This window comes from Lottia gigantea (assembly GCF_000327385.1).
Source record: "Lottia gigantea unplaced genomic scaffold LOTGIsca_37, whole genome shotgun sequence".
In the NCBI taxonomy this organism is placed as follows: Eukaryota; Metazoa; Mollusca; class Gastropoda; family Lottiidae; genus Lottia; species Lottia gigantea.
The window spans coordinates 2,206,507-2,278,595 of NW_008709259.1; the positions used below are offsets into that span (position 1 = coordinate 2,206,507).

Here is a 72,089-nt window from a genome sequence, read left to right on the forward strand (position 1 = left end):
GTTTATAATTAAATCCATTTGGTGTAAAAAAAAATGTCTAAGGCTGTAAAAGAATCAGTGAAGTGAATAAAACTTGATATAAAGAAACAAAACCTGGAGTGAATTCAATTATTGACCAGTTTCTTCTCTTTGTTTCCATCTTTCTTGTATTTTGAACCAAATTTATGTCGGTATCAATGAATTTAAGAAAACGCCTATACCTTATGCACGCAGCGAAGAAAATACACTTTCAATTAATCTATAGTACTCAATTGATGTGAAAGAAGTATATTCTCTTCTTGTGACTTTGGCCAGTGCTTCTATAAGAGCGTATCTTCTATAACACCCAACACCAAAACTATATCTTCAAAAATTTTAAGATTTGGTATTAAATGCGCTGTATATGCCTTTATGCATATTCACCTTTGGTTATAAACAGAGGCCATATTTGAAGATTTTTGTGAATTGAAAATTTGAAAATATAGTCCAATTCAAGAGGCTTATATTTATGATCTAATTTTGTATGACATGCTTATTACGTCATTTAATTCTGCAAGCCTAAATTGGTGACGTAATATATGCGATTTATTGTATAACTCTATGACGCAACCTTACGTCACATTATTCCAAATGTTAAGATTCCATTAAGACACTACGACCGAACTCTGTAAGAGTTTCTCTTAACGTCCAAAGTATCGAAAGATTTTTGAAGAAATCCAATATTTGCTAGTAAGAGTGTTTGTTTATATTTTTTGTTTGTTTATGAATTTAGTTAGATTATTTAGTGCTAGATTTCTTATTCTATTTCCGTATATATCTGGTTACCATGGATACTATTTTCAATAATGCAACGTACGAACGGACCGAATTTTTCGAAACGTGCATTGTCGAAAATGTCAGGACTTTATTCAGAAATTAGTATCCAACGTACCAAATAGTCCGAATCACTGACCCATTAATATATTATGTTGCACGGTTGTATGTGAATGTTATTATTATTATGGTGAGAAAGAGTCGAACGGGTCAGTGATTCGGATTATATAGAATCCTATATTCATATTATCTCTATTTTCTGTCTTTTATAACTGTATATAGAATATTGTGATTACTTGAAAACGGGTTCAATTTTCATTGCGCATGTCTTTTATATCTACTTCCTTCCTGTATGTTATCTTTTATTATATACTATTTGATTGGTTTATACGTGCTTGGTAGTATGACGTCATCTTATCATTTACGTCATATTTCTTTAATCTTTAAGTATGTCAGAATATGGTTTGATTGGATAAATGTTATGAAAGGAATTCCTTCAGCGGATGGATCGGTGAGCGGGTACGAATTTTTCATATTATGACGTCATGCAACATTGACTAAGATCATGACGTTATATTAAAAGTGTGACGATCTACGTTATAACCACATCGAGTCTTATGACGTCATAGTTAGAGAAATACTACGTCATATTTTCGTTGTGGCGCAAACCGATCATTCCGTTGAATGGGATTTGAAATTGCACACGGCACTACCTCATACATTGTACGCCTTCATTCTTTCTTTAAATTATTGTTTTATTTTTCATTCAATCATCAATATAATAATGACAATAAAAACGTTGAAAACACATTTGTATTTAATTGTATTGTGTATGGTTATCCATTGATGCAGTTTGCACAGAAAAAATGGTGGATGGTATATGGTCACAAATTTTGGAGTTTACTGCGTTTACCCCTATTGCATCGAAACCCGCACATTTTTTGGCACTTGTCCAATCAGCTCAATCAGGTGCAGAAAAGCAAAACGTAAATCGTGATTTCATTTTCCAATTGTGCACGAATGTTAATCCACGTTCGAGAAAGTGTGAACGTGTCTCTTCGGTAATGCTCTCAGGGTAAGCAACAGTATTTAGATGCAATTTTCGCCATGTTATTTACTTAGTCGCATAAAATCCTTGAATGGACATCGATTCAGCAAACCATGTCTTAGAGCTGCTTGTTCTCGACTAGCGAATATGCTCGAGTAGGCCTATAAGTACAGGTCCACCGCTTATTTTATTTTGCCATTTTTTAAACAAATTTATACACTTGATATCCGACTCATCACAGGAAACCGTACTGAAAATATGGGTTGAAATGACCACAGACTTCGTAATGTTTGTTTATTTTTATGAAACTGGGTCAGTTGTTATTGTTTATCTTGACCTATTTTAAATAAACAATATGTTGATTTTGGTCAAGGAAATATTTTGGCGTCAGTTGAGGATAATCCGTTGCTATAGTAACTGGATTAGATACAACACTTGAATCTGGACAGTCACGTGGGTCATCCAAACATCGGTTTCTTCTGGAATCTCAAGGTTGGCTGTACTTTGTACTCGACGAGTAAATATCAAGTTTACGAGGCTGTCTGTACTGTGATCATCTAGAAAAATCTAGAGCAATCCCATATAGCACAGCTCATCCAGGTCTGACTCAAGATATTAATACGAGCAGTCCATATTTTTTGTTAACAGTAAGCCACATTATTTACAGTCTTTCTGTCCAAGACTCTGATTGGCTGTATTCTCTAGCATACAATCAAATTACAACGCTGCATTCAGTGATACAAGAAAGGTGGCTATTGCAGTCATATGAAATTCGTAAAAGCTTGACATTGTGAAGATGCTACAACTACTTGCCAGTGAATAATTCTCCTCGTTGTCAGGAACAATCCAAAGGTTAGCTGTAAACGAGTTTTGACTGTCCCAATTGCCAAAAGTTCCAATTTGCACAACTCCCAGATGTAACAGCTGAAAAAACAATCTAAACGCTTATCAATCTGAACGAGTCATATGGCCCCATTTCTAAGGTTGAACCCACGTCAACGAGTAACAGCCCAGTTGCCAAAAACAATCTGACAAGTAAAACCAAGTCGTTGTTCTTTTTTGCGACTACAGCCCCACGAGTAATAATCCGGATATCTTACTTGACAAGATCTTCAATGATTTACTGCTCTTTGGTCAACGAATAAAAACCTAAAGGCTATTGGTTAGATTTAAATTTCTGAAAGGGCTGAATGTAACTTGCCTGAAAACTCGCAATTATCATTGCGTTCATAGCAACATTCCTAATCGGAAACTTTTACATGTCTCATGCAGTTGTTTTGCTAATCATGGATGCCATAGTATAATAGGTTTTCATGTATATATCACAAGCCCATAACAAAGAAACCCTCTATGCGTTAATGCACACCTGGGCTATCTATCGAGCATTTCAAGGCAGTTGGAAGCAGCTGGACGTATATAGGCAAATAGTCAAATATGTCCCAAAATCGATTAAAATGGACTACTTCTTGATAGAATTCAAGACACAAGATTCTGGATTCTGAGAATAACAGATCAATAATGGTCATCCTATAAGGTGATTATAAATGATATTTCTCTGGATAATTTTCACGACGTTTAAATAGGCAGATCGATTTTTTGAGAAAACTAAAATATGTGATCATCCATACATAATACATGTTCTGGCTGTGATCTAAACTCAGGACTCTGTGTGGTATTGGTTAAGTTGCTTTTACAACAGAAGAAATGGATGCTAGAAATTGTGACCCGAATCTCCCCAAAAAGGCTATTTAAGCCTAAATGTTTGATTTATTTGTTGGTTAATGCTTAAAAGATCCAAATTATGCGCTCTCTAACGTTGGTTAATTACTTGAATTTCATTAGGCTCATTCGTATTTTAAATAATTTTTCTATCAAACTGAAATTATCGTTAATGCAAAGAATAAAGAGAAATGAAATGAAATGAATGGAGTTTTACGTCCTACAAAGAAAAAAGAGGAAAGGTGGGCAACATGACTCACAAGATAGAGTGATATTATATAGATCCTATATTATTGACTGCTTTTCAGGAAAATGCATTATTCAAAAGAATAATATCTATCACCCTTTGTTGTCCGGTTTAATACAACCAGTAATCAAGCAAGCAAGATAGTTAATGCCCACTATAAGAGCCTTCAAGAGAAATTCCCCCATGTCTATAAGCAGAAAATGATAGTTGCATATTCAAAAAATAAGAATTTAAATGATAATATTGTTCATAGTAAAATCAGTATATAACAGGTACTATGTTCTCGCCCATTCGACAATTTTGTTTTTTATAATTTCAGATCAGAACAGAAAAAAACTCAGATTCCAAACGCTTTATCCCAATTTCTCAATAACGTATTTGTTCCACACTAGGACTGTACATTTGGGAGAATCAAGCCCTGCCTTCCCCGAAATCTAAAACTCTCACTCTTAGCAATGCTAACAAATTTCCCGTTAAAGAATTCTTGACGACCCAAATTGTCAATGACGTTACATTAGCTGTACTTGTTACCGTATATTTCCCTCTTCCATATTGCCCCACCCCATCATGTGTTTTACAACCGTTTAACCTACACCGACTTGAAGGATTATTCCAGCAGAAAGGCCACGAAGAGGTGACCACGATCGATAATTTAACAGGAATCAGCTTACACAAGACCTTGAGAAAATATTCTAAACGTAATGGTCATCTAACAACCAATCGATAAAAACTCCGCTCTGGGGGTTGAAAACATGTAAACATTACATATAATTCATCACAGGGACCTGAATCAAATGACCGCTGGCGATCTATGTATAGCAGTACGGTAATTGAACAGTTTTTCATTATTTCTAATATATATAAGATATATGTAGCTTTCAATTTCCGATATTACGCGATGCCTCATATTCAAAAATGATTGAACGGACGACGTTTAAAATTTTTTCAACATCAATTGAATTGAACAGAGCATTTGATTGGTTGAATATTAATTAAAACAGATCATGAGATACATCAGATCATGAGAGTGGAGCATATTAATTAGATTTGAAATCTTGTTCACTATCGGGTCATTGGTTATAGATTAGCTGTATTTTTGGGGAAAGATGGTTACAGAATTACAGAAAAACTCAAATCTCAATGATCTTTCGTCCAGTTTGTTCGCATGACTCTTGCTAGACGGTCATAATAAACCACCAGAACCAAGAAGAGACATACAATTCTGTACTATATTTTTGAAGGGTGATAATCCACAATAAGGCAAAATCACCCATGTAGCTGTATGAACGGTAAGATATCAAACCAAACAGCAAAAGTAAAATCCAATCAAATTATCACAGTAACTGTATGAACAGAAAAATAACAAACCAAACAACAAAAGTAACATCATCACAGTAACTGTATGAACAGAAAGATATCAAACCAAAGAGCAAAAGCAAAATAACCACATATTATTATCAAACCAAACAGCAAAAGAAAAATCACTCCAGTAGCTGTATGATCAGTAAGATATCAAACAAAAAGAAAAAGAAAAATCACCCCAATTACGTAATGATCAGTACGACATCAAACAAACATCGAGTCTGTGTACTCTTGCTTCAGGCCCCTGTGTCAGCTCTAGTTGATTATAATTGCAAGTATGAAAAAGATTGATAGAAGCAGGACACCACTGGACAACACTTGAACGATCAATAGAATGGTAACAATCTACATTACAATCTAAACCTTATGAGATTTTCTATCACAATGCAATTGACTCGTAATGTCCGGCTGTTTAAAAATTGCTGATTCAAACCTAGTTTTTGAGCCTTGAAGAAGCTTTTTTCAACTCTCACACATGTTTTTCAGAGACTTGATCATTTCTTCAATAGTTTGAAGGGTTCTCCCACATTAAAAATATCATAGATTCTGTTCACATTTCTGTTGGTTGGTGATAACAATGTCACTTTTAAAGGCTGCAGTCATATAACAATTTCAAAGTTTTTGTTCACGCTTTCTGTTGGTTGGTGATAACAACGTCAGACTTCAGTCATAACAATATCATAGTTTCTGTGTATGATTTTTGTTGATGATAACAATGTCTTAGTTTGAAGGAATCTGTCACAATAACAAACTATTATTTTCTGTATATGATTTTTGTTGACAATAACAACAGGATTCTGTCACTCAGCCCCATAGTTTCTGTTCATGATTCCAACTGGCTGGCGATAACAATGTCATGTCTAAAGCTTCAGCCATGCATAAATCATATCTTAGTTTCTATTTACAGTTTCTATTGGTGATAACAATGTCATAGTTTGGAGATTTTTAATATACTTACGGTGTCTTAGCCAAAATCGCAGGTTAAAAGAATATGTGCTATCGATAACGGTATTATACTATTTCATAACAATGTCCTTTTTAAGAGTTAACGATGTTCTATCTGAATGACAAAATCAAAGCTTGAAAGACTTGGCTATATTGTGGCATCGTTGACCATAACAATGTCACAGTTCAGGAGGAGTTTGTTACTAATAACAAATAACATTAAGACTACTCATAAAAATATCAGTGAGGTAATTAGTAACAATAACAAACAATTATTTTTCCTTTATTGTATAAATCCTTAAGATGTTGAAAGAAAATGAAATGTTTTAACCGGACAGGTAGGCCATTTTTTTTTACCATTCGTACTTGAGTCTCAGAAACTGCAATTTTTTTGTGAAGCCAATCAGTAATAGTGTTTACAGCTCACCGTCGAAATTTTAGCCTACAAATCCATGTGTGTCCATAGTTATCTGGTTTGACTGTTCAAATGACGACTCGTCAATTAAAGATACTCTGTGATATATAGAAAAGACATATATAGAAATAGTGAGTAAAATTTCAATACTAAAATCAACCTCCAAAAATGGCACACATATCCCTTTAAGTCTTGAAGTAGATTATAAAAATTTGACAAATATTTTGATGATTTAAATAATGAAATAGTTTTTGATATAAATTGTAACTGACAGTTTCGACTGATACTGTTTGTGATAGAATCATTAAAACTTCACCCAACGTTTTCGTCATGTTACATGTGAAACATGTAAACACATTTATATCCTTTTATACAGCTCACATGTCATAGCGACAATACCAACTCATTTCAACTTGTTCAAGGACACTCTTGAATCAAAATATCGATCTGGATTGTTTACTGTTTAACAATATCACAATTTTATAAGCTTATCCCATTGTAATTCTGAGACGTATTTTCCAAAGTATTTCCTTTTTCAAAAACATTCTGAAACTTATTTTGAACTAAGTCGACTACGAGAAGGTTATCTTAAGAACCAAAATATCAATAACGATCTTTCGATTGTTTACTGTTTCAAAATGTCCCAAATTAATAATAATTCCCGTGATTCTGAATCGATCATCATAAAAAGATAGTTATTCACGATTTGAAATCACAATTTTATAAGCTAATCCCATTGTAATTCTTGGACGTATTTTCCAAAGAATTTCCTTTTTCAAAAACATTCTGAAACTTATTTTGAACGACCCGAAGGTTATCTTTGCAACCAAAATATCAATAACATCTTTCGATTTTTTACTGTTTTACGATATCCCAAATTTATGTGATTAGGAAACGTGATATTAATTTATTTGGGGAAAATATCACAATTTTGTAATCTGGAAGGTATTTTCTGCTTGATTAATTACTTGAAAAGCAACTTTTGTGTGCAATTATTTACGCTGAGCCTGTGATCTTAAACTTAGCTTTTTAAACCTTTTGATACGAACTACTTCTACTTCTGACAATTCTCTCAAAGATTTCCCGGATACCCCTTGTTGGTCTTCACTAGTACCTCACGCACCACAAGGAATAATTTAAATCGCGAATGTTCCATGACTGCATGGCTTTTATACATTTAAAGCGTAATAACCTACTTTTACGTTTGAGGCAAACAAACAGAAGAGATAGTTAAGATAAGACGAGTAAAGGAAACGAAGACTGGACTGGTCAATATTTAAGATGACCACCGTCAAAATACAACATCTCGTAACAAGGGTCAAGGTCATTTGTTTAGTTTATGTTCCGTACCTCTGTAATTTTTCACCTCAACCTCCAAATTTCTAACCTATTCACTGATATTCCAAGCTAAAAAGAATGTACATTCTTCCTTGGATGAGTAATATTACATTTCCACGATGCTTCCAAAGTTATAACGTGACGGGACCTTTGTATATGCTATATAGCAGGTCATTTCAAAGAATGGCTGAAAGGCAGTCTAAACTTTCACAGTTCGTTTTATTGAATTGCAGAAGAGTCGATTACTGGATTTTAATTCTCAGCAGTGATACAAAGAGCTAAAATCAAACGTGAGCTCCTGTTATAGTAAACATATAAAGGCGATCATACATACAATCCCGGTTAAGAAGCACCGGTCTATAAGAGTACATACTGGTCCAATCTAGTTTAAGATCAATATTGAAATCCAGTGACAAAACAGACTTAAAATACACAAAAGATAAAAATGAAAGTAGGATAAAGAAAGAGAAAATTAAACCTTGGGCTATGGCCGATTAAAAATTAAAAATAGATTTAATGCAATGTTTTCTGGTATTGCTTCAATTGGACTGAATATTGTTCTTTCCGAACGACTAGACACTTTTTCCATGTCAGCCCATCTTACCTGCATCACTGACAGGGGGAAATCGGGTTGAAAAATCCGAAGGTATTATCTCGACCTATGCCCCGGGATTGAACTCTGGACCCTCAGGCCACCGCGGCTCTTACTATTCCACTGAAGGCACTGGTACAGGGTTAAAGCTTTGATCACGACTACTGTTGTGATGCTAAGTAATTTTGAAACGTTTTTTAACATTAATAAAAGATTTAAGAGATAATAAAATAAAGTGCATCTACCATACTTCAAAGTTATTTTGCTAAAATATCTTAAACTGCAAAACATTTCTAACATCTTGGAAACTTCAAGGTCTTCTATTTTCAATTTATGAGCCTAATTGTTTTTATTAAAAATGCTTTTTTCATGATCTTTAAAATTACAATGTTTTATAATGTTTCAAAATTACGGTGGGTTGTTTAGGACATTGTTTAAAACAATTTATATATGATTTAATTCTACTAATTTTTCATTTTTGTTTGCTGAATCATCATTTTTGTTTACTATTTTTCATTTTTGTTTACTGAATCATCATTTTTGTATACAATTTTTTATTTTTGTTTGCTGAATTATCATTTTTGTTTACTATTTTTTATTTTTGTTTACTGAATTATCATTTTTGTTTACAATTTTTTATTTTTGTTTACTGAATCATCATTTTTGTTTACAATTTTTTATTTTTGTTTGCTGAATTATCATTTTTGTTTACTATTTTTCATTTTTGTTTACTGAATTATCATTTTTGTTTACTATTTTTCATTTTTGTTTGCTGGATTATGATTTAATTCTACTGAATATAAAAAGAGGCAAACAGAAATAAAAAAAATTGTACACAAAAATTATAATTCAGCAAACAAAAATAAAAAATAGTAAACAAAAATGATAATTCAGTAAACAAAAATGATAATTCAGCACACAAAAATGTAAAAAAGTAGAATTAAATCAGTCCTAAACAAACCACCGTACAAAATAGATGCTTTATTATCTATAAGAATAAATCTATTTAAGAAGCAAAACTCATTAAAATGATAGAAACATCTTTTGATGAAAAATGTTAACAAATGAAGCTGTGGTTTTTAAACAGGTTTACATTTCTTCCCACGTCTCCTCGGTGTAATTACCGCTAGCAGGTTTGACCTTATTCAAGGTCAAGGGAAACTGAGTGGTCAAGCGGTCAGATTTTAACACCTCAAATGTTAAACAGGTGCATACTGACCATAATATATTCTCATTTAATTGACCCCTAGCTAAGGTCATCATCTGAAATCTGGACAATTTTTAACAGCAGGCTTCCACCAATGACCTCTAAATCTTAAGGTCAGATTCCCTCACTGTAATGGCGTATATATTTAAATATTAATGTATCTTAAACAATGAATTTTGATGGGAAAATGTCTCTGAACACGGCATTTAAATTCTATTTGCTGTTAATTTATGGTTTATTATTACAAGTGGTACAATCACAACGTAAATTCACACTTTTAACTCATTCTTAGTTTTGACAAATCATAACAAATTTCCAAAATTTTAAAGGAGCACCTTCATTATCAGTTCGACCAATCATACCTTAGTTTCAGAAACAGGAATTTTTTAGCTTACATAATCGGTAATAGTGTTCACAGCTCATCGTCGAAATTTGAGCCTTGAAATCCATGTGTATCCATAATTATTCACGTTTGAAAGTTAAAAATTCGATTCGAATTTTAGTGAAACTATGCCATATATATAGAAAACACATACATAGAAATAGTAAAATTTCTAGTTTGAGGTATATTTGAAGGGATTATGCGATTTTCGTGCGTTTTAGTACTTCTTAAGACTATTAAAGCAAAATCAAACCCCGAAATTGCCGACTGTTCCCCTTTAAAATATGTAAAGTACAGAATAAAAGAATGAAAAATGAAAACACTTTGACCATTGTCAGAATTTTTATTTAAAATTTTGATATTAGGCCTAATGTTTGGATTTAGATGCAGTTAAACCGCACATCATGTCGCCGATTAATATATTTAAAGATGGGTTCCCTTATTTTCATTTATGAAAATGAAAAAGCTAATTCTTAAAGAAAGTAGAGGTGTTCTTATGACTAATTGTTTCATAATTAGCTAAATTAGAAGAGAAATTATACCAGCAGAATTCCAATGAGTGACCGATCAAGGAAGGTCAAAAAGTCTTTTTTGTTAATCCAGACTGTACATACATAGACATTTATGATTGGTTAAAACTTTTAATTATATGCAATAAGATATGATTAAGAAAATACATGAAAATTCATTAGCAACACCAATAAATCAAATAGTTTGCTTAATCTAACACTAAAAAAATTAGGACATCCATCTTTAAGGATGTCCAAATATACAAAAATAGTTTTAAAAAATGCAACTTCATGATTTGTATAAAGGATTAAGAATTTGCGTACTTGTCACGATGAAATGAATTATAACATAGTCAAAGTTGCAAATAGGACCTATGAATGAAAAAGCGGAACTTCTTGACTTGTAAGTGTCTGCCTATAGCAAAATCTATACGTATGAAACGTATAAGTTTTGAGTACGGAGTTTTCCCCAATTCGGATGTCTTCAAGATAACCACAATTGAGTATAGATACATGATCTAACGTTTGACTCATAGACTATTTTGACTCTTTTCTTTCGTTTCGTTTCTTCCGCAACGACAGAAGAAAATAGGAAATGAAATATATCATCTGTATTTTAATTAGTAGATTGTATAGCAGGTGAAGATGGTATGATATAGATAGAGTAGTAGTTCTGATATTAAAACAGATGGACTAATCTATATTATTAAGGATGGTCCGGGTACTATTAGCCTGTTATTAGTCATTTATTAGCTAGTATATAGAACGCAGGAGATGATATCATGGCTTTAGGAAATGTTCCTTATTCAGAATGACTTCGTCACTTAAACTAATACTGGTGAATCATTTTCATTAAACAAAATTAGTCAAAACGAGCGGCAAACATCATCTTCACCATGTCAAGCTATCTTGCGAACTTTGTATAATTATTATTATCTTATAATCATAATAGCTTGACATAGTGAAGATAAACCAACCTAAGACGATCGTAGAATATTTTGCCTACAATATGCTACACAGTGAAAATAGAATTACCCTCGTCATTGATAGATATTATCCAATCAAAATTGGTCCTGGAAATTTTCTAGGAAATCTCAGCCAATCAAATCAAATCACTCGTTATAGACGCTTTGTTTGCGAACGAAAAGAAAAGAAAAGAAGCGTGTCATTAAATGTTTTGATTAATATGGACGATACAGAATTGACTTAGGTTTTCGGTAAAGAATTGGAAGCTGACAGAAAATCAAAATCTCACTGCGTTTTGTTTACATGACCTTCATTTTCGTTGTACCTCGATCTGATTGGTCAGATTCAAATAGCACCAATCACATTTCCAAGCTCACAGAAGGAAGTGTATTGGGCTTAGTTTAATATGGGTTAATAAGACCATGTCAAAACCCGTATTCGGGATACGATGTTCCAATAGATACTACGAATTTGATCCACGTAGCAGAACAAATTTTTTCCAAAAATTCACAAACTGTGTGTTTTTCTTAGAAAAACTTCGCTTTTATCGACTCTTGTAAATTTATTACCAGATATAAACACAAAAATGCAAATCACCAAAAGAAAAACAATGTTTGTTATTGTTTTCCCATGATAATGAATTAAAACACTCCTACACGATTTAGTATTTTTATCTTGAAAAAACTGGACAGTTGTCAGAATTTTATCTCGAAGATTTTCATAATTACTGAGATAATATTTTCATCAAAACAATTTGATACATTCTGAACATATGTGAATTTGATTGCGAAAGTTGTCTCGTATCAACTCGAGTAGACTCTGGTTATTTTATGACGGATGTACATAAGCAAGGGGCAGAAAAATCGTTTTTCAAGTATGACTGGGTGTGGGGAACGGTCTGATTTCGTTTAAACATATTTAATGATTTTCCAAGAGATGTTGTCATATCAATATATTCTCGAGATGTTATTCGTACTGGTGATATCAATATATTCTTGAGATGTTATTCGTACTGGTGATATCAATATATTCTTGAGATGTTATTCGTACTGGTGATATCAATATATTCTCGAGATGTTATTCGTACTGGTGATATACTGGTGGTATCAAAGTATTTTCGAGATGTTATTCGTACTAGTGATATCCTGGTGATATCAATATATTTTCGAGATGTTATTTGTACTGGTGATCTACCGGTGATATCAATATTTTCACGAGATGTTATTCGTACTGGTGATATACTGGTGATATCAAAGTATTCTCGAGATTTTATTCGTACTGGTGATATCAATATATTCTTTAGATGTTATTTGTACTGGTGATATCAATATATTCTTGAAATGTCATTTGTACTGATGATATCAATATATTCTCGAGATGTTATTCGTACTGGTGATATACTGGTGATATCAAAGTATTCTCGAGATGTTATTCGTACTAGTGGTATACTGGTGATATCAAAGTATTCTCGAGATGTTATTTGTACCGGTGATATCAAAGTATTTCGAGATGTTATTCTTACTGGTGATATCAACAAATTCTCGAGATGTAATTTGTACTAGAGATATACTGGTGATATCAATATTTTTTCGAGATGTTATTCGTATTTTTTGAAGATCCTCTAGAAATGTTATTCGTACCAAAAATAATATATACTTGCGAATGTTTTGTTATAATGTGCAGGCGTTACAAGTTTATTTATTCTGTAAGGGTCATCTAGTGGTCAATTAAAAAAGCGAGATAAAAAACTAATATGATACATGTTCATTGAAGAATACAAGGTTTCTATTATGAAATATGAATTCCATAGCAGGTCTGTATAGACCCTTCCTTCTAGATATAAACCGGTCATTATGAGTAATATGGCCATAACGATATACTCCGTTTAATATCAACAATAACTGGCCAGAGTTGGTCAATTTTCAATTAATACATGACTCAATGACATTTTATATCTATTATGTCCACTCGATCAATTCTCAAGGTCTAAGGATAGGTTTTTTTTTATTATAGGCAATGAAATAAAGATTAATTCGCTTATGATATTATGGTTTATTCCCTACATATATATTATTAATACAAGTTATTTGAAATTCAGAGGGGACACGGTGCACATAGACGAAAAGTTCGATTGACTTGGAAAATATAAGCTTATAGGATACGTGAAAAAAAAATTTATTTTGAATATAGCTCACAGACTGCTCCTCAATGAATTTCAGTAAAATACCCTTCAGATTGTGTGATAACTCTTCCCCCTTCTTCTCTAGCTGGATGACATCAGGGAATTTACCTTGAAATATCAATCATTATGTAGTAGGTTTTCCCCCTGACATAATATCTCAAAAACTATAACCATCAGGGATTTACCGTGAAATACCAGTCAATGTATAGTTAGTATTCCCTTTAAAGAGGGGTTTCCTCATTTTCATTTATGAAAATCTAAATGCTAATACCTATATGAATAGATAGTAGAGGTGTTCTAATGACTTGGGAAAATACCAGTTTGTCTCACAAGTCCATAACTAATTCATGATTAGCTCAATTAGAAGAGAATTACCAACAGAATTCCAATGAGTGACCGATCAAAAAACGTCAAAAAGTCTTTTTTTTTGTTTATCCAGACTTTACATACATGGACATTTATGATTGGTTAAAACTTAAATTTTATGCAATATAAGAAAATAATGATTTGATTAAGAATACATGCCAATTCATCAAAAACACCAATTAATCAAATAGTTTGCTTAATTTGACACTAATACAATAAGGAAATCCATCTTTAAGTCTATAGCTGATGGTGTAACTATCAGGGAATTTACATTGAAATACCATACACATCAATGTGTAATAATTGATAAGTCTTTCCCCTGATTTTGTAGCTGGATGACATCTATCAAATAGGTCAACTATGGAATAATTCACTGCATGTATCCACCGCGTTAATCTCTCAAGGGAGTATAAGAAACGACTCTTTGTAAAAGCTATGTAATTAAACAGGTGTATTGATGCAGGTAGATCATCATTTCCGGATCACCTGACACCATTCTTCAAGTGCAATGTAAGACAAGTACATGTCGCTTGCTAGACAAACGACCTTCGACATGGGTAATTTGACCCCAGGACTGAGGGTCAAGTGACATGACAACTGGCCAAAAAAAAGAATCAATGCACGTGAATGGCGCCATGTCATGTCAATCACGTGATTAATTCTACCTGGATGATTCTATTTATAACTGTCACGTGAGATTATTCCAAACTTCATGCTTTACTGCTCCATGCGCTTCCATTAACGTAATTATTAATCCATTCAGAGTTCTATATCCCACAAGGCTTCTATGAGGTCTGTATTGGATTTATTCAGAGCTGCCTTTGGAGTAGAGGTGGTTATTTTGCTTAATCTTCCCCATGTTCCTTTAGCAACGGTACGATGATAATGATCTAGCTGTGAATAATCATCGTACCGTTGCAAAAGGAACATTGTTATCCCAAATGGATACAAATGACATCGATTAAGGGCGGAATAAAGCTATTTTCTTCAGGTTTTTGAGATTTAGAATTTGTCATTTCCTGTTTGGCATGCAAAAGTTGGCATATTAACAGACGCGCAAAAATATCTCGATCTCTGATGCGCAGTGATGTCCGGGCTATGGTTTAACATTTAACCACACCAGCGTCTTAGTCCGGTAAGATATATTGTGAAATAACCACCACATTCCCACTGTAATTCTTTTGCGCTGTTTGACCAAAGCGATCACCTCTATTTAATTGAAAAATAGGTAATACCTCGCATTATATAAAGCAATAACTTTTATAAATAAATGGGGACGAAGTGGTTTTCAAGGCGTGGTATAGGCCTAAGCTCCATGTTCGGCCATACCCATGTCCATTTTGGAATGAAATAACACAAAGGTTGACTGATCTGATTGTTAAGAAATTTTCAAAATCTAACAGACAAATTTATATGAAATCAAAGTTCAAAGCCGTAAGATCAAAGTTTATTAAAAATTAGATAGCATCACCATTTAAACAAAATGTAATAAACGGGTTTAAAACGACTACATTAAAGAGATGCATAAGTAATAAAAAATAGGGTCCCACGACCTGCCCTGACCCCACAAATATTAATATCATTTGACCCCTAGGGATGAAGGGTCGGGTCATATTAACTGTAAATAAAACAGGATATTATATGTGCGTCTATTGACAGTCAGACACAGGCTCGGACACCGACAGGCAGCTGTCTTCATTAATCTCTTTATAAAACATGCATCAATTATATCCGCTAACAAAACTGATATGTGATCGTAAATGTTTGAAATGTTAAGCCTGTCATAGTATGAGGCCTGACCTCTATTTCATAATGATATTATTGCTTAGAATTCTCTATGATCTTATAACGTTTGAAAGAAGCCCGGGATCAACTATGACAGCTGTAAATCTTAGGAAAAATTAAAAAAGATTTAAAATTAAAAATTTTGCACATTATTATTTTTGTTTAAATCTTCCCAGTGTTAAAGCAATAAATCTACAATACTCGCTCATAAATGCGAAAGATAATTTTAAAGTATTTTAACATAGGAAATATCTATAACAAAATGTTAAATCCCAAGAGCGTTGAATGGTTCGTTCGGAAGTTTGATGCCGCAGGTTTGATAGATTTCCTAATCCAAGGAATGCACCATCGAGAATTCTCTTCTTCATCCAATAAAGTGAAGGACCGCTTCTGTGGTATCATCTAACTGCTGACTTCGTCCGAGTTGTAAGTTTTACCGAACATAGAATCAAATAATTATATCAAATTTCGAGTAGAACCAATGGCACAATAGCTGTACTTTCTTATGAATTCTAGACAGTACACTCCTTATAACAATGAAATGCATTTCTAAAACACAAACCCAATCGTGGAAGTGATCAATTAACATTTTTGGTTGTGGGCAAATTTAACAAATTTTTTATATTTACCAAGCACGTAGGTTAATAACTGGCTATACCTCTAACACCAAAAAAGACGTATTGAAGGCTTATGATATTTTTTTCTATTTAACTAAGTTTTCACGGAAATATTACTGTATATTGAGCTATTCATTTTCCCAAACGTAAGTAAGGGGATGTAACTACAGTTTATTTGTCCACATACTTATGCTACAGACTACAAAAAATTAACTTGTCAACAAACCTATTAAAACTCGTTTGTTATCACATAGAGAACAACTGGCGTCGATTTTTTACCGACTGAGGGTTCTATTTACTATTTCTATCTTTCAAGACACCTGATTCAATTCTGCAGTAGGTTTTGTCCATTCATGATCTCTTTTGGGGAGTCCACATTGAGTCAATAATATTTTTGTCATACATTTTAAGAAAGGACAATTTTCCATATCATTTAAGACTTTGTGACCTCCGTCATTTATAACATAGATAGGATAGGAGGCATCCTAATGAAGCAAAGTCATTTATTATGTAAGCCGCCTCTCTACTAGAATTTCTGAAGCAGCTTAACAACTTTACAGATATATTGAAAAATATGTACTATGTAATATGTAAAATATAAAATGTAATACGTAATATGTACTACTTAATATGTACTATGTAAAATGTAATATATATTATGTACTATGTATTATGTACCGTGTATTATGTACTATGTAATATGTATTATATATTATGTAAATTGTAATATGTACTACTTAATATGTGTTCTATGTACTATGTAATATGTAAAATGCATTATGTAAAATGTATTATGTACTATGTATAATGTACTGTGTATTATGTACTATGTATTATATACTATGTTCTGTGTATTATGTAAAATGTATTATGTATTATGTAAAATGTATTATGTACTGTGTTCTGTGTACTATGTATTGTGTAATATGTACTATGTAATATGTATTATGTAAAATGTATTATGTACTTTGTTCTGTGTACTATGTTCTGTGTATTATGTACTATGTACTATGTGGTTTTTAATTATCACTAAAAGAAATATGATATAACAATTGTTTTATAGAAACAAAATAGAAGGTGGAAATATGAGGAATAAAACACACAATATACAAGTACATCAATAATAAAATAACAGAAATGGGAAATGTTGAGCATATATATAACTAGATGAAGTATGCATATCATACTCTTGTGCAGGAATTACAAAGATGAATGTCAATGCCTTTAAAAATAACACGAAAACTGTGCCCATCAATTACCCACTCTAAATTCATATTCTACTGTTGAGGCATCTCTTAGTCTAGGTTTACACCTTCAAGGTGTCATTTTTACCCATATTTCCGTCAACTGCCCTACATATTGTCCAAGATATTACTTAGCACTATTTTACAATTGCAAAAATGCAAAGAAATATCAAACAAAATTAGGCAATTTGATATTTTGTACCATATGAAGCAGAAAATGTGAAATTTTGACTTGCTCTCCTTGGTTCCTTTAACTTCCTAATAAATGCTTTATATCCCAGAAAATGAGTCAATATTTCATGAGGATTGTGCTTGTTGACAGCTTTTTATAGCCTCAGCAGATGATTTGATCAATTGGCATAACTGTATACTATATTCTACTGAAACTGTCTTTTTTAACTCTTCACTAGCCCACTTTAATTTATCTTGTAAAATAGACACAGAGTCGTTCAGTATTCCTATATCTATATTGGAATTTTGTCTAAGGACTGTTAGTTGATTCTGTGGTTTAGGTAAGCTAGCTTGATAAGCTGGTTGAGTTATTTGTGGTGGATTACAAGCTACAGGTCTCTCTCTATTAGCTGTTATTTGGCTGGTGACTGGATCTAGATCACCATCATCTGGATGTGATGTCACAAGTTGCTGTTCACGAATCTGAGATAATGCTGCTGTCTCATTTATTACTAAAATTTTAAACAAAAATTCAAAAATTTAAATTAAAAATTCAAAATCTATAAAAACACCCACATGCCAAAATGGTCATTGGAAATTACAATGACCATATTAACCATGACATGACCATATTAACCATGACATGACCATATTTACCATGGAATGGCCATATTACCATGATATGACCATATTACCATGATATGATCATATCTACCATGACATGACCATATTACCATGACATGACCATATTTACCATGACATGACCATAATACCACGATATGTCCATATTACCATGACATGACTATATTACCATGACATAACCATATTTACCATAACATAATCATATTTACCATGACATAACCATATTTACCATGGTATGACAATATTTACCATGACATGACCATATTACCATGATATGACCACATTACCATGATATGACCATATTACCATGATATGACCATATTACCATGATATGACCACATTACCATGATATGACTATATAACTGTTACTACATGACCATATTTACCATGACATGACCATATTTACCATGACATGACCATATTACCATGATATGACTATATTACTGTAACATGACTATATTACTGTAACATGACCATATTATGACATGATCAGTAGACATAACTATTAAATTACCATGACATGACCATATCACCATAACATGACCATATCACCATGACATGACCATATTACCATGACATGACTATATTTACCATGACATGACTATATTCACCATGACATGACCATATTGTATTATATATAACTCCAAAAACAATTCATTAATTACTTACAAGGATTATCTTTATCTGTATCAGAATCTAAATCTTGACAAGCAACACAATAATTCTTTCCATGTCTATCTTGTAGTAATATTGTCTACAAGAGAATTTTAATATCAACAAGCTTGACAAATATCACTACTGAACTCTTTCATAAATAATCAAATCAAGTACTTTATGCAGCAAAATGTAATGCCATAAGCTTAATCAAATTTTTTCTTTAGAAATTTGGCATTTTGTCATTATTTATTCAGAAATATGTCATAATTTATATACAAATTTTGCTACAAAAGAGCGAATACATTTGACACAAAAGATACGTCTTCACAGGCAATGATATGAGTGAGCAATGACGGAAATTTAGTCTGTCAAGGCATATTTTCATTGATTTCAAATAGTCTACATGGCAGATTATAAACCATGCCAGCATCATTGTTCCAAATAAATCGCTGCTCTTCCTTTAGCTACTAAAATGGTAAGATAATATGGTATTAGATTTTAAAACCAATCTAAGCTAACCTCACACTCTCTACAAGTGATTCCCAACATTTTATATCCTTTTAATAGATAATCTCCCATTAATTTACTAATCTTATCTGATCTTTCTCTTCTAGCTTCAATAATCTTTAATTCAGCTTCAGTTGGTGGAGTCCAGTGAATGTCATCAAATCCACCCAGTCTTGAAGCTGAAAAGAATGAAGTTTTATGCCCTACCGGTACTTTTCTTGGCAAAAGGAAACCGAAGTTGTCATGTGATGAGGATATATTTTTGTCAGGATATATTTTCAATTTTCATTTGTACAACTCTCCTACATTTACAGTTTACATGGCCTGTAAACACAGAAGCTGTTCTTTGTTGATTGCCTAATCTGTTGAATGCTAACATCATCGTCGAAACGAGCCATGAGCCAAGAGATGAACATGCAAGGTGAGTCAGAAACGGACGGACAGTGTAAGAAAGGGACAAACCAATTACCCATATCTAATTCTTTTGTGAAATACTGATAAATATCTAAATTCAAATATCAAACTTTAAAATGAAGTTGTGAATGTTGTTCTTAAAATTCTACCGGAAGTTCAACTTTTGCTTTAGCATAATGATGGATTTTTTTTTGTATCCTGGAACGAAAAGATACACTATAACAAATTTGATATTTATCCATTAAAATCACAATTAAATATCAATTTGGTGTCATGCGTCAGTTACGGGTCAATTTTATCAAAGTTGATATCTTAATGTACATTATATATGCGTTTCAAAATTTCTCATTAATTGCGTCCCTAAATTTTAAGAAACCGAGAATATGCCGGGAAAGAAAACGTGAATAAAGAAAACACAAAAAGTAAACTAATAATGTTCACCCCTCAGCAACCCAGTGGAAGATCAAGGGCTTCCCCTTTTACCCCAAATCCCCGAGGTGGTCCTCGTTCATCACAGAATAAAAGAACATCTGGACTTTTCACTCCAAATCGAAGAGCCAGTGCCAATGTTTCAAGGTAGGATTAAATGAAAACAAATCGAAAGTAGAGAAAAAAATGCCTCTGATCCTACCATCCTTTTGTGTTTTGTGTTTAATATGATATCAGGTAGCAATAAAATAAAATATTTTCATTGGTTTATCATTTTGACTCATATCTTATCTGGAAGTGAGACATTCCACTAAAACTAAGTGTTTATGAGGTCACTTCCGCAAAATTTGCTTGTATCACATAAGACCTTTGCGTGAGTGACGTTATAAAACACTTAGTTTTAGTGGGATTGCTGGAACCACAGACGTCTGATTGAAAATTGGCATGGTGCAAATTGATGCCATCATCGTCCCCCAAATACATGCACAGAACAGAAAATGTCTTAACAATTCCTTTAACTAAATTATTAACTTTTATCTTCTTTTGTAGAAGTCATATAGGATCCCGATCATTGACTACATCACAGATAGTTGATGAAACAGCACAACATAGAGTAGAGAATTATGGTGTTCCATTACCTGTCTTGATAACAGAGGCTCTAACTCTAGCTGACAGTAGGTTTTTATTTTCACCTCTGTAGCTTCTAGTTATGGTTAAGTTTTATTATATAGACACAAAGCTTTACTAAGTGTGACTTATCTTTTTTGACACCCCTTTAATTGTTAGTTCACTCTTCCACATATGCATACTTCAATTAATATAATACTGAACATGTATGATCAGAAGATCTCATTCAAGATTTAGGGTTTATATGTTGATGTTGCCTGTCAAATGATCCAATTACTAGTAAAGCTTATGAAATAAATATTCAAAAGTTGTTGTGGAAATTTTGTCACATAATGTAAGCTTATGTATAAAGGAATTTATTTATATAAAATTGTCGAAATTCAGATCTTAAACTCAATTCCTTGTTGCAGGAAATACAGAGATAACAGTAAAGATAGATCCTTCAGGATGGGCTTGGCTTGTGGCTGGAAGAAAATTATTTATTTGGAAATATAAAGCCAGTGGATCAGGGAGGGTATGGAAATATTTTATATTTTGGTTGTCTTTATCTTCAAATACAGTCATGTGTGTCCAAAATTATCTGCGTTTGAAAGTTAATAAGACAATTCATCTTTTCTTGAGACACTGCCATATATAGAAAAGACATATATAGAAATAGAAAGATAAATTCCTAGTTTGAGATATTTTTAAAGGAATTTTGCGATTTTTGTACCTTTCTGGTACTTTTGAAGGCCATTTACATAATTTTATTCGAGACACAAATCAACCCCCGAGAATGACAAACAGGCCCTTGATTTACGGGGTTTTGATCTAAATTTTTAAATGACTTGAATTCATTTTTTTATTTTCTAGGGTATACAATGTAAAGAATTAAGTCTACCACCAAGTGATTTAGCTCACAATGCAGCAAGAGTTTGTGTTCTACCACATCATAGTGAGAATCAACCCCCAGCCTGTATAGCTGTCACTCCAGAAGGTGTAGTCAGATATTGGTCTAATATAGCCTATGAAAGTTCTACAGCTGAAATTAGTGCTGAGTTGAAAGGAGAAGAAACAGATTGTGTTGTCAACTGTCAGGTAAATCACATCATCTTGTTGTAGCTGTAGGACAACATAATAGGGCGGGAGCCGCTGTGGCTCAGTGAGTTAGATGCTTGCTCGCTAACCTGAGGGTCCTGCCATAGGTCGAGATAAAGTCTTGTCAAAAGTTTCACCGACTGGCATGGGCACACGAAGAGACAGAAATCTCCAGTAGGCCGTTTCCACCATGTCGATAATCCCGTGTGGATCATGCAATTAAATGGAAAATGAATCTGATTGGATGATGACCAGACAATAAAAATATTGGAAACAATTATCAAACTGGTTTGATAATATAAATCTTGTCACAGGCACAATAGCCTTGTTGTGGAAGCAGGGGCACACACAAGATTTTAAGACACTAGTCAGCGACAAAAATCTCCAACCAAGACTGCTCTGCTCGTAGACTATATTTTTCAAGTTATTACTTTTTCTTGAGTTTACCTTGGGGTTAACACAAACATAAGTTGTAGACTTGATGTAAACTTCAAAGTCATGGTATTAATTCCACATTTTCTTTTTCTTTCAGCCATATGGATGTTTGTTAGCAACAACTACCAGCTCTTTAGTTTTACTTCTGCCTTCTCAAGGACAGGTAACTCTCGAATTTGTTTTGAATATCATGAATTGTGAATTTTGCCTTCTTTTTGAGCATGCTAAAGTTGGCATTCAATTTAGAAGCAATTTTTGTACCAGTATGTAGGTATTATACATCAAATTGCTTTGGGCGTTTGGTTTGAGTTTGAGGCTTGCTCCATCCCCGCAAAGTTTGAAAAAGTATTGTCAAATTTTTAAACACATATTCCTCCTGGAAATAGTGTTTAATTATTCTGATGGGACATGAAAATAGTGTTTAATTATTCTGATGGGACATGGAAATAGTGTTTAATTATTCTAATGGGACATGGAAATAGTGTTTAATTATTCTAATGGGACATGGAAATAGTGTTTAATAATTCTAATGGGACATGGAAATAGTGTTTAATTATTCTGATAGGACATGGAAATAGTGTTTAATTATTCTGATGGGACATGAAAATAGTGTTTAATTATTCTGATGGGACATGGAAATAGTGTTTAATTATTCTGATGGGAAATGGAAATAGTGTTAAATTATTCTAATGGGACATGGAAATAGTGTTTAATTATTCTAATGGGACATGGAAATAGTGTTTAATTATTCTAATGGGACATGGAAATAGTGTTTAATTATTCTGATAGGACATGGAAATAGTGTTTAATTATTCGGATGGGACATGGAAATAGTGTTTAATTATTCTAATGGGACATGGAAATAGTGTTTAATTATTCTAATGGGACATGGAAATAGTGTTTAATTATTCTGATAGGACATGGAAATAGTGTTTAATTATTCTGATGGGACATGGAAATAGTGTTTAATTATTCTAATGGGACATGGAAATAGTGTTTAATTATTCTGATGGGACATGGAAATAGTGTTTAATTATTCTAATGGGACATGGAAATAGTGTTTAATTATTATGATGGGACAGTGTTCTGCATCAGATGTGTGTTTTAAAGATTTTTAAAGACAGTTTTTTTGATGAATTTAGGGATTCTGATGAATTTTCATGTTTTTGTCTTCTAGAATGTAATTGTTTGTCAACCTATAAAATCATCACAAGGAATGTTTGCTGGGTTTGGAAGAAGAATGTCATCATTTATATTTGGCGCCACCCCTTCCCAGACATCAGGAATGGTACGTTGACTTAACAATCAGTGAATAATGAATATATCAGTATCAGTATCTATGATAATATTTAGTGGTCATTATGAATTTAGTGGTCATTATAGTATTGAGATCTGATATTGATGGAAAGCCATATGAATAATGTGAACTTGATAATTTTGAGACTGAAATAAGATTATCATAAAGAAAAATGCAATTTTGAGAAAGATTTTGATTTTGGGTGTTCAGAGAATTAATGGCATTGTAAAACAGGTCAATTTGACTCATAAATTTACCACTTAGATTGAACACTTCTAAGGCAATTATATGACCATGATATATTATTTTCAGCCATTACAAGCAGTGGTATCAGGTCCAGAAGAAGAAGATTCCAGACCATTCTATGTTCTATCAGGAACTTTGTTACAGAAATGGAACTTATCAGACTCTCATACTGAAAAGGTTGGTGTTTCTTTTCAGTGCTATCAAGGGTTTCAGTGCTACCACAGCTAGTTAATTATTCTACTGATTTGTAGAAACCAGACTAGTCACAAGTGCACATAAACTGATGTGGCTTGACAATCCCATATCAAGGCAATATGTAGACAGTACTTGTAAATCAGCTTATTTCACTTTAAGCCATGAACCTTCTGTTCTAAACTATCCCTTTATTTCGATATTTAATACTTACACCCAAAAGGCTCAACTATTTATAACCGTTTTCTGTAGTTTTAAAGGGATTGTAAAGAGGTTTTCTAAACTTTTTATGTGTATCGGGGATACTGATAGCATCAATTTGCACCATTCAAATTTTCATTCCGACGTCTGTCATTCTTGTGATACCACTGAAACTAACGCGTTTTATGACGTCACTAGAGGGGAAGTGCATAGATATCAATAGTAGCTCCAATCTAGTGACATCATCATAAAATGCGTTAGTTTTAGTGGAATTGCAAGAACCACAGACGTCAGAATGAAAATTGCCAGATTTAGACATCATTCTGATTTCATACAACATATCTTGCCCTCCAGAAATATTAACAATGGTTTTTATAAGCCCACGTGAAATGTGGGGCGTATATTGCCGTCACCCGTGTCCGTTGGTCCGTCCGTCCACAATTGCTTGTTAACACTCTACACGTCACAATTCTTTAAGGATTTTGACGAAACTTGCTTAAATTGTTTATTATCACCCAAGGATGAACCCTATTGAAAATCAATAAAATCCAAAAATATTTAATATGAGTTATTGCCCTTGTTCTTTAAAACGCGTTCGATTTTTAGCTCGTTAACACTCGTTAAGTCACAATTCTTTACTGATTTTGACGAAACTTGCTGAAATTGTTTATTATAACCCAAGGATGAACTCTATAGAAAATCAATAAAATCCAAAAATATTTAATATGAATTATTGCCCTTGTTATTGAAAATGCGTTCAATTTGTGGCACGTAAACACTCTAGAAGGGACAATTATTGATGGATTTTGACGAAACTTAGTGTGAGTGTATGTATTCACCCAAGGATGAACCCTATCGAAAATCAGAAAAATCAAAAAATATTTAGTATGAGTTATTGCCCTTGTTCTTAAAAATGTGTTCAAGGTTTAGCCTGTAAACACTCTAGAAGTCCCAATTCTTGACAGATTTTGATGAAACTTGATAATATTATTCGGTATCGCCTCAAAAAGTTCAAAAGAAGTGTATGTCTGAAGGTTGAATATATCATACTGGTAATTGTTACTGTACTGCCAAATATTTTTATTTAAAATCAAAGCTGCCAGGGGGCGTATATTACCTTGCCTGGCAAGCTATCTTTGTTATTGTGACCATCAATTATAATTGTAAAATTGTGCCATCTTTATCAGTCCAATAAAGCTCCTATTTTATTTGTATATTTCAGATATCATTTCAAGTAGATGTAGATAGACTATATAAAGAAGCTTTAGCTAAACAACTATGGGTAAGTTGACATATTAAAAATCTTCACCTTCGATATCGGCCCCTTAAACCACTACTGAACTCTGGGTTGGAAAACTGTCTTTTTGTGGCAGTGGAATAGTTCAGTTGGTAGTGAGTTGATTAGGTGCCATGGGTTTCGAATCCTCCTAAAGGTTAGAAAAATTCTAATGCATGTGCCAGTGCTTTCGAGAGTCGGCCCTAATACCCAAGCTCATCATGGCCTAAAATGACAAACAAAATTTGTGTCTAAATTTGTAGCTGTCTATCTTACCTTTCTTACAAGTCAATTTTATTTTGTTTAATTTCATGGAATTCTTCAACTAACACAAAATCAGTTTCATTTAATAAATTCAAATTTGATCTATTCAGGGTCAAGAATCAGTACAACTTCCTCAGTTAAAAACATGGTTACTGGATATTCAAACCACCAGGTAATAACAGTCTGTTGCTATTATATAATCAAATATATTCACTGTTAAAATAGTGTTCAATACATGAATTCTAGAGCGATATAGAAATATTAAAACAGAACCTAAAAAAAACCTGTTGTTGAGTTTCATGCTATGTGATCTTCAGACAACTGACCTATATATATATAATTCAGCCTGCATCCCTACTGAAGTTGGACAAGCTGTTATATAAGTATTTTGTCCCATGAAGATTTTTCAATCCCCTTGTTAGTCAGTGAAGTTGAAGTAGACTTTTGTCTAGTCATATGCAAGTGAGGAATATCCAGGGCCCATGCACTAAGAAAATGAGAAGATGACTTGATAGCTAGTATATATAAAGAGGTTTGAAACAATAACTGGTTTAAGGAACTAGCTGTGGAAGAGCTGAGCTAATACAAAGTTATAGCACACTTAAGCTCCACCCATCAAAATATCAATAAAAAGTATACAAAAAAAGAAAAGAAAGAAACCACTAAATTTTACAAAGATAACAACTTAGGTTCACAGTTATGTCCAAACCTTTTGGCATTGGCTCTATCCTGGATTATCTGTACCCATTTACAACTGGATCGACTGGAATTATGAGTGAAGATGACTTATTCAAGGTCATTGAACTATCAAACGCCAATTAAGATAGGGACCCACAGCTGCCATTTGCTCGACGTTACCAAGCAAATGACGTCATGTCCACAAAAGCATCAATGAAAATTTTGCCGGCAATATTATCAGGACAAATAGTTAACAACGCACAACTGAAAATCATCAAATATAGGCATTCCAGTGGTCTGATACAATGATTTCTAAGAACTGTTATATAATATAAACATGTTTTTATGTGTATTATAGTTATGGTGTTATGATATTAGGAGCTGGTGTGAATATAGAATCTACTGATACACTGCATTATTCTATAAGTAAGTACTACTTTTAGCATAGTTTTCATAAATTTACGCAATGAACTCGAAGGGTAAATTGGTTAATAAATGAAAAAAAGTACCCCTTTCTATAACCATTTATTGTAGAGTAAAATGAACAAAAACTTCAAATTAAACTAGTTATAGCACAGCTAAGCCACTCTCATGGATTGATACAACAAAAAAGTCTGGGGGAATTGTCCAGCAGTCAAACAGAAGATTCGTGCATGGTTTCAATGTAATGTTTTTATTTTTCCAGTGTCTCTATCTACTAGCCATGATATACCACCAACTAGTCTAGATAGTTTTATAAACATAGATCATGTTGATAAGTATTCAGTAAGTATTTCTAGAGTCTCTATTAATTAGTCATGATATACCACCAACTAGTCTAGATAGTTTTCCAGTCTCTTAATTATTTGCATAGTTAACATTAAATGTTAATACCATACGCTTGAAATATTACATTTTCAAAAAAAATTTGAAGATACGATTAGTTTGTAGATAATCCTGGAGTTAGCAGAGAGCACTTAATGCTTCTTTGCAACTGGAAGTGTTAACTCTACATCTTTCAGAGAGTCCACATAGTTTGGTATTTTGTTATATTTATTTGCAGGAAAGAAATGAAGAGAAGGTACTAGGTTATCAGTTATTAGTACCTGGTAGTGGTAATAATTCAGCCTATGTTTATAACAGAAATACTATTTTTATAGTCAACCAAGAGGGTAGGTACATCTCCATCTCGACCAATCTTAGTACTAACCCTTTCAAAATACTAACCCCTTTCAAAATACCAATTCCTTTCAAAATACTAACCCCTCTCAAAATACTAATCCCTCTCAGAGTACTAATCCCTTTCAAGATACTAACCCCTTCAAAATATTAATCCCTTTCAAAATACTAATCCTTTGAAAATACTAACCTTTTCTAAATACTCATCCCTTTCAAAATACTAACCCCTTTCAAAATACTAATCCCTTTCAAAATTCTAACCCCTTTCAAAATACTAATCCCTTTCAAAATACCAACCCTTTCAAAATACTAACCCTTTCAAAATACTAACCCCTTTCAAAATACTAACCCCTTTCAAAAAAAGTGGCAGCTTAACTGGCCTCAAAAGTTACAGCCAGCCACTGAAACATAACCATGTGATGTCAGATACAGTGCTGGCTATATCATGTGGCATGTATCTTATTGTGTGGTCATTTATCAATATTTTTACAAAATTAAAAGTATATCAGGTTAATACAAATGAAAGTTGTTGTCAGATATTTTGTTAAGGGTATTAGATTCAAACATGTCTATTATAGGAGAGAATTCAGCCACAGATAAAATGGAACTTCAGGGTGTACATGATATGTATCTTGGAGCAGGTAAGTAAGCTCCCCTCTTTCTTAAAATTGAATCACCTGAAGTTGATCCAAGGCCTAACATTGGTCACAATGCTGTTTATATGATGTTTATGGGTGTTCATTTGTTTTGATATCATAGAAAAATATGGGTTATGAGCAGGCCCACAGCAAGCCCAAGGTCGAGGGGGAGGGGGCAAATTTTTAGGCGGGCTCAACTATAGCAACTCAACAAGTCATGTAAGACAACTAAATTTTTCAGCAAGGCCAAATTTTTTTTAAGGGACCGGGCCACCCTCTAGCTACCGGTCTGGTTATGAGTTCATTAATGGCCGTAGCAAATTGAAATTTGATCAAATATAATTGTGCACGTTTTGGAACAATTCAAAATATAATCTGTCCACTTTATTTTGGGATAGTTTAAGTAGTAACGAATACAACACAAGAAAGACCTGATTTATTATTTGTAATTGTAGGAAGTACCGATGGTAAAGCTCTGTTCTTCTCCAACTCTCATGGTTTATTTTCACTGTCACCTCAAAATCACATTGATACCAGGTAGGTTTGATAAAAAGATTAATTTACCTTAATATATCCCTTTTCAGAATGAATCTGTGAAACTAGTTTGCCTACAATATGATAGAAACTCATTATTGAAAGTGACTGTAGTTATATATTGTTTTATTTCCCTTTCAGTATACTAGAAGAATCAGGTCATGATCCATTTACACAAAATGATGGGGTAAGACGATTGCTTTTTTTTGTCAATATGTCAAGATGGTGCTGTTGATTGCTTACACGCTTTAAGAACACAAGATATATGGATATACTACTTCTAGGTTTATTACATACTACGTTACGAAACAATATAGGTAACGTTATCAACTAAAATGACTAACAACCAAACAACACAAGATATATAGGTAAATCAATAGAAGCCATAAAGGGATATAACAATAACAATCATGATTAAAGATGTACCTATAATAACAACAGAGGATAGAGGATGCTTACAAGCTTACAATTTCTCTCCTTGCCAATTTTGATTAGGGCAAAACTGTAACAGAAAAATAATACATAAATAAGACATTTCATATATGTAAAAAACGAGTCAGAGTTATTGGGCGAGACAAGAGGCATTTCATTTTTTACATGAAAACTCCAAATAGATTTCTTTGTATCTTTCAGTCCATGATGGGAAATAATTTACCACAGGTAACTGAATTAAGTCAAAGTGACAGTAAATCAGCCAGATTAAAAGCTGCTTTCCTTTCTTCAATATCAGGCAATATAGTAAGTATTCTTTTGTGTGTTTATTCCATAATATTGTCTTGTATTATTAAATAATTGTGTTTATTCCATGATATTGTCTTGTATTATTAAATAATTGTGCTTATTCCATAATATTGTCTTGTATTATTAAATAATTGTGCTTATTCCATAATATTGTCTTGTGTTATTAAATAATTGTGCTTATTCCATAATATTGTCTTGTATTATTAAATAATTGTGCTTATTCCATGATATTGTCTTGTGTTATTAAATAATTGTGCTTATTCCATGATATTGTCTTGTATTATTAAATAATTGTGCTTATTCCATAATATTGTCTTGTATTATTAAAGAATTGTGTTTATTCCATAATATTGTCTTGTATTATTTAAGAATTGTGTTTATTCCATAATATTGTCTTGTGTTATTAAAGAATTGTGTTTATTCCATAATATTGTCTTGTGTTATTAAAGAATTGTGTTTATTCCATAATATTGTCTTGTGTTTGGGATAGCTTCTTGTATTTATTGTCTTTTTTTTCTCTTTTTCCTTAGCAACAAGCGCAGTCTATCCTATCAGAGTTATTTCCCCCTGAGTTAAGTAGTGAAGATGGTACAGGAAGTGAGGTAGATGAGTTAGTGGTAGGATTGAGTTGCGATGTTATTGATGATTATCCTGCCTCAGATCCACGCTGGGCTCAAAACATTAAACAGGGTAAGTATAAGATAAATTAACAGTTAAAACAGATGTAAAGAGATATAAGAGAGCTACCATTTTATGGCCCCATAATTTTCCGAATAAAGCAAGAAATCATTATCAATATGTAGTCGCATAAAAAAAAGTAATATCGTGGGTTACTACTTAAAACATCGTATAACGATATATTGCGCGAAATTACCTTTTCGAGAAAAACGCAAAAAAACTATTTGTACGTATATTTTCCTTGAGATATTTTTATTATTTTTTTTACCGCTATACATGGTTTTCATTCTTTGAAAATTTAAACCTTGTATAACAATTTGAGTACTTCAACCTATTCAACCAATAACTCGTATAATAATACAGTATACGAGGTTTTTCATTTTCATCCGCAGAAACCTCGTATAATATAATATATTTTACAAGGTTTTAAATCTGACTGTTTATATACGTGTTATTTAATTGGTGGTTTTGAGTTATTTACAATCAAGCTAAGAATACGAGCTTTTGAACAGTACCAAAAAGTCAAAATGACCAAATATGGCATAAACGAGGTTTCTAGTGGTCACCCATGATATATGAATTTGTTTATCAATATTTGATATATTTTGGTATTATTACAGGTGACGTTACTAACAGTTCCAGTTCCTTGTTAATTTTACAACAGTTAAAAGATAAAGAGAAAGCTCATAGTTATCTTATAGCTTTCCTTAAAAAACTTCATCTGTGGGATAGGGTAGGTGTGATTAGAATTTCTTTTCATTATCTCTAACTTAGATGTTACAGTGATACAGGCTTAAGTTCTGTATGGACATTAGGGCTGCAACGATTCACCGATGAATCTATGAGCCATGATTCTTTCCTTCTTATCTATGCATTGCGTTGGATAAAAAATAATCATGATGTATCAGCACGATTAATTCTTAGCCCCTTTTAATAACAAATGACACAGAATCCTTGTGTGTATAAGAAATTGTGTCATGTTTTCCTTTTCTTAGTATGATTTGCCATTCAAAATTTGCAAAAATTCATTTCTGACTTTGAAATTATAGATTTTTGTCACAATTCCTTACTTCTAAATGTTCTGAAGTGCTTAATAGTGACAAAATTGTTAGTACTTTTACAAATTTCTACTATTTTTTCTCTTTCCTTCTCTAATAAATGAATGGTGATAATTATTGCAATAAATCGTATCGTTGGATGTGTATTGTATAGTGTATCGAATCGATGCAGCCCTAGTGGACATACATACTGACAACCTTACTAATCCATGTTCTAAACTAACAATATTTCATGCTTTTGAGTAATTTCCCTTGAATGAGTAAAAAAGTGTCAAAATTAGCCATTAGGCATAATAGGTACTAAGTGTTCTCAAGTAGTTGACATTTCCCTCAGTGTACACTGCATGGTGTGACCCGTTAAAGGGATTGTAACAAGGTTTTCTATATTTTGTATGTGTATTGGGGACAATGATACCATCAATTTTCACTATTCCAATTTTCAATCAGACGTCTATGGTTCTAGTAATTCTACTAAAACTAAGGTGTTTTACATCACCCCAGCGAAAGTCTTATGTGATAAGGCAAATTTTGCAGGGTGATGTCATAAAACACTTAGTTTTAATGGAATTGCAGGAATAACCAACTTCTGATTGAAAATTGGAATTGTGTAAATTGATGCTATCAGTGTCCCGAATAAGCATTACAAAATTAGAAAACCTCTTTACAATCACTTTAAGCTAAATAGAAGATAAAAATAGCATGTAAGATATAAAAAGAATCTCTTATGTAAGCATATATTATCTTGTCTTGTAAGTTATGTTTACTTATTTTAGCTAAGTATAATCAATGTAAACAGTACCTATATGTCAACAACATCTGTTTTATGTGAACATGCTGAAAAACTGACAGCTGCCATCACTCTCAGACAATTACAAACAGAGTAAGTATTTCCACCATTATATATTCCCACATCTTCACCAAGTCTGCACTCTTCCCTGTCTGTTGGTTCACATTTTTACACGAAGTGGTCATGAAGATCAAGCTTGAATTTGAGCCCTTTGCACGAATTAAAATCAGAGTACATGCCCTTGTCCTCAATAATAAAACGCCTACAGCCACTGAAATCTTCCTGAAACTCGGAAAGAATGCATATAACACAAATAAATTTTGTTTGCTCAAATTTGTGAAAACTATACGCGAAAATCAAGAGAAATGTGCTCTTTTAACGTATAAGAAAGTTTTAACAAAAAAATCCAGACGTTAATTTTTAAATGTCAAAAATATTAAAAAACATTATGTAAGGTTTTTAAGTTCGTTATGCTTTTTGGAAGCTGTTAGAAAACTACTGTACGGATTTGAGTAAAATAAACGATTTTTGATTATGAAAACATTTTCCAAAAAAGCAGAATGTCCCTTTAAAGATTCAGTAGCTAGTTGGCACTTTGTAACGATTCGGAAATTCATAATAGATGATATTGGTTTCAAGTTATCACTGAGCAAAACCTAAGAGCACAGGCTATAGAAACCAAGGCACCTAGCTAAGAACAATCCAGGGAGGTATTGGTGTTTACATAGTTCAATATAAAGTTATTTATATTTCAGACATCATACAGATATTATAGATGAGTGTATTAAACATGTATTTAAAATGAGAGGAGAGAATTTACGAAGGTTACCATCTGGTTTAACTCCACAAGATATCTTCTATAGAGAGGTACAATCTTCATTTATTTTTAAACTAGGTTTGACTTCAGGCTTTCTTAAGCATTCATCAAACGCGCAGTCTTGGTTGAAGATTTTTGGCGCTGATTAGAGTCTTGTGTGTGCCCATGCTTCCATCAAACTGGTCTCATAATTGTCTCCGATATTTTTGTTGTCTACAAGACAGTCAGATTTATTTTCCTTTCACATGATAATCGACAATGTGGAAAACGACCGACTAGAGATTTTTTTCTCCTCATGTACCCATGTCAGTCAGTGAAACTTTTGACAAGACACTAGTCTACAAAAATCCTTAACCAAGAATGTTCGTGTGCCTGCAACTTTAGTCTCAGAAACAGGAATTTTTTAGTTAAGCTAATCAGTAATAATGTTCACAGCTTACCTCCGAAATTTGAGCCTTCAGATCAATGTGTGTCCAGAATTATTCCTGTTCGAAAGTTAAAATGACAACTCATCTTTTCTTGAGACTTGATATTTAGAAAAGACAGGTATTATGTGATATCTGGGCAGTTCTGGTACTTCTTAAGACAATTTACATATATTCAAGACCCAAATCAACGCAAAAAATGGCACACCCTGGCCTGTATTCTTTGTAGGTATCTAGGATAGAAGAAGTTATAGAAGCACTGGTAGAGTTAGAAACTGATACACTAGAGAAAGAACCCTCCCCACAGAGACGTGTAACACTTATAACAGCTGTTAATTCTATAATTGAGGTAAGTCCACCTTTATACTTAAAGGGATAAATGCCCCAATCATAATAAATCGTAAGTCAATTTTTGCTGATTTTAATTGTTGATTTTTGCTGATTTTAATGGTCGATTTTTACAGATTCTATTAATGATTTCTGCTGATTTTGATGATTGATTTTTACAGGTTCAATTGATGATTTCTGCTGACTTTGATGATTGATTTTTACAGGTTCTATTGATGATTTCTGCTGACTTTGATGGTTAATTTTTGCTGATTTTAATGGTAGACTTCTACAGATTCTATTAATGATTTCTGCTGATTTTGATGATTGATTTTTACAGGTTCTATTGATGATTTCTGCTGACTTTGATGGTTAATTTTTGCTGATTTTAATGGTCGACTTCTACAGATTCTATTAATGATTTCTGCTGATTTTGATGATTGATTTTTACAGGTTCAATTGATGATTTCTACTGATTTTGATGGTTGATTTATACAGGTTCTATTGATGATTTCTGCTGATTTTGATGGTTGATTTTTACAGGTTCAATTGACGATTTCTACTGATCTTGATGGTTGATTTTTATAGATCCTATTGATGATTTCTGCTGACTTTGATGGTTGATTTTTACAGGTTCTATTGATGATTTTTGCTGATTTTGATAATTTATTTTTACAGGTTCTATTGATGATTTTTGCTGATTTTGATGGTTGTTTTGTACAAATACAATTAATGATTTCTTGTGATTTGATGGTTGATTGTTATAGATTCTATTGATGATTTCTGCTGATTTTGATGGTTGATTTTTACAGATTCTATTGATGACTTTTGCTGATTTTGATGGTGGATTTTTACACATTCGATTGATGATTTCTACTGATTTTAATGGTTGATTTTTATAGATTTTATAATGAATTTTGCTGTTATAATGTTGGTATTTTCGTTTCATTGATGTTGTTTTTGCTTGGAAATTTCAGGCTGCAATATTATGTTTCAGGGTATGTTAACTACAGCATTACAGTATCGTCAATCGAAAGCTGAAGCCTATATTTCACCTACTATACTAGGTTTACAACAAGAATATAAACCTTGGACATCTACTGGTGGACCTAGAGGTCTTCGTACACTACTCTTTAAACAGGTAAGATTAGATTTAAAAAATCTTTAATTTCTACTGGAGAAATCTTATTGTTTCAGGGACATCTTGGCCTCTATTTACATTTTCTGTCCAACATCTGTTAATCTAGCTTATGATGTCACTAGTACAGATACCATTAAGCTTTGTGATTCCAGCATTGTAACTATTTTATTAGAAGTTTTTTGGACGGGAACCACAAATGTCAAACAAGAATTTTGAATTTTAACTGGTGACTGTATTTTAAGTCCCTTCGGAGTTGATTATCTAACTATTAAACATATTATTAAATAATTAAATGTTATTCATCAAATCAATAGAAAATGATTAGTAATTCCTGTGAAATATTTTCTTTTTAGGTCAATTTGACTGTAGAGGGCGCTGTGACAGAAATTAAAGATGATGATACTAAAAATGTGGTATTTCAACAATTGTTGGTGATATCTGATATATTATTGGATGGTTACAGTAACCAATTAGAATCCCTACGTAGATCAGACGGCAATGAGGAGGCATATATTACTCTAGAACAAAAATATCAACAGGAACGACAGAATCTTATAACTCCATTAGGTATGGCTATAGAGACTGTTTAATAATCTGAATTATTGGGCTGTGAAATTTTATGATGTTATCAGTAAAGTTCAATTCTAAATTTTTTTTTTAGAATTTTGTCTCATATTAGTCTTAGTCTTTTGATCCAAAAGAATGTTAACTTATGGTTACTTGATTAAAAACTTGTCTCACGTACAATCCAATCTCCTAATGATATTTTTTGTTCATAGGTTGGAATTTCTAACTTATCAAAAAGGCCATCAATAATTCTCAATGATATTTGAAGATGAAATTTCAATTCCTATAAAACTGATTAACAAAATGTAATTATTACAAACTATTGGCAAAATTAAAATTTTTTTTTTATGAAAATGCTCTTTACCTACAATATATGACTTTATATTATTTTCAGTTGAAAATGAGGAATATGAAAGAGCCCTCTCACTAGCTGAAAAATATTCTGATTTTCAAACATTAATAATGGTTTGCGAAAAAACTAATAATAATGAAAGATTACAGAGATATGTAGAACAATATAATGAACAGGTTAGTAATAGTTATAGTTAATTATAGTTTGTTATAATAATGAGAGATTACAGAGATATGTAGAACAATATAATGAACAGGTTAGTAATAGTTATAGTTAATTATAGTTTGTTATAATAATGAGAGATTACAGAGATATGTAGAACAATATAATGAACAGGTTAGTAATAGTTATAGTTAATTATAGTTTGTTATAATAATGAGAGATTACAGAGATATGTAGAACAATATAATGAACAGGTTAGTAATAGTTATAGTTAATTATAGTTTGTTATAATAATGAGAGATTACAGAGATATGTAGAACAATATAATGAACAGGTTAGTAATAGTTATAGTTAATTATAGTTTGTTATAATAATGAGAGATTACAGAGATATGTAGAACAATATAATGAACAGGTTAGTAATAGTTATAGTTAATTATAGTTTGTTATAATAATGAGAGATTACAGAGATATGTAGAACAATATAATGAACAGGTTAGTAATAGTTATAGTTAATTATAGTTTGTTATAATAATGAGAGATTACAGAGATATGTAGAACAATATAATGAACAGGTTAGTAATAGTTATAGTTAATTATAGTTTGTTATAATAATGAGAGATTACATAGATATGTAGAACAATATTATGAACAGTTTAGTAATAGTTATAGTTAATTATAGTTTGTTATAATAATGAGAGATTACAGAGATATGTAGAACAATATAATGAACAGTTTAGTAACAGATCATAGAAATCCTTACTGAAATAGTTGCCTATAGATAAAAGATAATGAAAAAATCTTGTGCAACATTTTTATTAGATTATATTCCACTATAGCCCTACGGCATCTCGGATTTACGAATGCATTATTCTTGTTACGTCACTAGAATATGCACGCCAATCAACGTTCAAAGAATGAAAAATTCACATGCTTGTTAGTGTACACAAGCAGTCATGTGACTATATATGGTTACTATATAAACCATATCTCAACTGTGATCGATGTCTTCTTTCTTGTTGAAATCTAGACCTTGCACGTTGTAAGTAATATTATATTGTTTACTCAACTTATTGTCGTTGATATCCGGCGTTTAGATGAGAGGGGAATTTGCCTTTATGACCTCCACAAGCAATAATTTATACTTTAAACGAATTTAAAATTGATGATTATTATATTTCAGGGTTTTTCTACTGTTTTATTTGACTGGTATATGAAACACGGTAAGTTATTATTAATATATCTACCAATACATTTCGATTATTTTCTGAAAAAGAGTCCATCACAGGGTGACATTCGCAGTCCTCTAGCCTTGGGTATCCATGCAAGTTTTTGACATGACCTATGCATGAAATATGTTCTACATTACTGAAATAGATTGAGAGCAAGACTGTTGAAAAAGTCAAATAGGCCAAATGATGTTTGTTATTTTGAAAAATTACCTTAAAGGGATAGATGCGCCATTTTTTTACCGGCCATACCTTAGTCACGGAAAAGGGAATTCTTTAGCTAAGCCTATCAGTAATAGCGTTCACAGTTCACCGTTCATTTGAGCCTTGTGTGTCCAGAATTATCTGCGTTTTAAGTTAAAAAGACGACTCATCAATTTAAGATACTCTGTGATATATAGAAAAGAAATACATTTATATAGAAATAGTAAGTAAAATTCCTAGTTAGAGTATTTTTGAAGGCAATTTTCATACATTTCTAGTACTTTTGAAGACTATTTACATAATCAAAACTAAAATCAACCCCCAAAAATGGCGAACTGTCTCTTTAATTGCACACTAATGGCATTCCTTGCCTTATTCTAATATGAACAACACCAACACTATTTAGGAAAAATAAACTAATGTTATATATTTCGCTTTCCTTCAGGTCGTAGAGGAAGGCTGTTTTCTCAACAGATAGGTAATTCAAGAGATCTAGGCCAGTTTCTAGAATCTGATAACAATCGATATTTAAGCTGGCTTCATGATATCTCTAACCAACAATATACACAGGCTCATGAAACATTACTAGATCTAGCTAGAACAGAAACTACATTCGCTTCCAAGAAAAAGGTATGACTTATTAGTCCATCTTCTTGATATTAAGCTATTATGAAGTCTTATACCTTGACTCTATTAAACTCTTTGTTGTACGTAAATGCAGTGATTTGATTGGATTGTTCGCTTACAATTACAGCCAATGTTTTCTGTTTGTTTTTCCAGACATTATTAAGTTTAAGTAAGTTAACAGCTCTAGCCTCTGATAACCAGTCTCCTGATATGAAAGAGCGAATGGATGGTAAGTTTTGTCTGTATCATTGGTGCTAGATAACCAGGTTTTTGAGATGTATGTCCATGTATGTCCAAAGGACAGTTAGATTGTTAGTTGTGCTGGCAAAATCTCCCTGAGTATTCGTCAAGTGCCTAAACAATTAATATCAGATTACTATTACTATTTTATTTCCTTTTTTCTAATATTTTTCATCTCCATCATAATCTAGCAAGCTTTATTCCACAGAAAATGACATTATTTTTAACCAATCAAACCATGAATAACAATTAAATTTTATTCCCTATAGAAATAGATGATCAGTTAGATTTGATTTTACATCAAGAACAACTTCCACCAGATTCTTTACAGGTAAATTACATTGATTATTAATTATTTATTAACATTATCAAAACTGTGGAACTCTGATTGCACAGTGAATCAAATTAAGCTCTCTTAAAGGGGCAGAGGCAGCATTTTGGGGGGGTGTTGATTTTAGTCTTGAATATATGTAAATAGTCTTCAGAAGTACTAGAAATGTATGAAAATCACATAATTCCTTTAAAAATACTTCAAAGTAGGAATTTGACTCACTATTTCTATATATGTCTTTTCTATATATCACAGAGTATCTTAAATTGATGAGTTGTTGTTTTAACATTCAAACACAAATAATTCTGGACACCCAATGATTTGAAAGCTAAAATTTCGACAGTGAGCTGTGAACACTATTACAGATTGGCTTAGCTAAAAAATTCCCGTTTATGAGACTAAAGTATGATTGGTCAAGAAAATGGCCCATCTGTCCCTTTAATTTGAAATCTGCAGTTTGGATATGACATTTCTAAAGATAGTATTTTCAACCAAGTTACATGTCAAGTCAGGGCAGTTAGGCTGTCATGAAGATTGCTGTTGGTTGTGTCTAATACTGAACTCTCTGTATTCTGAATCATTTTCTTATGAATTGAAATATCAACTACGAAATACTACTGAGATTCTTAAATTGTTTTTGGGTTGATGAAAGTGTTAAACAATTAAAAAAAATATTATATGTAATAATATAAAAAAAAATGATGTTACAGAGGGGAATTTTCAGTCCGAAAAGTGGGCCATTTTCAAGTGAATTTTCAGGTCTATTTTCAATGTGAAATAACCAAACCTTATATTTCCATGGACCCGAAAATATTCTAAGACAAATAATATACAGTTAAAAATTTTATTTTGTATATTTATGAAATTTGAGAAAAAATTCAATTCAGAGCTCAATGTAGTCAGACAGTAGTTAAAGATTACTTGACATTTTAAAATTTTTAAACAATTTCTACAAAGCTTGTGAATAACGTAAAATTCTAGGTTTTGATGACTTTTCTCTCTGAAAAAAAACAATAAAATTTTCTGTGATATCTTTTACAGCATTTAGGTATGGATACAAACAATATGAGTGTTTTAAAACCACAGGAAATTATAGAGGTAACTAAATTACTTGATGGTCCACAAATTTATTCTTCTGTTCAGTAGCATTTACTTCGGAATCCAAGAATATATTCTATATTCCTTTTAGAGCCTTGGTTTCCAACCTGGGGTATTTTCATCCCCTGGGGGTGTGGGACTAAGGTGTCAGGGGTGTGGCCAACTGGTGTAGAAGAAGAATTTATTTTGAATTGAGAGAGCACCTCACATCATTATATGCTGCAAATGTGGATGAAACAAATTTTTGGGGTTGTCCATGTGATTGCCGTGGTGTGACAGCTGAAATAGGTTGGAAACCATTGTTTTAGAGAGTCAACATGTATATATATATGATTATTGGTATTTAAATTTACTTGTAGGTGGAAATATTTTTAATTTTAAAATCTGTTTTCTATTGTAGTTATATATAAGTGAAATTAATGCTGTAGCAACAGAATACGAGTTTAAAAAGGCTTTAGATTTACTGCAATATCTGGACCAAGTAAGACTTTTTTTTTAAAGAGTAGGCCTGATCAATTTTTACAGGATATCTGCTTAGTCTTTAGAACATTGACTAATACAGAAATCGCTTGAAGACATGTTGGTTTTCCAATTTCCACTTTCTGAACAAATACATCTATTGGTGACAAAATTCAGATTTTGAAAATATGTTTTTATTGTTTATGCTTGTGTTTGATTGGTTATATTTGAATAAATGGTGGGGAGCCGCCGTGGCTCAGTGAGTTAGACACTTGCTCTCTAACCTGAGGGTCCAGGATTCAATCCAGGCATAGGTCGAGATAATACCTACGGATTTTTCAACCCAGTTCCCCCCCCTGTCAGTGATGCAGGTAAGAGGGGCTGACATGGAAAAAGCGTCTCGTCGTTCGGATGGGACAATAAACCGAGCCCCCATTTGCTACAGATTGTGCACGTTAAAGATCTCTCTATAGTTGGAAATAGAAAAAGAGCAGGCTAATGCCACTGTCCTGGTAACATTTCTCTCATTGCACGTCTTCATTAGCCCACGTGCAGAAAATTAGGACGTAAAACTCCATTCATTTGATTTCGTTTTGAACAAATGGTAGTTAAGACACTATCCTTGTAATAAATTGAAACTTTCTTTTTCTCTCTATAGGAAGATGATGATATAGATATCAATGAATTAAGATTACATATATGGTCTAAAGCTGTTCTCAGAGATAAGTTAGTATTGCTGTTAATATATTTAGTAATTGTATTCTCTTTGTGAAAATAGTCAAGTAAATGTACATATGACTATTGGTTAAATGACATAGTTGACCTTTCTTGTGCCAAACATTATGACAATACCGGTAGGCTATGATATAATACACCTTCTCTCAAGGGCAAATTGAGATCAAATTTCACGTCATATCGTTATATGAGGTTTCAAATGGTCACCCACGATAATCTGCTAGCCAGTCAAGAAAATGATTAACTACTCTGTGGCCTCTGTGATTTTTAAATGGATTCCTTTAGTTTTAATGTTGCTATATCCATAGAAAAGGCTGCCAAGAGTAGTTTTTGCGATGCAGTAACAATGGTTTTATAATGAGAATATTATATTGTTTTTTGCAGTTGGAAGGATAATAAAGCCAGTGACCCATTAGACACGATAAAAGATACAATTTTCTTTAAAACAGTTGATCTAGCTTACAATGAAGGTAGGTTTGGTTCACATTTTTTCAATTTCAAACATAAAACCTTATAACAAGGTACTATTATAGCTTATTGCAGTGTTTTAACCAATCATAAATGTCCATGTATATACAGTCTGGATAAACAAAAAAGACTTTTTGACCTTTCTTGAACGGTCACTCATATGAATTCTGCTGGTAATTCTCTAAAATAAGGGAACCCATCTTTAATCTAATACTTTAATCTTTTTTCTAGGTTTAGATTTAACAGAATATTTACCGAGTGTAGAAGAAATCTTACAGTCTGAAGAACTTGGTGATCTACGAAATCATCCCAACTTTCAGTTCTTAATCAAAGCAGGCTACGAACATTTACAATCAGTCATGTGACCTAGTGTCAATTAAAGATGGTGTTTATTTGCATCCTGTAAATATTTGCTGGTAATTCAATTTCAGCTCTTCCTATCATTTTTCAAAATGAAAATCCAACACATGGTTTGTCATCAATTAAAGGAAATGTCTTGGTGGAAGTGACTACAGATTTAACTACCAGACTGGAGCACAATTTCAGCTCTACCGATCATTTTTCAATATGAAAATCCAACACTTGGTTTGTTATCAGTTAGTTAAGGAAATGTCTTGGTGGAAGTGACTACGAATTTAACTGGAGCTAAATTTCAGCTCTCCCTATCACTTTTCAGAATGAAAATCTAACACATGGTTTGTCATCAATTAAAGGAAATGTCTTGGTGAAAATGACTACAGACTAAACTTCCAGACCCTTAATAACATATGCTGATATTATCAATATCATGATATCATTAGTAACTGGGTGGAACAATGTTATAAACAAGTCTTCTATTGATACATTTTTATTTAATTGTAAACGAACCAGTTATATTATGAAAAGTGATCTGGAAAGCTGAAAAACTTTTTTTGGATGACTAATTATCAGATGTTTCATTTACATTAATAATAGTGACATTTTTTCCACTTTATCTAAAGTGCTTGAATTTAAAGAACATCATGTTGAAATCAGAAAAGCGATATGTACATTTTGTTTTGTCATTTTCCTTGAATCTTCAATAAAAATCACGCTACCATCAATATTGTTGTTTTATATTGTCTTAAAATTTTGGGTAGGAGACTAATAGAGGCCGACACAAAACCTCAGATCAATCGGATTTTCACAAGAAGAATCTGTTTATTCTGGTAATCTAAACTAACAATCGCCGGTGTTCTAAGGCTGGGATATCACTATATTAATATATCACAATATGGGTATACATGCATATCTCAATATTTATTAAGTATTGTTTTAACAGATAATGTCTAGCAAAATACCATAAGTACTGTAACTAAAATTAATTTTTTTAGAGACAAGATTCCAGTGACCAAATTACTGTAACTAAAATTCCAAAATTACTGTGACTGATTTTCTAGTGACAAAATTACTGTGACTTAATTTCTAGTGACAAAATTACTGTGACTAAATTTCTAGTGACAAAATTACTGTGACTAAATTTCTAGTGACAAAATTACTGTGACTAAATTTCTAGTGACAAAATTACTGTGACTAAATTTCTAGTGACAAAATTACTGTGACTAAATTTCTAGAGACAAAATTACTGTGACTAAATTTCTAGAGACAAAATTACTGTAACTAAAATTAATTTTTTTAGAGACAAGATTCCAGTGACCAAATTACTGTAACTAAAATTCCAAAATTACTGTGACTGATTTTCTAGTGACAAAATTACTGTGACTAAATTTCTAGTGACAAAATTACTGTGACTGACTTTCTAGTGACAAAATTACTGTGACTAAATTTCTAGTAACATAATTACTGTGACTAAAGTTCTGGTGACCAAATAACTGTGACTAAATTTCTAGAGACAAAATTACTGACTAAATTTCTAGAGACAAAATAACTGTGACTAAATTTCTAGAGACAAAATTACTGTGACTAAAGTTCTGGTGACCAAATAACTGTGACTAAATTTCTAGAGACAAAATTACTGACTAAATTTCTAGAGACAAAATAACTGTGACTAAATTTCTAGAGACAAAATTACTGTGACTAAAGTTCTGGTGACCAAATAACTGTGACTAAATTTCTAGTGACAAAATTACTGTGACTGACTTTCTAGTGACAAAATTACTGTGACTAAATTTCTAGTAACATAATTACTGTGACTAAAGTTCTGGTGACCAAATAACTGTGACTAAATTTCTAGAGACAAAATTACTGACTAAATTTCTAGAGACAAAATAACTGTGACTAAATTTCTAGAGACAAAATTACTGTGACTAAAGCTCTGGTGACCAAATAACTGTGACTAAATTTCTAGAGACAAAATTACTGACTAAATTCCTTTGACAAAATAACTGACTAAATTTCTTGTGACAAAATTACTGTGACTAAATTTCTAGTGACCAAATAACTGACTAAATTTCTAGTGACAAAATTACTGTGACTAAAGTTCTAGTGACCAAATAACTGTGACTAAATTTCTAAAGACAAAATTACTGTGACCAAATTACCGTGACTAATTTCTAGTGACCAAATTACTGTGACTAATTTCTAGTGACCAATTAACCGTGACTAATTTTCTAGTGACCAAATTACTATGACTAAACTCCAGTGACTAAATTTCTATTGTCAACTTACATCGACTTATTTACAGTGATAAATACCGTGACAAATTTCCATTGAAAAAATCATCGTGACTGTAGCCAGTGGCCAAATTACCGTGACTATATTTCAGTGACAATATTTCTTTGACCAAATTACGCTGAAAAGTGATTCTGATAGCTGATTTTGGACATTTTATCCGCTGAGGCAACAACGCATCCAATTTTTTTTATACTTCATCTGGTGAGAAAAGCTCGTCCGAACAAATATTGGAAACTTCGCCGTTCATGATTCACTCTGTGCGTGCCTCTGACTTTTAGGTACTTTCATCGCACATCATAAAATCTGTTTTCCTCTTAAGGAACAAGGACAAAAACAAATCTATAAATCTCCGATGTTTGTCTATGAATTTATACATGAAAATCAGATTCATTCCGACCACAGGAGACTGCCAAGAACTGGTCTCGATAACAATGAGAATCCATTTCAATCTTTTGGGGCAAAGACTATGGTTAGTTAAGATTTCTGAAAACGGATAAAATAAGAAAAAGTTTTTTGTAATGTTCTTGTCCCGTCGATGCCAAACGCGGTATCATTGGCACATTACTGAATTTGAGATAAATTGCAGCTATCTGCCACCAGAGTGAGACGATTTCATTAAAGAGGAAGTTGCTTCATTTTGGGAGGTTGATTCAAGTCTTGCATATATGTAAATAGCCTTCAGAAGTACTAGATCACTATTATAAATAGGCTTAGCTAAAAAAAAAAAATTTAAGACTAAGTGATGATTGGTCAAAAATTGCGGACTTGTCCTTTAATATTGACCTACACTTTGACCTCCTACATATTCTAGAAAGACTTCCTTGTGTGTTGTATTCTGATGTGAACATCAAAAGTTGGGAAATCGGTTTCATTTATCAGAAAGCTAAACTAACAGAGATCATGGGATTTTAATCACGTAGATATCAGATTTTTCTGACTAAATACTGATGAGTTCGTTATATAAAAATTACTTAATTAAGTCAGATCCCCCTACTTACAAGACTGATTGATAAAGTCTATGTCAAACAGGAAGTCTCGATTGTCAATATACACAATCTTGAGTTCACATTAGGTCACATGACTGATTGTAAATGTTCATAGCCTGCTTTGATTAAGAACTGAAAGTTGGGATGATTTCGTAGATCATCAAGTTCTTCATACTGTAAGATTTCTTCTACACTTGGTAAATATTCTGTTAAATCTAAACCTAGAAAAAAGATTAGTTTTCTTTTTGAGATGTTCTTTTTTTAAAGAACTGTTTCATCAGATTGTATCAATATTTCTATATATAAAAAAAACGCCAGATGAGTATGAGTCGCCAATGTATTGGAAAGGAAAATTAACATTGTTCAAAAATAATCTTAAAGGTGACATCAAGTCTAATTCTGTGTTTCTTCAAGGATTATGATTAACATTCTAAAGTTTTCCATAAACTGGTTGTGGAATATCTCACTAAAGACATAAATTGATCGAAAGATTGATAGGGCGCCCGCACACAGATTGGAAATGGCCCAGTGCTACTTGCGCTCGACTAGAAGCACATCGTCTGCGGGCAATTTTTGGTTTGCATTTAGCTAGATTTATGCCGCCAGCATACGGCTACGCCGGTAATAAATTCTGCTTTTGACCAATCGTGGTCGTATGGAAAATATCTATCGTGCTTGGTGTTTCTTGCCACAAATGACCAATGGCCATTTACTCAGACGACGGACACAATGGGCTTGCGTTGTCGATATTTAAAGATGGTAGCGTTTGGGGATGTTTTTGCAGAAATAATATTGACCAATCAGTTTACTAGATAGTGTTAAATGAATACGAAAATGGTTTCGAATTTTGTGACAGGGACCACTGATACGGTTCAGAGATCGGGGTACAGAATGTTGAAATACAGCACGGAATACATTTTAGAAATACAAGATGTAATTCCTTCAAATTCTGAAATTAAAGTCAACATAACTAGCAAAGCTTCTGAAGGATTATTGGAATCAGACATAGAAATTGAAGCATTAATGTATCAATTCACTATAATCTTTTAAAAGATATATTTTATTAAAATATAGAGCTTCGCTTGTCTCCGTCAAGTTTCCTCTCTATTAAATATGGACGCATGAGTTAATAAAGGAATTTAAATTCTGAACTCTATTTTAAAGGCATGGTTCAGCATTTTTGGAGGTCACCCATACCTTGGTCTCAGAAACGGGAACATGATCGTAACCAGTCCAATGTGCAAAGGGAAGGCTGCATTTGCATGGGATGCTATAGCTTGGATGCTATAGCTGTTAGAGACTGATTTCTTCAAATTTTGAAGGGGGGGGGGGGGGGGGGGAGGGGGGATACAAAGTGTAGTAACCAAAGGGGACTGAACAACAGATCATATAGTCCATTGCATCTGAAATGATAACGTGACAGCGAAGCACAAATCTTGATCTTTATATTAATCGGATTGTATGCAAACTCGCTCTCTTTATTAGTCTGTAAAAGTCTAAGTTGTTCGGTCTACTTCTCTATTCTATTTCCAATACCCAATTCGCTCTCAGCAATTCTATAAACGACCGGGAGTGTTATTATGGTCTAATTCCTGCACTTCTAGCTCTAAAAGTATGAGGAGTCAATTTATCTGAATTGAGCCTTGTCTAACGAGTTTATTACCAAGTGTCGACGAATGGTCAAATCGTTCATTTAGGAAAACATTTGATTACTGATTACATTTTCTCAGAATAGTAAATTTCTAACCTCCAGCGACTTGTGTATTCATTAGGAAAATTTGCTGCCGTTGACTCTATTTTCTATTTTATAAGATAATCCGAAAGTTCTAATTTTCGAATCATGATTAAAGGGATTGTAAAGAGTTATTCTAAATCTTTTTTGTGTATTGGTGAAAAATCTTATTTTTATTCAAACATCTGTGGTTCCTGCAATTCCAATAAAACTAAACGTTTTACGATGTCACTATCAGTAGCGATATTATAAGCAGATTTTATTGGGTTTGTGACGGCATAAAACTCCCAGTTTTAGTGGAATCGCAAGAGCAAATGACTGAAAAGCGGAACGTTGGAAATCGATGCTATAAGTGTCTCCGAAACACATAATAAGTTAAACTTAAAGGGGTATTCCGCTTTTTTGTAAAATGTTTTCATAATCAAAAACGTCTTAAATTATACTTGAAAATATTTCTAAAGTATGCTATTTATATCTATGTATCTTCTTGGATTGTTTAAAAGGGTTAATTAAAAACGGACAGTACTAATTTGTTAATTAAGCATTTTGACCTAGTTTTGGTGTTTTGGTTGATTTATAATGGCTCGATATTATTAGTTGAAACCTTCAGAATACGTAGGAGACATATTTCTCTATAATTAATTTCCTGAACAGATCGCTTGATTGGATAATACGTTGGCGAATACATCCAATTAGAGGCCGCGTTTTAGTAATCACACTCGCAGCCACATTATTCTGTTTTTCTGTCGAGGGCTTTCATTGGTTGTATTCACTACTATACAAACCAATCGCTGCATTTACAAAATTCCTTAATACAAGAAAAGTGCCTAAAAATGTCAAGGTATTAGAAAGAGTATATTTGTACTACCTTTCCATTGTGAAGATTTTTCTTTACCATATAATTTGGTTGTTTGAATAGCTTTTTTTACTAACCAAGAAGTCGTACAAATTTATCCAGATTATGGATGAGTATAGCAACCTGTAGAAAAAACACGAAATATATCTAAAGATATGTATTGTAATCAGTCTGAGTAGGAACTATCCAGCTAAAAGAATCCACACAAATGATCTTTAACATTCAAGTACAAAAAAATCTGGTCTACTTAGTCAGCAGACTGGCACAATTACTGATTATTTTGGTCAATTCTGTGGACTGGTCATATTTCATAAGCCGTCATAACGGGTTTTGGACGGGTTATGCAACTAATCTGGCGATTTGCATGCCTATACAGACGTATTATTCTGCTTGCTTTAATAATGTTGAAATGTTAAATGGACAGATGCGCCATTTTCGGGGGTTGGTTCTTGTCTTGAAAATGTGTAAATAATCTTCAGAAGTAGAATGTTAGAAAATCGCATAATTTCTTCAAAAATACTTCAAAGTAGGAATTTTACTCACTATTTCTATAGACATAATTCCCCACTGACTGAACACAGTGTGTCAGCGCTGTTAAATTGTAAACCGATACAGTCGTCTACATTTTTGATATAGCTATCGATAAAAAAAGACGTCCGTATAAATTAAAGAAAGCCAAAGCAACGAGCAAAGTCAGCAATTCCGAGTCATCAAAATATTCTTCCGAATTCAATAGTTTCAGTCCGTTGTTGAAATTTAATAATTGCTAATATGAGCAATTCCCCTTTTCGCGCAACAATTTTATGGTTGGTGCGGTTCAGTGACGGATTTTGAACTTGTTGCGTCGTAGGCAAACGAACGGTAGAGGGCCTAATTTCTAATTTTAGGGAGGGGGCATGGTTTGATTGCAATTTTATGGTAGGAAGTTTGCGATGATTCTCACACATCACGTTCCTAGTTAAACAATTTTCGATGGGCCTGTGGAAATTTATTAACTCTTTCATAATTTTTACAGTTACAAAATTTGTCATGTGCCGAATTTTCCATGGGCCGAAAGGCAGCTATCTAGTTTGCCTATAGGTTAATCCGCTTCTGGTGCGGTTGGTTGATTGGGATTGATCGTTTAGAAACAATGCTGTTCGCCAAAGTGCACGTCGCTGAATTACGTGAAGCTATAAAATCCATTTTATTTCATTTTTATCCTGTCATGATTTTTGATTGAAAATGAATGATACAATGTTTCCTATTACGTCAAAAACTTGTTAAAACTCTCCACACAAACACAGAAAATAATTGATGGAAATTGGCCTTTTTAGTTCTTTAAATCAATAGACCCTTGTAAGGTTCACGTGCTTTAAGCTCGTTACCCCACGCGCTTTCCTCCCATCTTCAAATATCACCGACTATTGATTGGTTAAAATGATCAATCAACTGAACCAATCACAATTCGTTATTAACATTGGCCCGCTTATTATTGAATTCTGATAGTTAGTAGCCTACGTTTACTAATAATCAAGAACATTTCTTGCAAATATAACTTTTGATCAGGTCGCAAGTGATTTTGTATAGTCTACAACTAGAAGACAGAACGCGACCCAAGGAATATTTACTGTGTATCTAAAACAGCCGATGGTGCATTAAATCTCTCATATATCAAATATACATTGAAAATCACAGAGTAAAAAAAGAAAAAAAAAGACTTTTTTGCCATGGATCGATTTCTTCAGCTGATTTTACTATTTTTTACCCTTGGTGTAACATTTGCCTGGATTGGAAGATATGAGCCTAAACAGTATGCCTGGGCACCATCAAGACGCAGCGCTTATGTAAGTTAATTTCATTTTCTTCACTGTCTTTTAATACTTATCTTTGGTGTGCATTCGTCTCTTTTCTTGTGGTAGTTTCAGACATAATCGTAGTGCATTTATGTAACAGAATTCGACATTTGGCTTGTCTACAATTAAAGATAACGGAAAGGGCGTAAATTTTGGACAAGTTTTACTATTATGATGAAAATTATACTTCCTTATGCACACGACAATTTTCTTTCATTTTCAAATGCTACAAAAATTGTTATTTGAAGATTAGTATTGTCTTATGTAAAGATCTATCTAATAAGTTAATAGAACATATGTTTTTTTATGTTATCTTACTGGGATTACGGAAAGTATGTTGCTTACGAAAATCTATCTTATGCTCTGATAGAGTTAAACAGATTTTAAAACGATTTCATATAAATGACTTTAAGGGCCAGGTAGGCAATTTTTTGGACCAATCGTACTTCAGTCTCAGAAACGTGAATTTTTAGCTGAGCTAATCAGCTTACTGTCGAAATTTGTGACTTCAATCAATGTGTGTCCAGAATTATCCACGTTTGAATGTTAAAATGACGACTCGTCAGTTTAAGATACTCTGTGATATATAGAAAAGACATATAGTAAAAGAACGTTAAATTCCTTGTTTGAGGTATTGTGAAGCTTCTGCTTACATGCGTTGAAAAAAACAATAGTTTCTGTGCACCTTTAGATCACAAGAGAGAATTTGAAATTGTTAAAAAGTATGCGAAATTGTACAGGTTTCCTAGTAACAAAATAATTTCAATGCACACTGCATGCTTTTGCCCGAGGTTAGTTCAATAAATAATATACAAAAATGTATGACGTAAAACTAATTTTTTTTTCTAATTTCAATTTTATTTACAAAAATCTAATCAAACACAAAAAATGGAGACAGTAATATTTTTAATTACTTAAATCCCGTACAAAATAAGGCGAAATCCACAAAATCCGATTGTTCCATCGCCAAAAGTATATAAATTGTTATTCACTTATATATATCTCAACCTCTGCTATAAAATTTGCAACAGAGGCGTCTGTCAGGAGAAAAACCTGTTCTGGACACCTGCCATCATTTTAAGACCCTGGTTCCCAACCTGGGGTGTTTTTACCCCCTGGGGTGTGGGACTAGGGTGTCAGGGGTGTGGCTAACTGGTATATAGGAGGAGAATTTATTTTGAATTTAGAGAACACCTCACATCGTCACATGCTGCAAATGTGAATGAAACAAATTTTGGGGGTGTGAAAGGTCCAGGTGATTGCTTCAGGGGTGTGAAGGCTGAAATAGGTTGGGAACCACTGTTTTGAGACGAGTGTTGTTTGATGTGTCTGTACCACAGTGAATACGTATTGCCTCGGAGAATCAATTCAGTGTTTGACAGTCGGCTACATTGACGACCAAATGCATCAACCTTTGCAAACGTTAAACCCTACAGATTTTTCAGATGGTGAAACTTCAACGTTCCAAAGTCAATCACAAGAATCAAAAAGGGAAAAATTTATCACGTTAGCGAAATTTAAGCGTTTCAGAGACGGAAGTAACCATTTGTAATCAGAAAAAGCATCGATTACATTATGATGTAGTCGAAATTGGGTGAAGGCGAAATTAAGGCAAGCAGCCAAATTAGCGATCGCCCAAACCGTCTCAACCACTTCAACCGTCAAATTTAGTTCCAGAGCAGCTATTAATCTCTGACGTAGACTGCAGTAATAAAAGTAAATTTAATGTATTTTAGAGAATATGAACATCTTATCACGACTATCAATATATTCCCTAGAGTTTCATCTATAATGAGTTATGTTATTTGTACATCAGAGTCTGATAGTCGTTTACGGGACTGGCATGTCTATTCTGGTTGAAGCGAAATTGTTCTCGAAATGATATGAAATAGGCCCATGTGTCATTTTGTTCTGAGGATGGACATCACATCTAATTAGTTATTTTTTTTTTTACAAATACTCATATACTTTCAAACTGAAAGGGATTGTAAGGAGGTTTTCAATTTTTTTTATGTGTAGCGGGGACACTGATATCATCAATTCGCATCATTCCAATTTGTATCCTGCAATTCCACTAAAACTTAGTGTTCGACAACGTCACTAATCACAAAATATACTTTATCACATAAGGACTTCCTGATTAGTGTCGAGGGCTGTCGTTAGACCTTATCTGAAGTGGCTATATTAAAAATTAAAGCTAATAAAAAAAGGGAACGAAAGTTTGGTCAAATTTTAATAAGACTGCATATTCAAAAAAGTCATGACAAAAGTATGAAAACGTACAAAATGTGTAAGATTGTAAGATCCATGTTTGTTTGTATTAAAGACAACGATCTTTCTGCTAATTGGCTATTATTTTAACCTGAAGATGCTTTCAGATAAAATAATAACTTGCCTTCGGTGATTTCATTATTTCATTTTTTTATTGTATGGAATCTATTGCAATATTTATAAGATATACGGTAATTCGTGTGATATACTATATTAATTGAATACACTAGCTGCACAATTTATTTGAGTTTCGTGTGCTTCAGTAAACCACATTACCATTTTCTCCCATTAGTTTTGTTAAAAGTTTCGAAAATTTTGTGTTCTGGTGCAGACAATACATAGATAATTCATATCAATTTTCAAGATTAAAGGGATTTTAAAGGGTTTTTAAATTTTGTGTGTGTGTATTGTTGACACTGATAGCATCAATTTGCACCATTCTAATTTTTAATCAGACGTCTTTGGTTCTTGCAATTCCACTAAAACTAAGTGTTTGATGACATCGCTTATTGCAAAATATACTTGTACCACATAAGGCCTGTGCAATCAAAGACGTAAGTTTTAGTAGAATTGTAAGAACTACAGACGTCTGATTGAAAATTGGAATGGTGCAAATTGATGATACCAGTATCCCCGATACACATACCAAAATTTAGAAAACCTCTTTACAATCCCTTTAAGGAACATGATATAATTTTATATAATTTCATAAATATTTATAAGGCTATAAATGAGATTTGAGAATTTTTGAAAATTTTATGAGTTGGCGTAGACAAATCAAGGAATATTTACATATCAATCTGCAAGATAAAAAATTAAAAATTGCCATATTTTGTATAATTCAGATTCACCAAGGACATTACGTATATGCAGTGTATATATTGTACTTTCATTTCCTATATATTTTATAATACCTTCGGATTTTTCAACCTGGTTTCCCCCTGTCAGTGATGCAGGTAAGAGGGGCTGACATGGAAAAAGCTTCTAGTCGTTCGGATGGGACAATAAACCGAGGCCCCGTGTGCTACAGGCTGTGCACGTTAAAGATCCCTCGACAGTTGGAAATCGAAAAAGAGCAGGCTAATGCCGCTGTCCTGGCAAAATTTCCCTCATCGCACCCTGCATGGCGTTGTCCGTCTTCATTAGCCCACGTGGTGCAGAAAAGTAGGACGTAAAACTCCATTCATTTCATTTCATTTCCTATATATTTTAGTCGGTTTGGGATCACTTCTTTTTGTGACTTATTCATAATCTCAACTAGTATTTTAAAAGTATTATTATCTTGCGATATATTTTCTACATTTGAAATTGAAGACGTTTCCGTAGCAAATAGTGTATTTAAAAATTTTTGTTTTTATTAAAGAGTGTGTTCCACCTTCATAAAAACAATAATGACATATCTTCCAATTAGATGTAGGACAACATATTAAAGCTTTTTTTTTGATTTTATGAAGTGAGTTTTGGTGTAATGTTAAAAGAGAGTATTCCTTCTTTTTTATCTCCATTTGGTTTCAATTTTTTTGAAAATCAAGATCTTTTTTCACCTTCAATTTCTTTTATAATTTAATTTTTAGAGGTCTCAGGTCGACGGGTAGAATGTAAAATTAACTGGATTTTCAAAACCTTAGAGTACAGACAGGGGCAGACTAACTGGGAATGGGAACTGCCACTCTTGAATTTAAACCGTTCCACGGAGGTTTTTCCCCTAGAAGATGTAATTTATTTTATCGAAGTCATATTTTGAAATTTCCTAGAAAAGACGTGGTTGTACTCCATTGGTGAAGGCAGGACAACGTCAATTGCTGATAAATCTTGTTCATTGACTGATCTGTCCCATGAGAAATTTACGACAATTAAATGAATTCTTTAGTTGCGTATCAGGTGTCGAACGTCTGTATTTCTTAATCAATTTGTATTCATGTAAAGTTCGAGAATCACACAGCTTATCACAAGCTAGGGCATGAACTGGAGCTTTACGCCCTATTGTTATCCATATTACCAGTCTGACAAATATGGCCCTACCCGGGTAGAGAAATACGGACGGGATATCGGCACGTTTAGGTGAAGATCCCATCCGTATAATTATCACGTCGCCTGAGGGTATGGCCAAATTTGTCGGTCTATCATATTATTTGTATTATAGAACAAAACCACACAGTGTACAACGAGGGAAATATTGCCGGGTTATTCAACTGCATATACTTTTGGTCATGTATATATCTCCTCATCGTATCACGAATACGAGTTTTGACATAGTCTTATTATCCCGTATTTAACTATCTCAGTTTACATTTATGGGCGTGGAAATGAGATTGGTGATATTTGAATGGGTAGAACGGGAATGAGGTTTGACTTTCTCTTGGCTTCAATTCTTAACCGAAAATCTTACTCAATTCTGTACCGTACATATTAATCAAAATATGCTATGGCACACTGCTTTCGTTTTGTTTCCGTTCGCAAACAAAGCGTCATAACGAATGATTTGTTTTGATTGGCTGACATTTTGCAGTAGGGCCAATTTTGATTGGACAATATTTAGCTATGAAGACGTAATTCTTTCCACTTGTATTACCACGGTCTCGAGGAAGTATGACGAATGGGGGCGTTGTTTGGACACGATGATATCCCCTATACTTGTATGTAATGCGATCGCCAATTGATCATAAGCGGCTATTAGTCTTAAATGTCGAGAATAAGGGAAAAGGTTTTTAAGTTGGCAGAGTTGCGTAGGCTACGTTAGTAAATCGAGATTCTCTTTTAAAGGTCTTCGCTCAATTAACACCATTGTAACTAATGAGTTTTAATTAAGGGAAACGAAACAGATGCTTGACATATTTGAATACAATGAAACCTTCCAATATGATCGATAATCGACTAGGAATCCAACCTTCAATTCCTGATTGTCTTGTCTCTTGTCTTCTACCAGGAATGTTCTATTGTTGAAGGTTGTTAATAATTCATAAAGATATTATTACACGGGATATTGAAACATGTCTTAGTTAAATTCAATGATAATATCCGCTATATATTGATGATCGATTACGTCTATTTATGGTGAGATATTGTTACAACTCAGTGAGTTGCTTAGTCGGTTAACCGGATCATCTGCGAATGATCGACACCAAGAGTTAATACAAAAAAAAAGCTTGTGGGTTTTGGTGTCTCCCAGCAACCATCAACAACGAGCCAACCGGAAGTAAAAATGCACGAAGACGCTTTCTTCCCGAATACCAATAATATGGATGGTAGATTTTCACTCATCGGGTCAAATCGGTGACGTCATCGTTTTGTATCTTCATCTGAAAGTCCCCATAAATTGTAATAATTTCGTTTTATAAAAATGTAGATGCTATGTTTTTTGTAACCGCTCGTGATCAACAATTAGTTGTTATCCTTGTTATTAATAACCAAAAAACTTTGTTATCCACAAAGAGGACATAAATTCAACAATCTGATAATCAAAGCGTTAGAAAAAAGGAAACGCATCTCTTGATCGCAATTTTGGTCGATATCTCCAAATCAATCAAAGTTTCCAGTTAACTCATTTATTATGCTTAGTCGACCGTGTCCACAAACAATTGATTTGGAAACAAATTGGATCTGTGTTCGATAGGATTGATAGAAAATCTATCAGTTTTCATGAAAATACATAATTGCTTACAATTGAAAGTAATGTCAATTGTTTTATTTTGTAAATATTTAATCATGAAAATATGATTATTAACAAAAAATTCTCTCTGTTAAAATATTGCTCAATATATCAATTGTAAAGCGATATAGAGATATTAAAACAGAACCTAAAAAAACATGTTGTTACTCATGAATGATAATTGAGCGGGCACTCGAGCGGTCTTAGTCGGAGATTTTTGTTTCCCACTCGAATGTGCCCATGATTCCACGACAAGTTTATCGTGTCGACGACAGGATTTATAATATCAAACAAGTTTGATACTTGTGTCCGATAGTTTTACCGTCTGCAAGAAAGACCTTCATCATCCAATTAGATTGCTGTTCCATTCAATTGCATGCTCCGGGCTGGAGATTTTTGTCTACTTGTGTATCCGTACCAATCGGTGGAACTCTTGACAAGACTCTGGTCGGTGACAAAAAACCACTCGTGTTCCCGCACCTTTAGCGATCTTCGGACAACTGATCTATTTCTATTTCAGCCTGCGTCCCTACTGAAGTGGGACTATTAATACTTATTCTAATGTCTACAAGTTCGGAAGGTTTATGATTATATAAACATAGCTTATCAGCCTCAGTAAGATACGTTTCCGTTAACTATCTAGCGGTTTGTGGCACGATTGCAGTGAGCAACCATTGATCTCGAGTTTACGAAAATATTTGCCATTTGTCTCTGGATTAAATTCTACGGCTAAATCGAAAGTAAACTGTATTTGCGTTTTTCTAAAAGTATTTGTATATAAACAGCTCCGGTCTGATCTGCTTATTTTGAAAATTCTATGAGTGTTATTGACTTTTGATATATGTGAAATCTTAAAATAAATCAAATATTTGTTCTAATCAATAATCCTGGCCTTTTGACGGCATATAAACACGGTTCCAAGTAGATAGACATAAGATTTGTTCGATTCATGTATCCAGACAGTGTTCTGAACAATGAATTCTTGATGGTTCTTGAAATACACATGAAATACTACTAATATTGAGATCAAGTAAACAAATGCGACCTTGTCAATCGAATGGACTCTTGGTTTTAAAAGCGAAGCGAGGCTCAGACGACATAATTTTGACGTTGAAAAGCTGGCGAAAAGATCGAGTTCATGATGAGCTTAAAGGGACAGATGTGCCATTTTTGGGTGTTGATTTTAATCTTGAATATATGTAAATAGTCTTCAGAATTACTAGAAACGTACAAAAAATCACATAATTCTTTTAAAATTACTTCAAACTAGAAATTTTACACACTTTTCAGTATATCACAGAGTATCTTTAATTGACAAGTCATCATTTTAACATTCAAACGCAGATAATTCTAGACACACATGGATTTGAAGGCTCAAATTTCGACAGTGAGCTGTGAACACTATTACTGATAAGCTCAGCTAAAAAATTCCAGTTTCTGAGACTTAAGTATGATTGGTCAATGGCGCAGTTGTCCCTTTAAGTAAAAATACTTACGAAACAACAGCAAGTCATAGCTGACATTTTGTAGGACGGATTTAAAGACGGCGTACTCAGGTCACAACTCCGCTTAGATCTCCGGTTTAAGTTACCCGTATCAAATTTCAGATTAAAATCTGATTTAAAGTTCGTTATTGATATTGATAAAACCAACGAAAGTGACGCCATATCAAATTGGTCCTGATGTTTCAATCTCTAATTGAAGACGATCGTCGAGTCATATTTTCATATCAAAATGTTACGGGGTTTTATAAGACTGTCATATACATTAATAAGAGAATTTGTTATTATATTCAGTTGCTTCTCAAGTTATCAAATCCATTTCAAATATTAAAAAATGTAATACACAAATCATTTCCCTTTCTCTTAATAACAAACGAGATTTAAATGTTATCTGTCTAGCGATATATTGAAGTTATATTAAACGACAAAGCGGTTAATTCATCTTCCATCTCCAGTTGCGAATCAAATTAAAAATTGATTTTTTACAAAAAATACTGAACAGAAAACGAAAGATGCATCTGATATGTCAATAACTTTTTATTGAATCTAAATACTGTTTAAGATTAATTCTACCATTGACACTAATATCATGTATATTAAAACAGCCCCATAAAGTATAAAGTAGGTGTCGTGATGTCAGAGCCAGTGAGGTACTTACATAACATGGTTAGGATTCGAAGGTGGGGGGGGGGGGGGGTGCCCTTTCCAAAGTGTCGGTAAAATTACTGAACCAGGCGATTGATCAAAATGTCACAGGTTCGTTTTCCTAAAATATTACTGGTTGAAAAGCTTCACGAGTTCACTTTAGTCAAAAGTCACGAGTTTATTTTCCCAAAACCTTACAGGTTCATTTTCCCAAAACGTTACTTACAGGTTCATTTTCGAAAAACGTTAAAGGCTCGTTTTTCAAAACGCCACAAGTTCATTTACCTAAACGTCACAAGTTCATTTTACCTAAACGTCAAAAGTTCATTTTACCAAAACGTCACAGGTTCATTTTACCTAACGACACATGTTCATTTTCACAAAATGTCACAAGTTTATTTTCCCAAAACGTCACAAGTTCATTTTCCCAAAACGTCACAAGTTTATTTTACCAAAACGTCACAAGTTCATTTTCCCAAAACGTCACAAGTTTATTTTTGCCAAAGCGTCAGATTTACTTCCAAATCGTGATAGGTTCCTTTTTCTTTAACAGTAAATGATGTTCCTCGATTGGATTTGTCAAGTTGACACGATCTCTTTACGAGTTCACTCAGCTGATATTGGTAAACTGTAAATTTACTATCATCTAAATCATTGTACTGAATAGTTCAGGAAATTGTTTCACTTATTGAATGTGTTTCTCTGGTTTACGATCTGTAGAAACATTGAGAAAACCAATAAAGCGAAAAAGAGTCAGAAATTGTTCTTATAATGGCTTCTTTTAACAGAAATATTCTAATTTCCTTAGCAATATATTAACTTTCATTGACTGTAATAAATTTCTTGACACTGTTCTCTTGTACCAACCGATACTCTGATTGCACTAAGAGGAAGGGTTGTAGTTCATTCTTTGAGAGTGCTTTGTGACGTCATTTCATTTTCGTTTGCAAAATAATCTGTGCAAGATCACTGATAAGTAGGATTGGTCTTTTAAGTCTCTCTTTTTCTGTTGCGAAGAGTTATAACAGTGAATTTTGGTCGTTGTCGTTTAAGATTTTCCTGCAGAAGAGTGGGGCGTGAAACTCCATTCATTTTAGACTATTACTTTAGTTCAAAAGTGTCAACAAGTGGGTCACCATTTGTTATGTAACACGTAGTGCGCTCGTATTTGTGAAAATGAAGAGTGAAATAAGGGTGGCCCAATTACCATAGGGACGGGTTGAACCACGGGCACATGCAGAAGAGTATAATCCCCTGGAGAGGTCCGACCCAATTAAGTCCACTGGGCCCCACTCATGTAGTTGAGCCACTGTGAAATAGTCATAGAAAAGCTTTCATGTCATAGATTTCATAACAGCCCCATTGTCATGTAAATAGATATCATTATTATTTTAATTTCGCATTAAGCCAAGCTCTGTCTGGGTCTCATCCATCATAATCATACTGAAAGTCTGGAAAGTGGTTATTTTGCTTGATGGATTCGTTTGGTTTTTATAGCTCTTATTTACTCCATAATGTGTACTTTTAAAAGGTTTTGGTTTTCCAAGAATTTTGCGATACAACTAGTAGATTTATTTTTAGCTATCCGTATCAATTTTCAAAATGAGATTCGGTATCTTGTTCGTCTACCGAGAAAAATGTACCAACTTGAATAAAGACAGTTTTAAGATCATTATTGATACCATCTATTTCAGTCATTACATATGGCAGAATAACCCAGGAACGATAGTCGTCCATCTGAATGATTCCATTTAATCATATACAAACCGGGCGTCAGAAAATCAATTTGAAAAGAACTACAGATAGCTAAGATAATAATTGAGCTAATAATGCAAATTTAGCTTTTAGTCGAATCTTGTGCATTAATCTTTACAAACTTGTTTGACAAATACTAATATACAGTTATTAAAGGGATTGTAAAGAGGATTTCTAAAAAAAAATTATGCTTATCGGGATAAGCATCAATTTGAACCAGTCCAATTTTCAATCAGACGTCTGTGGTTCCTGCAATTCCACTAAAAGTGTTTTATGACGTCACTCCCGCAAAATTTTCTTGTATCACATCAGACCTTTGTATGGGTGAAGTCATAAAACACTTACTGTTAGTAGAATTGCTAGAACCACAGACGTCTGATTGAAAATAGAAATGGCGCAGGCGCAAATTGATTCATCACATATAAAGATTAGAAAACCTCTTTGCAATCCCTTTAAGCACTCTCTGAGATCAGATTCGTTATAAATCAGATCTTCCAATGACGAAACAATGATACGAGTGATTCACGGCCAACTGAGCAGAAACGTAATTTATCCTCGTGATTTATATCACTGTACATGATTATCTGATTATCCTAATGGGCTTTCATTTAACGCTATAAACCAATGTAATGAACTTCAGTCGTCACCATCATTCCTCAAATCTCTAAATTCAATAGTTAGTCAATATCGTCAAGATCTATGAAAGATTATAGTGGAAAAGCCTTATATCCACGGAAACGTTAACTTCCGGTTAGGCTGGTTTGTACGATTTTGCGGTTGGGATATCCTACTGACCCTGTAGGTATTAGCTTTTAACCGCTTAAACATATTGTAAAGAAGTTTTCTAAATTTTGTTATGTTTATTGGGAACATCAATCGCTTTGCAACATTCCAATTTTCAATCAGACGTCTGTGGTACCTGCAATTCCGCTAAAACTAAGTGTTTGACATCACAAATTGCAAAATATGCTTGTATCACATAAGGCCCTTCTCGATTAGTGACGTCATCAATCACTTAGTTTTAGTGGAATTGCAAGAACTACAGACGTCTGTTTAAAAAATTGATGCTTTCAGTGTCCCCGATACACATATTTTTTTTTAGAAAAACCTCTTTACAATCCCTTTAAGGTTGTTTTTCGGTTTCATTGAACAAGGATTTAAAGGGAGATACAAAACACATGGGTCATTCCATGTCAAGTAGACCAATTTTTGTGAAAAGACCCCCTCCATTATAGAAAAAAAACATTTATAGTACATAGTCTTAGACTAAGCAATACAAAATATTAGCTCCCTTAAGGTGTGGGCACACGAGCGGTCTTGGTCGGAGATTTTTGTCGCCGACAAGAGTCTTGTCACGAGTTTTGCCGGGCACAAGAGGAGACAAAAAATATCCAGCCCGTCGTTGATAATCACGAAGCATGCAATTGAAATGAAAATGAATCTGATTGGATGATGACGCTCTGTCTTGCATAAAACTGGTTTTTATATCATAAATCCTGTTGGGACGCGATAATCTTGTCGTGGAAGCATGGGCACACGCGAGATTTTTCTTAAGACTTCAATCGGTCTCCGACCGCACGTGTGCCGGCACCTTTCGTGACAAACTTTCCGAGATATATGGCCGATATGAAATTACACTGTAAAAATGGAATCGTAAATTTTCGGAGTTTTCAGATCCATTTATAATACAAGTATAACGCTGAAACTCCGTAGAAGTCTTGATATTCGGACTATAAGTATCACATGATCAAAATCAAAGTTGAACATTATAAAAGGTTTCTTATTTCGACACTCGTTTAAAAACTTACACAGCAGAAAAGGAGTCAAAAACAGGAAGTGCTATCTATTTCAATCAATGCTTCTAACATGGGGTGACAAGAACACGAAACATGATGAATGAATTCCACAGAAGCAGAAATATTGATTTTCCAGAATTTGGCGCCAGGCCGTTATCCCGAGTTTCAGTATATATTAAATGAACTATGACCCCAATCTCAATCTATCAAGTTTCTATACGAGTTTTAGACATACCATTCACAAATAACTTGATTTATCAACGACAAATATTCCATTTTTCAACGAGAAATATTTCATTTTTCAATTTTAAAGATTGAACTTTGTCTAATTGACAAGAGTGTATGAATATCAACGTCAAAACTGACGTCTGTTCATTTCAGTGACAAAATCAAGACGTAGTTTATCTGATGTTAATAATCTTTTATGATTAGTGAGTGTCTTAAAGTCCAGCTGAGTTTTGACCACTTCTCATTGTAAGGAACATTAAAGAATTATCCACGTTTGAAAGTTAAAAAGAGTCGTATTTTTGTGAGACACTGCAATATAAAGAAAATACATCTATAGAAAAAGAAAAAGAAATACCTAGTTTGAGAAATTTATGAAGGAATTATTCGATTTTCCAACATTTCTTGTACTTCTGAAGACTATTTACATATATAGGACCGAAATCAACCCCCCTCCCCCTCTCAACAACATCTCACGGCCTTGGCTAACATTGTTTCTCATCAGTACTAATTATTTGGAGCATTTTGGACCACACACTAACGTAGACCATGCTTGGTATCCAACCCTTGTACATTTGATGGGGACATCGTTTTCATACTAATACAATTTGGGGGAACTTGCGACTACATGTTAAAAACCACAGTTAATAAAAGACGGCAATAACCTTCGCAGTCTTTATATAAAAAATCCCGATCTTTGAACTCTTGGTACACTTTGAGGTTCCCAATAGCCCATGCTTTGTCCAGGATGGATTGTTTCCCGATGTAGCATCTTTGATGAATTTGATCAAAGGATACACATGGCGTTGGCCTATCCTACAAATATACTTCAATCCATTAACATCTTAAGAACGGCTTTTAAAATGATGTCAAACCTTAGAAAGACTGACACAAACAAGAAATGGGAGGCCAATTTTCAAAGGAAACTTACACTAAAAGGTATACGCAAAAGCTTTATACGCTATCTTGAATGACCAAAGGCCCCCGACGTTGACCTGTCTTAGAATTTTGTTTGCAATAATCAACATCTTAAGAATTGCTTTTAATTAACTGAAAGGGCTGTGAATGAACCCCCCTTGATATTTTTGTAAGCATCTAATTGGACCTGAAAGACATTCGACTAAAATGTTCATTTTGAATTAATCACAGGCAAGTATTCACTAAAACCACGTAGTCGCCATCGATCCAGACATATTATGATAAGATAACTTCCGTCTAGAACGCATCAGTAATTACAGGTTCCTTTGAAAAGAACACATTTAAAATCATCCAGTATCATTATTTTGGTCATACGTTATATAGAGTCGATGGGTGGGTTTGTTTTACAAACAAGCAAATAACAAATCTAGAGTATAAGAAATGTAAATGGGTCCTTACCCCAAGCGAACAATTGTTAAACGGGGAAAATTCCGGTACCCTTAACATTTTACTTTCTGATGGTAAGTTCACTGCAACTGTGATGCTAAGTGAACAAAGGCATGTGAATATGAGATATGTTCATTGTAGCTAGTAGAATACTTGGAAGACAATATTACTTAAAATTTAGCGAATGTAAAATACCCTTATAATTATAACATAACTTTCGATCGATTTGTTAGTCTGGGATATTATGAAATGTCTATATTCAAGTTGCTTAAAGATGGGTTCCCTTATTTTCATTTATGAAAATAAAATTGCTAATAATTATATTAATAGAAAGTACAGGTGTTCTAATGACTTGAAAAAATACCAGTTTGTCTCTCATGTCTATAATTAATTCATAATTAACTAAATTAGAAGAGAATTACCAGCAGAATTCCAATGAGTGACCGATCAAGAAAGGTCTTTTTTGTTTATCCAGACATTATGATTTGTTAAAATTAATTATATGCAATATAATAATATGATATGATTAAGAAAACATCACAATTCATTCGAAACATCAATTAATCAAATAGTTTGCTGAATTTGATACTAAAAAATAAGGAAACCCATCTTTAATTTTGCCATTTTATATTTCGTCATACGATAGTAAAATTCTTCAATCGATAACCCTAAACGTCTTGCGTTCTCTTAATATTACACTGAATGGCATGCCTTGCTCAACCAAGCATTCAATGCATCCCGATTTATCAAAATATTTATACCATAACACAGTTAACAATCTATCCAAACCAAACCAAACCAACCACTATCAATCGACTACCAACAACTAACGAGTTTGCGATATCAGCATCCACTTATTGTCAACAATAACTTGCCATCTATCTACATACCTACCAGATATTGCCATTCTACCAATAAATCTGCTTGCTCATTGTACAAGATAACCTTTATTCTAGCCAGTTTTTGTGTCGTTATTTCACTCAAATATCCATATTTTACAAGGTTAACTTTGGTTCTCGAGGATTCGGTCTACCAGCTGGTTCTCGGCTAAAACTATTGGCATGATCTGATCCGTTCCAATACAGGTGTGTCTAACCCACGACCATCATTTCTCCGGACCGCGTATGACGTCAAGATACCAACGCTCTAACTGAGCTACAACCTGTTGTCATCCAATGATTGACAAGCGAAAGTTTGAAAAAATCAACGAAACGAAAAACATGAAAGAGACAAATTCCCCAATTTGATCAGTCTCAGAAATGGGAATTTTTTAAGCTAAACTAATCAGTAATATCGTACACACCTCACCGTCGAAATTTTAGCCTTCAAATACATGTGTGTCCAGAATTATCCGCGTTTAATGTTAAAATGACGACTCGACATTGAGACTATGCCATTATAGAAAAGACGTAATATAGAAATAGAGAATGAGATTCCTAATGTGAGATATTTTAGAAGGATATATGCGATTTTTGTATCATTTGACCATTTACATTATATTCAAGACTCAATTCAACCCCCGAAAATGCCGAATCTGTCCCTTAAATGCTGCAATGTGACCAGATTGGATTCATGGTGTACTCTAAATTTCATGATATAGTTCAAAAAGGCAGTTGCGAAATTTGTTGATCAAGGAAATAAATGTCAACTAGCGAAGTTAAGGACACTTATCTGTCTCTTTTAGAAGTTCAGTGAGCAAGCAAACGAGATGTCTGTTATACTTGAATTGCGAAACATTACAAATGGTTGTTTCTAATTGGTACCTTCACACTCCTCCTGAAATCAGTGACCGGGAAGTCATGTTGTTGTTGACGCTGATGGTAGGAAGTGGGCATAGTTCAAATGAGGCAAAGGTTAGGAGGGATTTAAAGTACATTATTAAAATCAAGACACTTCTAATTTTGGTCCTCGTTCCAATAGCTAGGCATTTGCCTCCATTACGCTTCGCCAATGCAATTTTATAAATACTGTAGCAATTGGTGGTAGTTAGCAGGGACACTTGGTGTCATTTTGCGTCATGGATTTGCAAAATTAACTTTGGAAAATGAACACATAACTTTGGAACTGGTATATCAAAATCTTTTTGAGAAATTTGCACATGTCTATAATAAGAAATGATAATTGATATGTATAAATTTTATTCATTCATAATATTGTACACATACAAACATTTTTTATACAAAATAAACACAATTATGTTCTAAAGAATCTTCCTATATACAGAACTCTTCTCATATACCGACAGTTTTTGTCGAAACAATATTAAAGGCCGTGAACGGAACCTAAAATTTTCGATTTTGAATTCTTGACATGTTTGAAACTTTTTAACATTCAAATGCTGATTCGGAATCCGAAACACATATGCGTCACAGGTTAAAAAACTTCGTTATATAAAATCCGTTTTCAGTAATCTTATATTCAACGGATTTCACGTATCAGCAAAGACGATTCGTAACGGAATATTTGGCCATACTTTGGGTTGTTTCACATCAAGGTTTCTATCGTAAGACATTTTGAGAGCAGTTTCCATGCCATGTATCATAGCGGCACCTTTACCATACAATAATTTCATTTCGGCAGTTCTTCGCACTCCGGGACGTTCCTTAGGGGGTTCTACTGTCCTAAATGGCTTGTGAGCGTCCTCAATGTTGACCATTTCAGTAGCCTTCCCATTTTGGTTATCTTTAGAGTCTCTGTCCTTTCTGTGCTGTTGTGACTTGGCGAAAAATTCCAGCATTTCGTCTGTGATTTCCATCTCATATTCTTCTGTTTCAACCAATTCATCTCCTAGGGCATCAGCCTCTACGCTCATCGGTTCCTCTGCATTTCCATGCGGCTTTTCTTCCTGTGTGCTGGAACGATCCGTATTCGACGGAGACAGATCGACGCGCAATTTTCTCGATCTCTGTTTTTGTAGTCGCCGTTTTCTTTTCTTTTTCGATTTAGGTCTGTTAGGCGCTGAATTATTCGCGGTATGTGCCGAATATCGATGCTGAAGATTGTGGTATACTTGAAGATGTTTGCCATACCACGTCATAACTCTTCGGTAATGTTTCCAATATCGGTCAAAGCAGCTTGCCGTATACCAATACTGTGACGTCATATCAGGTACTTCTCGCCCTTTGACTTTCGTAGATCTGGACGGTTCATTTGTTGAGGATTCTGTGTTAGAAGACGTAACTACTGAGTCGGAATTCAGCTGATCTTCGGATATTTCACATTGTGTTTCTGTGACGCAAGTAAATTCGGATTCGGAATCCAAACTTGTGTCCGCAGAAGTTGAGTTTGATTCAAGTTCACAGTCGGCCATTATAAAAGCAAGTCTGTCGTTCGTTTTAGAACATTCAAGCTATAGAGCACGATAATACTATTAACATACTACGCACGCCTGTGTAATAATACTACATACACGCTTCGATAGTAGAGACAGCTAACTATTACCATTAGCCTAGTTATAAACACCCAAAGTACACTAATACCTATACCAGCTAACTAGTTGCTTTGTATACTATTCACACTGCCCAATAAAACACTACGCTCGTCGTATTTTCTCGCAAAATGTAGACAAAAACTAATAAAATAGGATAAAATGATAACCGGATGTTATGTTCATTCATGTGACTGAGCATGCGCAGTAGGTTCAATGACAGGCGTTCGTTTACTTCAGTGTACTAAAACGTTTTGAATTCGTTTTGTAATTTAGGTGTCTTAGTTTTTTAATAACAGTCTTATTACTAACCCAAAAGAACTAAAGTGAATTGTTTTAGTGAGAAAAAAGGGTTACAATTTAATAAGTATTATAGGCCATTTATAAACCAATTACAGTGAAGGCTTTTAGACAGTCTCTCGATTGTATTGGACAAAAAACGAATTGACGTTTAACTTTTCTTCCAATTTTAAATTGTTATGTTCACGTAAAGTACAGATATGTCACTATTAAGAAACTAATATAGAACGGTGTCGACAGTTCAAGACATTAACACAATTCTAATAAAATTTCGTGAAGGTAAATGATATAGTGAAATTAGTTTACATAAGCCTGACATAGTTTTTATTGAACGCTTTCAACTCAACTCGGGGTAGTTATATACTAATTTACTATTATAGTCTTCAACAACAAAATTAATGGATAATGTAAGGATGAATTTATTTTAAAGGGATTTTAAAGAGGTTTTCTAAATTTGCTATGTGTATCTGGGACACTGATAGCATCACTTTACACCATTCCAATTTTCAACCACACGTTTGTGATTCCTGCAATCGCATTAAAACTGGGTGTTTGATGACGTCACTAATTGATGTTACCAATGTCCCACATAAAAAATAAATAAATAAATAAATAAAATAAATAAATCAATAGATAGATTAAGATACCTAAATAAAACAAATAAACAAAAATTAAATTAAATTAAATTAAATTAAATTAAATTAAATTAAATTAAATTAAATTAAGTATAAAAAAAATAAAAAATAAAATAAAATGGATACATGAATTGGATGAATGAATAAATGTTAGTCATATTTATGTTGTCAAAGTGACTGACGATTCTATGCATATCAATGTTTTATAAGAGGAGAATGAATGAAGAAATGAATGAATGAACAAATTGAATAAATGACCCAAGTCGTAACATTCCGCACCATATAATATGTCAAATGAAGATATTGGTGTAAATGTGTTCTTTATTCAGAGATAAGTGGTGTATTGAAAGTTCACAACACTCGAATAGTGGAAATCGGGACAACTCTTCCCTCAAGCGATTTCCTAATTCCTAATTAAGCTGGAGTTAAACCAAGTTTAAACAGAAGAAATCATGTGTAAGATATTCGAGACTACATAGCGAATATTTCACAACGCATTATCCATTTCCATCATCACTGGTCTACCAGAATGTTGCTAGCATTGATAACTATAGGCCTATTTCAAGCTAGTAGATTATAAGTTTTAAATACAATTATTCATTGTATGAATCCGTCTGGTCATTCCAGATTACGATTATATCACAATTCGTTTCCATAGGATATTCCTTTCTGTCACAATCTCCCTATAAGAGCCCATGTCTGCATTCTTCATATTCAGTTTCAACTAGTTTTGAAAATGGGGATTTACTTCCAAAATTGCCAAAATTCGAACTACTAGCGGCTGAACAAAATAACTGAGCTCACTCTACAGGAGCGAGAAATCGAGAATATTCCTCGAAACGTATACATGTAATACATATTATAATGTTATTTTGATACATTGTGTTACATTTTTAGAGCTCACTTTACTGGAGCGAGAAGTCGAGAATATTCTTCACACATATAAATTTAATACATATAATGTTATTTTGATACATTATGTTACATTTTTAAAGATAGTCTCCGACCGAGTGCAATGTATACTTAATTTTTTTAAGCTGGCTGTAAAGAGGTTTTCTAGCTTTTGTTCGTGAAATGGTACCATTTATGTATCCTATTTGTATCATTCAAATTTTCCATATTATTTTGTGGTTCCAGTATTTATGCAAATGGTTAACCGTATTTAATACCAATATCACAAAATATTCTGATAATATTTAACGGCCTTAGCGATAGTGAAGTCAAAAAACTTTTAGTTTGAGTGGAATCGCAGGAACCTCAGACTTCTCAGTTCAAACGGGATTTTTATTTAAAGTGCGGGCACACGAACGGTCTTGGTCGGAAATTTTTGTCACCAACTAGACCGCTCGTGTGTCTGCACCTGAAGCTAATCAGTAGTAATGTTCACAATTCGCCGACGAAGTTTCTGCCTTCAAATCCATACACGTGTCCAGACTTATCCACGTTTGAAAGTTAAAAAGAGGACACGTCTTTTCTTGAGACTCTGCCATATACAGAAAACTCTAATATAGGAAAATAAAGTGAAGTTTGAGCTGTTTTTGATTGTGTGGTTTTCGTACATTTGTAGTACATGTATTCCTGGAGAGTATTTGCATATATTCAAGATTCAAAATCAACCTCAAAAATGGCGTCTCTGTCCCTTTTTTCTTGCATTTCATTTAGGCCTACATTATATAATGGCCACATATAATGTAATACGCAATATCGTCAACAGACCGTGAAAGATAAACAGCTCCTATGAGAGATATGGTGAAACAGAATTTGTAATTCAACAATTCATTTATTTCTTCATCTCATCAGGGAATTGTATATCTTGGATGATTTTCATGAAAAAACGTCTAATATTGCCGGTCTTGAAATGATAATAAATTTCAATAGAGCTCATTATGTTTCGTCTTGCCTAGATGATGTTCATGGTTGAACCAAGGTATCAAAGTGGCATATTTAGGAGGTAGATTATTGAGCCATTGAGCCCCATTAATGCCATTTAAATGCTCAAAATTCTTCTCAGACTAGCTGAAATCCGGAGCCATTAGGCCAAGCACAATATACTTGTTTGATGGGTTCAGCTCATTGATTTCTTTAATGTCTTTGCACTCCCCACCCTCAGCATTTCTGTAGCCCATATTAGCCAATCCCCACCTATTGATTCATCATTGGACATGATATTTGTCTATGACTACACTCAAATGCAATGCTAGATCATTCAAAGTAAAGGTTAGTCTTGGTTTAGAGCGAACTAATTCCTTTTCTAATGCTTTTCATGGTTCATAAAGATTGTCCGCGGAAAATGAAAACCTGCACGATGGATCGTGATCACAAATGGATATTGAAAATACGTTTCAAGATTGTCGACAGTCCGTGGTTAACTTGATATCACAGAAAGTGACAGAATATACGGAAATGTTCCAGAATCACGCAACATTTGATGTTCTCCTGATAGATTTTACTTAAATTTGCCTTGATAAACATAAAGCACATTGGGTCAATACGAATATTGAATTCTCGGTTAACTAGACACTCTTGGCTGTTAAAACATTCCTAATAACATTTGAACCAGGTAATCGAGACTGACAGATTTGACAAAGTGCTTTACTGAGATCAGATTTAAACTAATTAATGTTTACTTAAATCTTTAATATGCCGAAAATTTTGTTAACAGTATAGCTAAGTAATTCGAGCGCAAAAGTTGTTTTGCTTTTTCACATTATTTCGAATACAAAGTCAACATTTAACCCATAAATATCAAATAAGAGATATATATACATATCTATGTCATTACCTGTCATTTATCGTTAGGACTTATGTCTGCGAGAGGACATTTACCAACACGATGGAGCTACGATTAGAGATATAGAGGACAATGGCTTCAGTCTACACTATTTCCGACCGTCATGATACTTTTAACGTGTACAACTGTACAGCTCAGGCTCGTAGCCAGACTTGATTGTTCGGAGGGGCAAGTAATATATCTGGAGAGGCAATGGTGTAGGGAGTTTAGTTGCCGTTATGGAATTGATCGGTTGTCGTAATATTTTCAGGGGGTTATCAATTTTTTCGGGGGTTTTGGAGGCTATCAATTTTTTTGCAGGGGGGGGGGGGATTGGATTTCCCCCTGTAGCCACAAGCCTGGTACAGCCTGTATCGCATAGGGTTCTGATTATTGTACCGTTCGAGAGCTGAGACACATACCACGTCTGTTTACACGCGACATAGAATTGTGTCGAAAAACCCGAAGCAAAAACTTGGGCCAGAACGAACACACCTCTAACCCCCTGAACAACCTCGGCCCTTTGTCTTATTTAAGTATACCAAGTGCTTAAAATAAATATATAAGACAATGTAAATCAATGACAACGTTGACTAAAAAAAAACGTTTATTATAAAAATCCACACAACATTCTAGAATTTAATGTTTCTATTACGTGACTTACATGTAATCAAACAGAAAACCTAAAGTCATTATTTACACACTAGAAAGGTTTCTTTTGTTACATGGCGCCTTAAGCTTCCATATACATCATAAGGTATACCATGTTTTTTGTATTGGAAATAAAACAATTCTTAATGCCATGTAAAACTATGATTTCTCGTACTCGACTGACTTATTAGGGCGGTATGCAAAATTTACATTATTCACAACGTTGTAAATTATGCGTGAAGAGCTTATATATATTACATTATTCTTCTGTTATATAATATATAGTGTATTACACAGGCCGTATAAATATCAAATTTACCTTCTGTTAAATAATATGTAGTACATAACACAGATCTTAAAAAAATAACATTGATCTTCTGTTATATAATATTTAGTACATTACACAGACCTTGTGTTTTATAATACGTAGTGTATTACAAAGACCTTAAAAAAATAACATCGATCTTGTGTTATATAATATATAGTGCATTACACAGATCTTAAACATATAACATTTACCTTCTGTTAAATAATCTATAGTCCATCACACAGATCTTATAAATAATATTACATTGATCTTCTGTTATATAATCTATAGTGCATCACACATCTTAAAAATATCACATTTATCTTATGTTATATGGTATATAGTGTATTACACAGACCATATAAATATCACATTGATCTTCTATTATAGAATATGTAGTGCATCACACAGATCTTTAAAAAATCACATTGATCTTCTGTTATATAATATATAGTGTATTACACAGACCATATAAATATCACATTGATCTTTTGTTATATAATATGTATAGTGTATTACACAGACCATATAAATATCACATTGATCTTTTGTTATATAATACGTATAGTGTATTACACGGACCATATAAATATCACATTGATCTTCTGTTATACAATATGTAGTAAATTACACAGAGCTTATATATATATTTACATTGATCTTCAAATTTATCAACAACAGTGATCAGACGTTAGTTACTGTCCCTACCTTGGTGATATAATTCACCATCATTGAACACTATTTCATTTCATTCAATCTTCATTAGACCCGTATGGTTTTAAAACCTCTACTTACATGTTATTTGATTTCCCCTTTCAGACAGATTGTCTGTAAAATAATCAAATTTGTTCACCCTAACGTTTAGCTTCAACTGCCACTAAAAACATAACAGTGTTGAACGGAGATTAACCAAATCACAAACATAAGACAATATCATGGAATAATATGGGTAGGGGTAGGGTGGTAATATACCCGGAAGTTCTATGCTGTATAGTTTTTGAGCTACGGGCCTGTATAAGAACATTTCTTTAATAAATTTAAAGATGGGTTTCCTTATTTTTTAGTATCAAATTTAGCAAACTATTTGATGAATTGTTGTTTCTAATGAATCATCATGTATTTTTTC

At 33.2% G+C, this 72,089-nt stretch overlaps 3 protein-coding genes across 3 annotated transcripts; 1 reads left to right on the forward strand and 2 right to left on the reverse strand.

Annotated features, from left to right (window-relative positions):
* Positions 1-17,512: 17,512 nt before the first annotated feature.
* Positions 17,513-20,268, reverse strand: LOTGIDRAFT_217206 (hypothetical protein). The gene is made up of 5 exons (XM_009059113.1): positions 20,163-20,268; positions 19,706-19,872; positions 19,199-19,283; positions 18,353-18,399; positions 17,513-18,286 (listed from the first exon to the last, which is right to left on the reverse strand). The coding sequence occupies exons 1-5, from the start codon at positions 20,164-20,166 to the stop codon at positions 18,014-18,016; spliced, it is 576 nt and encodes a 191-aa protein (XP_009057361.1). The 5' UTR covers positions 20,167-20,268; the 3' UTR covers positions 17,513-18,013.
* Positions 20,269-20,485: 217 nt separating this feature from the next.
* On the forward strand, positions 20,486-42,684 carry LOTGIDRAFT_233315 (hypothetical protein). Its single transcript, XM_009059114.1, has 33 exons — positions 20,486-20,683; positions 21,086-21,210; positions 21,574-21,677; positions 22,016-22,240; positions 22,773-22,838; positions 23,853-23,963; positions 24,285-24,395; positions 25,834-25,893; positions 26,262-26,323; positions 27,188-27,255; positions 27,515-27,594; positions 27,872-27,980; positions 28,566-28,628; positions 29,081-29,162; positions 29,301-29,346; positions 29,793-29,897; positions 30,431-30,590; positions 31,199-31,311; positions 32,410-32,516; positions 33,179-33,290; positions 33,895-34,014; positions 34,990-35,133; positions 35,487-35,700; positions 36,095-36,228; positions 37,397-37,436; positions 38,092-38,276; positions 38,427-38,502; positions 38,783-38,844; positions 39,886-39,942; positions 40,343-40,423; positions 41,060-41,127; positions 41,521-41,606; positions 41,836-42,684. The coding sequence occupies exons 1-33, from the start codon at positions 20,541-20,543 to the stop codon at positions 41,967-41,969; spliced, it is 3,453 nt and encodes a 1,150-aa protein (XP_009057362.1). The 5' UTR covers positions 20,486-20,540; the 3' UTR covers positions 41,970-42,684.
* A 22,312-nt stretch (positions 42,685-64,996) lies between these two features.
* On the reverse strand, positions 64,997-66,491 carry LOTGIDRAFT_233316 (hypothetical protein). Its single transcript, XM_009059115.1, has one exon. The coding sequence runs from the start codon at positions 66,181-66,183 to the stop codon at positions 65,302-65,304; it is 882 nt and encodes a 293-aa protein (XP_009057363.1). The 5' UTR covers positions 66,184-66,491; the 3' UTR covers positions 64,997-65,301.
* Positions 66,492-72,089: the final 5,598 nt, after the last annotated feature.

Bases quoted from the DNA above. Each gene is read 5' to 3' on its own strand.
- LOTGIDRAFT_217206 (XM_009059113.1), bottom strand. The intron at 19,284-19,705 runs GTTAGCTTAGAT...ATTCTCTTGTAG, and splicing joins TCACTTGTAGAGAGTGTGAG to ACAATATTACTACAAGATAG. The intron at 18,287-18,352 runs GTGACATCACAT...GCTAATAGAGAG, and splicing joins AGATTCGTGAACAGCAACTT to AGACCTGTAGCTTGTAATCC.
- LOTGIDRAFT_233315 (XM_009059114.1), top strand. From the start codon at position 20,541: ATGTTCACCCCTCAGCAACCCAGTGGAAGATCAAGGGCTTCCCCTTTT. The intron at 29,898-30,430 runs GTAAGTATTCTT...CTTTTTCCTTAG, and splicing joins CTTCAATATCAGGCAATATA to CAACAAGCGCAGTCTATCCT. The intron at 39,943-40,342 runs GTAACTAAATTA...TTTCTATTGTAG, and splicing joins AACCACAGGAAATTATAGAG to TTATATATAAGTGAAATTAA.
- LOTGIDRAFT_233316 (XM_009059115.1), bottom strand. From the start codon at position 66,183: ATGGCCGACTGTGAACTTGAATCAAACTCAACTTCTGCGGACACAAGT.